General features: G+C 48.2%; 1 protein-coding gene across 6 annotated transcripts; it reads left to right on the top strand.

Annotated features, from left to right (window-relative positions):
- The first annotated feature begins 12,977 nt into the window (after positions 1-12,977).
- On the top strand, positions 12,978-62,953 carry DRD2 (dopamine receptor D2). 6 transcript variants are annotated; one of them, XM_053270292.1, is made up of 9 exons: positions 12,978-14,156; positions 38,215-38,356; positions 51,852-52,154; positions 56,048-56,157; positions 56,684-56,820; positions 57,522-57,721; positions 58,679-58,765; positions 59,182-59,518; positions 60,363-62,953. In XM_053270292.1, exons 2-9 carry the CDS (start codon positions 38,336-38,338, stop codon positions 60,554-60,556), a joined length of 1,389 nt encoding a protein of 462 aa, XP_053126267.1. In that variant the 5' UTR covers positions 12,978-14,156; positions 38,215-38,335; the 3' UTR covers positions 60,557-62,953. The 6 variants fall into 6 exon arrangements, with proteins under 6 accessions (XP_053126267.1, XP_053126270.1, XP_053126266.1 ...); XM_053270295.1 differs by having other exon boundaries at positions 38,211-38,356; positions 51,856-52,154; XM_053270291.1 differs by having other exon boundaries at positions 38,211-38,356.
- Positions 62,954-71,146: the final 8,193 nt, after the last annotated feature.

The raw sequence follows: 71,146 nt of genomic DNA, 5'->3' as shown, positions 1-71,146 counted from the left end.
AGAGAAGCTGTTCAGTCTGAGGAGCGCCCTTGAAGACCAGGGCCTTAGAGGGCTTTGTGGATGGGGATTGGTCCTTGGTGTCAGCTGACAATGCTCAGGCAGACTGGTAGATGGTGCCCTCAAACCATAGAGTTCAGTGTGCTAGACTTGCAGTAGAAATGGAAAACCAGTGATGATAAAGTGGAGCCAATCATTGGGACTCTTGGTTGGAGGCCCTTGCTCCTCTCACAGCTTTTTATTCATTGACTATTTACAAGGATGGTGGTAATCCTTGTAAATGGTCAGTAAAGCTATTCTCACGACCAGCCGAAACTGGGCTAAGGGAGCCCAGTCTGGCTGAGGCTAGTTGTTCGCAGCAACTAGAGCCGTGTGGCTCCCAGCGGCAATTTGGCGGCAAGCCCGCTTATGGAGCCCACCACTTAACCCAGGTTTCGGGCATGAGAGCACCTGAAAATTGGGTTAAAACATTGTGTGTTGCTGCAGTGTGGCTCCGTGCCACAGTGACTCACAGATGGCCTCTTGTTGTTGGGGGGACTCCCCAAAGGGCACTGTGCACTCACACAATGTCTTATGAGACTCCCAGGGGTGAAGAGGCTTGTCTGCGGGGAGAGCAGGTCAACCCTCTTTTGGCTCTACACACTGCTCATGTGTAGAGCCTCAGTATTTCCTCACATTACCCATGAGCTGGTTCAGAGGCAAAGAAGGGTTCTAGGCTCTGTTAGTCACAGCTGCTGGAAACAAACTTGTTTGGGAAAAGTTTTTAGGTTTCCTAATGCTCTCTAGATATCATGGAGCTAGAGTACAAGCAAACTGAAACTGAAGGCCAGGAAAGTTAGGACCAACAAAAGCAAGTCCTTTTTCACACAGCACATAATTATTCTATGGAACTGTCCACCACAGGATGTGGTGATGCATGCTGGCGTGGATGGCTTTAAAAGAGACTTAGACAAATTCATGGTGGATAGGTCTATAATGGCTACCAGTCTTGATGGCTATGAGACACCTCCAGCCTCAGAGGCAAGATGCCTCTCAATAGCAGTTGCAGGGGAGCAACAGCAAGAGAGATGGCGCACCCTCACCTCTTGATGCTGGCTGAGGGCTGTTGCAGATTCTTATCCAAGGGCAAGAATGGATTATAAGTCAAGCATATTAAAACGCTCTGGGTGTTTCACTCCCTTTCAGTGTTAATTAGAGGTTGATGTCTTACTTTGCTCTGCAGTTGCCTCAAGACTCTGCCTGCTGCACTGTGGCTTCTTGTTTCCAGACACTGCTCTCTGAATGAACAGTCTGGAGGCTCACTAGCTGGGGAGAAGGCAAATGGTGTGGTGTAGAAACTGGCACCAGGCTGGAATTAGAAAGGTCTACAGAACGTCTGTTTAGGTGAAAGCGGAGGTGGGTGGCCAAAGCAGCAGCCTTGTAGCAAGATGAGGAGCAAGCGAAGGAAGGTGGCAGGCAGGCCCTAAGGCCTGGAGAGACAGAAAAAAACCCTGGTGGCTTGAGGGTCATGCAGTCAACACAATATCTAGCCCAATATTGTCTACTGTGACCAGCAACATCTCTCCAGCATCTCAGCCAAAGGGAAGCCTCCCTCATGACCTTCTGGTCCTGATCCTTTTAAATGGAGAAGTCAGAATCAGAAACTGAAACCTTCTGCAGGAAAAGCAGGCTGTTCCCCTTTGAATTTAGCTGAGTTATATAAGCCTTCTATTGGGGCCGTGAGTCCTTTAGGGCTGCGAGATGCTACAATACAGCAAACATTTACATTTGACATTGTTCTTCCATGGGTGGCTGAGGTCTCTGTTTCCCTCTTCAAAGAAGCTGAATTCTAGCCCCGTGAGAGCCTGCATCAATTCTCCACAAACAGTCAACACTCTAGTCAGCATTCCCCATTAATAGCAACTTCTACAACTCGGTCCTCTGCTGAATGCTTCAAGCCTAATTTGCCACTTTGATGGGTTGACTCTTGCCACTTCCTCCACTCTGCCCACAACAAAGGGCTGAGCTGTGCATCCGTAATTACTGAGCAGTTCGCTTCCATGGCTGGACATGCCGGGCCCTTAATTATCCCATTGCCATTGGAGCAGTTCCTTGCTTAGATCTGGTCCCTGTCCAAGGACAGCGGGATGTGAGATGAAAGGCACTGTTGTTATTAGCCATGTTACCTACCGTCGACAGATGAAAAGATTCATCGTGTTCACTAGAATTTAATTAAACTCCTTTAGTTACTTTCGGCTTTAATTAATTATACAGAGCAATGGGACATGCTCTGATAGGCAAACTGATTTTTATCTTCCCGTGAAGAAAATGGTGGCCTTTTTGCAGGAGATACATTGGTATTCGGACACAATTAATTACTGAATGAAAGGAAAAGCTCCTGCATGGCATATGTTGAATGTCTACACAAAGGGTTGGGCTTGGGGAAACATCTGACACTGTTTAGAACATATACAGGCCATGCAGGGATGTTGGATATTTATATTAAGTTGAATTCCCACAATGGACTGGGATTGTGTTCGCCACTTCTGTTGTTGTTACAGGCTGGATTTCTACCAGCTGTCATGCTGCGAAGTAATTTAGCCCAGAATGATGGTTAAACCTTTCACAGTTTTAAGCAAATTATTATGCATGGAGTAATTATTTGCCTTGCGGAAAAAGAAATCCAAGTTAGGCGTGTGCTAAAAGACCCTGAGCAGCAGCCTCTAGGTGACATCTTGGGAAGCAGCAGAATTAGAGATGGAAGAGATGAGGCTTTTCTTCTTGTGGAAAGAGAGTCATGGAGGATGAGCCAGCAACTCACTCCATCCCCTAAGGTGGCCTGCCAGCACATTCCTGGCCACAGGAGGAATTTTCTCCACATCTCTTTTGCCCCTGGTATCTCCCAGCCATGGGGGTGGATTATTTGGCCCAGTACCCCCAGACACTGACCCCTATTATACAGTCCCCACCATGTGAATTCTGCAAAGGAGGAAATGGAGCTTTCTGCCACCCAGTTATCAACCGACCAAGAACCCCCCCCCCACACACACACACACCACACCCTTGGAATTGAGCTTTAGTTATTCTGCTTGCAGGCATCACTCCTTGGTTCCATACTCACAATCACTGTGGATTTGAAATCCATACCTCCTCTACTGAAGATCTAGCCATCCTTTAAAATCCATCCTTTATTTCTACCTCTTAGGAAGTTGACTTATATGGAGTAAGGAGGAAGCTGCTGCCATATATGGAGTCAGACGCTTGGCCCATCTAGCTCAGTATCGTCTACACTGACTGGCAGTGGCTCTCTGAGGTCTTGGGCACAGAAAGGTCTTTCCTAGTCCTATTGCTACCTGTGATTCTCTACACTGGAGTTCCCAGGGATTGATCCTGCACTCTTCTGCATGCAGCACATTGCCTTTACCACTGAGCCATGGACCCTCATCAAACTAAAGGATTCTGTAATGAACCATGCTAGATGAGAACCTAACTATGGTCTTGCTGGAACAAGACCAAAGGTCCATCAGGTCCACCCTCTATTCCTAAAAAGTGGCCAGCCGGAAGCCTTTGGGTGCTCACAAGCAAGGCATGGACCTTCTCCTGTTATTTCTACCCAGGTTGCACTTCGTTGTCATGCCCAGGAGCTAATATGGCCAGTGTAGGGCATGCTCACTCATACCTGCTCATCGCTTGATGCCTGCAGTCAGGATGCCTGCAGGTGTGAATGGGCCACCCAAAGCCCTAACTCCTCATTCCAACCACCTCCAGTTGCTGCAAATGCAAAGCCTTCCAGTGGTATCAGTGAAACGTTCAACTGGCAATATGTGGATAGATCACATGATGTGCCCATGTGTGTGCAGATCCTTATGTCCCCAATGAAGCTATTCATCGCTCTAGACATCAGTAGATCAGGAGAACCTTCCTAAACCTGCCTTGCCAAGCTGGGAGCCCCCCACAGGCCACAAGCTCAACTCATACTTATCCCATCACTCTGGAAGTATAAATGAGCATGGCTACCTGCTCCAAGAGGCCACCATTGCAGCTCTTGCGACCTCCATTTTGGTATTGATTTCTCACTTCCCTGCCAGCCTGTGAGAGCTGCAGTGAATAATATTGCATTCTGAAAATACCCTTTCTTTGCTTCTTAACCTTTTCAGTCACCGTCAAGTGGCTGGCAGGAGATCAATTCCTTGTAAAACTCTCCCTCACTCTGTGTTTCTCTTTCTCACAAATCAGCAGCCGGGTTTAGATTTCTAGACTTAATGCATCGCTACGGAGAGCTTGCCACTTAACTCACTCCACAGTCCCAGGTGGAGAAAAGCTTTGACTGGCAGCCAGGAATCTTAGCAGAGCCAGGGTCTGGAGGCTGCAGATGGGCTTGCGGAAGCAGAAGGCCTCTTTTATTTCATATTCCTCATTTTTATTCTGTTCTTCTTCCATGATGTGGCATACAGTGAGGCCCTCTTTGCCATGGATAATCCAGGTGGCAGTTCTGGAGCAACACAACACCCATCCAGGGCCAGCCCCAGAGTTTTTGGAGCCCGAGGCCAAGTTGGGATTCGGCATGCCACCACCACCACCACCCAGCCCAGAAATGTGGAGCCCCGGTGAACCGACTTCAACTGCAGGCTGCTCATCTGTGAGCTTGGATGAGGAGCCTGCGTGGACGAACAGCGAATGACGCACCCACACTGGTTTGAAGATACAGTGGGGAAGCATTCCCAGTCAATGATGGGGCCAAACTCTAATGCTTCAGAGGAGAAAAGATGCTGCTGTCAAATTTGGAAATCCAACCTGAGGCCATTTCTTTCTGGAGCTGAATGCTGAGGCAGGCAATTCATCTTCAAGAGAGGGAGTCCAACTTATGAGACTTGCTGTTTCTTGGGGGATGGGCAGGTGCAAGAAGCAAAGGAGGCAGCACATTCTAGGGTGCAGGCAGTGCAGTGTCTTTGGGGAGCACGGTGCAGGATTACACCCTTCAACCACTCTGGAGGACTTCTGGAGTGCAATACAAGAGGGAGAGAGAGAATCATGGGCAGTGCTATATTCGGGCCCTGTTTGTGCCCCCCCACCGAGAACTAGTGTCCTAGGCAACCACCGAGCTCTGCCTAGTGGATGGGCCAGCTCTACATCCAACACATCTTTGTATGGTTGGTGCTCTAGAAATGAATATGGCTCTGCAGTGGAAAGTCAGAAATGCAACCAATTTCTTGCAAGTCCTTGAGGCTGTTCTCACGATGGGGGGAAACCGAGCTAAGGGAGAGCAGCCTGGTTTTCCCCTCATCGTGAGAACCACCGGACTCACGGGCAAGCCTTGTGGTTCCCCGGTGGCAAGCCCGCCAACCAACCCCTCCCATTCAATGAGGTTAAGGTAGTAGGGTTGCCATGCCCCCCCCACCAATTTAGGGTAGCCCCCAGATTTTGGCTTCTCTCCACCCGGCTGCTAAATTCCACCCGGATTTACACGGATTTCAAATGCGCTGCCCAGATTACCCGGATTTCACTCTGGATCCGATCACATGGGAGGGCAGAGAAGGAGGGGAAAGTGTACAAATCAGTCAGATAAATAAATAAAAAATGCAAATTAGTTGCCACATAATTTGCATAATATGCAAAATAGGCCACCCAGATTTGGGAAGCTTGAATATGGCAACCCTAGCTGGTAGTTGTGCGGGGGGCCAATCTGGCCATCCAGAGAGGAGGCAGTGACCATCTGCAGGGAGGTAAGTGCTTTTGGGCTTCCTCCCCGCAGAAGGGGGTAGCCTCCTTCAGCAATCGTGAGGATCGCTTCCTTATCTGGCTGAAACTGGCCCTTCCTTTGGCTCTCCGCTAGAAACTGGCTCCAGGCCCACTTCGCTCACTTGGCTTCATCTTTTTTCTTGTATCCCCCTTCTCAGGAAAGACACAAGCACACTCATTGTAGGCATGCTAACAGTTTGCTGGCACAGAAGCACAATGATGCAGGCAGCCATTGTTGGGATTCACACCCATTGCTCATATTTTTACAGCTATTGTTGCGATTGTCACTCATTGTTCTGCGTCTCTCTCCTGTTTGCGGCTGCAACTTCCAGGAAGCGAAAAGGGAGAGGAAGGCCAGTCTTTCTTGAGCAAAATAACCTCTTCCTATTGCGTAGGAACAGCAGCATCTTGGGCATCAGGCCCCAAGTTATCCAGAATAATTGCTCTCTTTGGGGTATCTGGCCATCTTCATTACTCCAGGGGCTGAGAACTCACTTCTTATCTCTGCTGGGAAATATTGTGCTGGGCAAGACGAGCATCCATCATCCAGATATGAAAGTAAAAGGATAAAGGCAACACAGTGGTATCTGCTGTCCTTGTTAACAACATCTGCTCATGCTTTATCCACAAGAAGGAAATTAATTTTTTCCACCCATCCCCAGCCCATGTGAAAAAGCGATGTGCCCATTATTTCAAAAAGGGAAGAAAAAAATGCTTATTTACAGCCACCAGCTTGTTAACAAGCTATACTGCCCTACCATTGCTTCGGAAAAAGTGCTCAGTAAAATGTTTCTAAAGCAGCTGTGATTTCTGCTTAAATTAGTGGAGTTCACTAGTTAGGGTTATGCGAAGATGAGTCTTTGGAGAACTGGAAGCACTCACCAGGAATAATGAATTATAATAACGCTAAGAGTTACAAGTATAATGTACAGGGTTTATTTTCATATTCAGGTCTCTGCATAGACTATTGTCAACTTAATTCATCTTCAAATGGCCCTCCAGGGCAGAACAGGTGAGTTAGTATTAAGCACTGCCAGAAAGTCCCAGCAGTTTAAAAACAAACAAACAAACAAACAAACAAACAAACAAACAACAAAAACCCAAACCAAACTACAGCTCTTGAAGTGCCCACCAATCAGAAATGGGTTTGGGTCTTTTTAGGATGCCCTGTTTGAGCTGGACATCCAGTTATTGAACCTCTCAGATTTGGGTGGACGTTGTCACTAATTCTGTTTTTTTATATTCATAGCATCTTCTGCATAGAAAGCATTGTGCTGAATTGCATTTGGATATCCTAAAATCCGTCTCTGTCTGTCTCCCAACTTGAAGGGTCCTACATCCTAACAGCATTACCATTCTCACATGGCACACAGCACTCCACGAAATGTGGGAGAAATCTCAGTTTTCCCCTTCCAGGTTTGAGGGTGGAGTGACCAATATATAGTATTGTATATCCCTGATCCAAATGTATGCTGTGGCCACATTCTGCATATAGACCTTTAAAAAGAATATTGTAGGCCTAGAAAAGGTGCAGGGAAAGGACATACACTAAAATGATCCAAGGGAGCATCTCCCCTGTGAAGAAAGGCTAAAGCAGATGTGCTTATTCTGCGGAGCAAAAAGGTGATTAAAGGAAGGGCAAGGCAGAGGTTTACAATGCATGGTGTGAAGAAGGCACATAGAAATCCCCCCACCTCCCTTTTTATCATGCTAGGCTCCAGGTCACCCAGGGAAATGCGTGGGCAGCATACTGAAAGAAAGTGTTTCTTCACATAACAAAATGGCTCCAAAGGGTTGGTTTCTGGCACAAGATGGCCACCAGCTTGGATGCCTTTGGAATGGGATTAGGCACATGCATGGAGCAGCAGAGGCACTCCCTTGGGGGTTATTAGACATGATGGCTCTTTGGAGCTTCCATGTCCAGTGGCAGTATACCACAGAATATCATACACTGGATAGCAACACAGGAAAGACCTTTCAAACCCAGCATGTGGCATTCCCAGAGGTATCTGATTGGTCACCTTTGGGAGCTGGATCGGCCTTTGGCCTCACCCAGAAGAATCCCTCCCCCCTGCTCCTCCTCGGTGTTGCATTTGCTGTAACTGGGCCAGGAAATCTGTATTGCTAGTGGTGAGGGGAGTCTTCAGCATATTTATTTGGGGGGGAAACTCTTTCTTGGTTATCCAATTACATGCTAATAGGATAACTCTGCCACAAACACAAATTGATTAAAAGCATTTGTACCACACGCTCCCCTCCCCTTCATTCATGAGGCCAAGCCTCTCCCTCTCCCTTTGGGCACTGGCATCAGACTCTACTGGTGGCCATCGGCTCGGGTGGGGGTCATTCCAGGCCGGGGTCCCTCCAAGGCAGCCTCCTGACTAATCTCTCCACGGCTGTACAAGTGAGCCTGGAAGCAGAGAGAATTCCTTCCAGCAGCCGCCGCAGCAGCAGCAGCATCAGGGTAGCATATTCTGTAATGAATTCTAATGCACTATTTGACTTACTTTGCATTAATAAGTTAAATTTCACACCTCCCTGTGGAATTACTGGCAGAGTTAGATGCATGACTAAAAAAAAAAAAGGACTTGATAATGCCATTGCTTCCCTGACACCTCCCCACACGAGAAGGGAGCTGCTGCTGGATCAGAGCCAAGGCCCAACTCGGCTAGCATCCTGCTTCCCACAGTGGCCAAGCGGAGGGGTCTTGGGAGTCCAGAAGCAGGGAATGAAGGCTGCAGGCCGCCTCTCTTCACCTCCTGCCATTGGGCTCTTTGCATTTCCACACTGGCCCCTTTGCGTACTGACTGTGATTTCCATTCAGGAGGAACAAGCATTTGTTTAACAGGATATTTTAGGGCAATCTTTCCTCTTTTTCTAAAGTTCCTGTCCTTAATTTCTAGGCCTCGCTCTCTCCCTGGCACCTAAAGCATAGGAACATAGGGAGCTGCCATATACTGAGTCAGACCATTGGTCTATCTAGCTCAGTCTTGTCTTCACAGACTGGCAGCAGCTTCTCCAAAGTTGCAGGCAGGAATCTCTCTCAGCCCTATCTTAGAGAAGCCAGGGAGGGAATTTGGAACCTAGATGCTCTTCCCAGAGCAGCTCCATCCCCTGACGGGAATCTCTTCCAGTGCTCACACTTCTAGTCTCCCATTCATATGCAACCAGGGCGGACCCTGCTTAGCTAAGGGGACAAGTCATGCTTGCTACCACCAGACCAGCTCTCCTCTACAAGCACTGCCAAGCGCCAGTGGGGCTGGGAACTGTTGTTTCCCAGGGGCCCTGAATTCATGCGAAGATGATACATACCAGGGCCCCTTGTGCTTGAGGTGCAGATGAACCTAGGTCTCCTTGATCTAAGTCCAGCATTCCAGAAACTGCACCACACTGGTAAGCACAATGTCACCTAACTTCGTGTTATTCTCACAACAACCCAGTTGTTCAGGCTAAGGAAGAATACCTGCCCAAGGCTACACTGCTGTAATTTAAGCATACCTTTCCCATATCCCTGTTCACTACAAGAGTCTGGTCTTCATGCATTTGGGTCTCTGATAACCTTTTGATAGATGCCATGAGTTCCATTCTGGCATCCTGTAATGTTTTCACCAAGGTTTGCTAATAGCTTACTTGGGTTATAAAGCTGGAAAGGAAAAACACCAGCCAAAATGGACAAGGTTTTGAAGCACTTTCCCCATGAAGTAAGGCTAAAGTGGTGGGGGTTTTTGGTGGGGGGGGGGTAGTTTAGGGGGGGAAATATATTGATTAGGAGGGGATAAAATTGAGGTTTATGAAATTATACATGCAGAAATGGAGGGAGATAACTCCCCCCCCCCAAAACAATAGAACTTGGTTACCCAATTAAACTGACTGGCAGTACAGACAATCAATATTTGGCATGGTAGACCAAAGTATTTTTTTTTCACCCAATGTGCAATTAACATGAAGTTCCATTCCTATCACAAAATGTAGTATGGTGTAGTAGCAACACCTGGAGGCAGCTTGGCTGGGAACCCCTGGTCTAAGGGCATGCACTGCAACTACCTTGCTGAAGCTAAGCAGGTCTTATATATTTATGTATTTATTTCTAGCATTGATCTGCTGCTTTTCACAGGCAGATCTCCCAAAGCCGGTGCCATAGGCTCCAATAAAAAGCCATACACCCAACCACATGTTTAGAGCTTCACCTGTGGAGCCCTTTAGGCTTTGTGGCTTCTTTCTTCTCTCCTCCCCTGAGCAAGATGGTCCCTAGGTAGCTCTGTGGTGGCAGCTGGGAAGGTCTTGATGTGGCCAGTCAGTGGCTGGATGGGAGACCCAAGGATGCCACCTTTGGGGATGGGGCCATAGCTCAGTGCTAGAGCATCTGTTTGCATGCAGAAGGTTCCAGGTTCAATCCCTGGCAGCAGCAGTACCTCCAGGAAGGACTGGGGGAAACGCCTGCCTCAGACTTAGAAAAGACACTGCCAGTCAGAACAGGCAATACGGATCTAGATGGCAGGTGGTCTGGCTCAGCAGATGGCAGCTTCCAATGTTCCTGTGCACCACATCAGTGTTTGGGACAGATGTTCCATGTGGATCCCCATTTGTGGAGATTTGTGGGGCCATCACTGAGTGGCAGAGCATCTGATTTGCATGCAGAAGGTTTTGCATCTTAAATCTTCAACATCTCCAGGTAGGTCTGGGAAAGACTCTTGCTTGAAACCTTGGAGAAGCTGCTGCCAGTTGGTGTAGACAATCTTCAGCTGGATGGGCCAGGGGTCTGGGTTGATAAGGCAGCTTTGTGGATGGGGCTACAGCTCGGGGTAAAGCATTTGCTTTGGGCCAGTGACCTGACTCAGAAGATGGCAGCGTCCTATATGTTCCTATGTCACTATTCCAAACAGGATACTGGACCAGCAGAACTTTTGGTCTGCTCCAGAGGGTTTTTCCTAGGCATTGTAATGCATTCCATCACACTGAACAAGAGCAACTCTGTGATGAACGAGGAATAATGTGTGGACAAGCAATACAAATAAGACTATTAGAGGCAGCTCCAGGAGACCTTTGCTGCATTACTGAAGCCTGCAAATCAAAATGACCATATTGATCTGAGCACATGGCTTGGGCACGTGGTGAAGGGTCGATACAACAACGATCCTCCTCTCCCGAACCGGAGTGCTCTTCTACACAGCTCCATGGCACTTGTGACTTCATTTTTCTTCTGGATTAAGAGCACTGCTATTTTCTTTCTTTGTTTTCTGAGACTAGATATATAGCAGGTGGGAGAAGGATGCTAAAAGGCACCGTAAACTAAATAACAAATAAACATACACCTGACATGTGATTTCCTGAGCTTATGAGCAGCAGAAAGCTCTATAATTCAGAATCACTGTGCCTTGCACTGTTGTTCGTCGGCAAATTAATGCATTTACTTTGCGATGGAGCACAAAAGGGTATTAAGACCAAGGATAAATATATAATAAGCTTTGACCTATAACTGCTGCAGTTCAAACAGAAAGCAGATTATCTTAGACAGATGGAAAGGGCAAGAGAGAAAATGCTACCCAACTTACTTGGGCCAGAGTTAAATAAAACACTATGCATAAGAGAAGACATTCCTAGTCACTAGAAGGAAGTGGCACAGCGGGGAAATGCTTGACTAACAAGTGGAAGGTTGCCGGTTCGAATCCCCGCTGTTAATATATGGGGCAGCAGTGATATAGGAAGATGCTGAAAAGCACCATCTCAGACTGCGCAGGATGAGGCATTGGTCAAGCCCTCCTGTATTCTACCAAAGACAACCACAGGGCTCTGTGGGTGCCAGGAGTCGAAATCAACTCAACGGCACACTTCACCTTTAGAAGGGATGATGATTTATGGTGATGGTGGTGATTGTTTTGCAAAAGATGCAGGCATTATGTAATTGTGCAATGCATGCCCTGGAGGCAAAACACAGCCTAATCTTTTGGTCTTTGACTAAGGGAGAAGTGGAGTGGGTCAGGAGAAAGGGCCCTTCTCCTAGTGCAGCCCTGGGCTTGGGATTAGTGCCAGGGTGCAGGTGCCAGGCAACAGGCAAAATCACTCAAGAAGTTGGAGCAGTTTCCCTGTGAGGAAAAGGTGGAGCACCTGGGGCTCTTTTGCTTTGGAAAAAGGTGACTAAAGGGAACAGAAAGGTTTTATAAAATTATAGGGTGGCTAAACAGAGAAACTGTTCCTTTTTCATCATACTAGATCTTGGGGTGCATAGATAAAAGTGGTTGGTAAATTCAGAAGAAAAGACAGGAGGACCCCAGTTCAAATGAAACTTGCTGGGTGACTCTGGGCCAGTCACTTATCTCTCAGCCTAACCTACCTCACAGGGTTGTTGTGAGGATCAACATAACTGCTCTGGGCTCCTTGGAGGAAGAGCAAGATATAAATGTAGCAAACAAACACTTCTGCACACAATGCATGATTAATGCGCTGACTTCACTGTCTCAAGTTGTGGGAACAGTCAATAGTTATGTGGTGTTTTTAAAAGGGCTGGACAAATTCCTGGAGAATGTGTCCCTAACACTGACTATTAGCCATGAAAGCAAAATGGAACCTCTGTCTTCAGGGGCAGTCTATTCCTGAATACCAGACGGCATCCATGGGTGGGGTGACTGTCGCCTTCTTCCTCTGTGTAAGCAAGCCCAGACGCATCTGTCTGTCTACGGTCAGAAGTGGAATGCTGGATAAGATGCATCATGGCCTTGAAAGTCCAGTGGCATCAGTTAGAGCCTGGACTCTCTGGGTGGACCATCCCTGCTAGAGCCTTCTGCGCTGTGTTCCAGTGCTCTGGACTTCTGGTGTCGGCGTGCTCTCTCACCACACGGAGGGGTTCATCTTTGTGCTTCTGAGGTCCACCAGCATTCTCTCTCTTCACCCCACATCCATTAGTGGGTTTAAAAAAAAGCCACTCCTGATTTTTGATCTATCGCTCTCTTAGCATTTCTGGAGATAATCCCCTAGCTTCCAGCCACCCAACCAGCCCTTAGGGTTTCTGTTATTTCTTTATTTTTAAAAAGTTGGAAGACCCCCAATTGCACGAGTATATTTATAATATCTGGCTATTAGCAGATACTTATCTTCATTAGGATGAATGGCTTTTCTCTATGTCTCCCTTTGGGGTTTCTCCAAGCTCTGTGTTAACATCAAAGCTCTCTCGCCCCCCCTCCCCCTCTCAGCTATCTAATCTTAGGCTGCAATCCTAGGCGCATTTCCCTGGGAGCAAGATCCGCGGAACAGGACGCGATGGGAGAGCTGAGTAAACAGGCGTAAGAAGACTGAGCTGCACCCGGAAAGTGGTTTTCTGGCCGCCTGTCTGCCTTTCACGCCTTGTGTCTTCTTCCGGCCCCCACGCCCGCTGTGGGTCTGGCACCAGATTCAGATCCAGCTGCATCGGGGCTCCACGCTGCCCGGGGCTGCTCCGCAAACGGTGAGGGTAGAGCAGCGAAGCAGCTGCGCCCTCCGCGCATCAGGGCTGTGCTCCGTCCGCGCCGGCTGCCTGGAGCTTGAGGCAGTGCTCAGCAGGTCTCTCTCTCTCTCTCAATCTCACACACACACACACACACACACAACACACACACAGACCCTCTTAACCCCCTCCTCTTCCTCCTCTGCCTCCTCCCTTTGCGCGTCTTTCTTTCTTTTCTTTTCTTTTTGCCGGCTCCAGTGGCGCTGTCCACCCTCTTGGTGCTGAATCCGCTTCCTGCCGTAGCTGCCTCTGTACGATTTGAGAGCAGCCAATTCGGATTGAGGAGGAGGAGGAGGTGGGTTCTGTCTCCCGCTCTCTCTCTCTCTCTCTCTCTCTCTCTCTCGCTTCTTGGAAGCGCCTCGAGACCGCTGTCCGAGGCACCTGCTGCTCAGCGAGGGTCCCTCCATCCTCTTCCTCTTCTCCCCCCCCCACGCCCTCCTCCTCCTAGTTAACAAATTAAATACCCCTACCAGGAAACGGGGAGGAGGGAGCAGCGCCCTCTCTGCATGAGCCCTGCATTCAGACGACTGGGGAAGTTCAAGAGCCATCACCATCCCTCACAGAGGAGCGGCAAGAGAGTAGCAACTGAGGTCTCCAAGGAGTTGGGGGCCTCCTCTCCAAGAAGGAAGCAAAGATCAAACCCTCCGGATTGGAGTTCCTTCCTCACCACCCACTGTCCTTCCTTAGCCAAAGGCAGTTCTCCCTGGAAATTGGAGCCATCCTCCCTGGGGGCATTCCAGAGTGTGGCAGCCTCTTTCCCGTGGAGGGGGCCCATGGTGTGGCCAGACCCCAGCCTTGGCTCGGCTCTGGGTATCCTGGACAAAGGGCCAGTGAACATGAGGGGGCTCATGGAGGAGTGAGAGGCCGAGAAAGAGGGGAGCCAAAGAGACCGTGGAAAGTTGTGGATATACATGACCAGAGGAAGTATTGTAATCTCTGCTCTTGGAATTCGTATGGCTTGAAGGTAAGGGAAGAAATATCAACATTTACCTTTTCCTCTAAAGTAAGATAGATGGTATAGCAAAGATTCTCTTGTAAGGATGTAGAAGGAATAGAGTTAGGAATGGGCGGAAGTAAGGTGAAAGCAATAGGCAAAGGTTGCACACAAGGAGATGGGAGCATCTTGATAGACCTGATCTTGAATATGTATTGCACAGTAATATAACAGGAGTAAGCAACTGAATACTTTTTTCTCATAGAGACATTTTCATGGATGATTTTCCTATTTTGAAACAGCAATAATACTCTCCATTGACATTCTGAATTTTGAAAAAAGAAAACATCTTTGTGGAATGTTAATACTTCCAACTTTTCTTTCTCTCTTCCAACAGGCTTGATTTTGCATTTGTCTGTTTTGTGCAATTACAGGAGAAAGTATTTTTCCTTTGTTCTTGAATCTGTCACAACTAATCTCTCTCACTCACATGAATAAGAAAACTACAGAATTGGATGAACTCTTAGCATGTTTTAGTCCTGGGTCCAAGAGAAGTGAGGAGAAGTAGTGTGAAGTCACTACTAGTAGGACCTTGATATTCCTCTAAGATCGAAGTCTGGAAGGGGGGGAGGGGAGATGAAATAGCTTCCATCTTGACACAGCTCTTGAGAAGCTTTTATGTCCAGCAAAATAATACAGGCTGTTCTGTGAAGATAAAGAAGGAGGTGCAGTTTCCAAAAGAAGGCTTCCTTCTTTTTCTCCTCATCTCACCACATCAGTGAACAAACTCATCCCATCATCACAGCAAACAGCTTCATTATAGATTCATGTTTATTGTCACTAATAATGTATATGGCATTTGCAAATGTGTGAAGAGTTTTCAGTCTTTCTTTTGCTTGTTCTCACAATCCTGGGAAGTCAATTGCTTCTGTTCCTATTTTATGGATGGGAAACGGAGGCCAAAGCACCCACATTTTCCCCAGTATGCATTTCTGTTTCTCATCTAAAGGGCTTTCTTATCCCCATGTTCAGAGTTAATGGGGAGCTTTCCATAAGAGTTCATTGCTGCTTGCTCAATGGTAGAAATTCTGGAGAACTTCTGTAGCTTGAAAAAGGGTTCCCAGACTGAAGGGGAAATGTTGCTAACTGTATCCATGATCACCCCCATTTCTCAGATGGCATTTTGCTAGCACAAGTGCAAGCTCCAGGATGGGTGGGGTTGCAAGAAGTAGGGAGAAAGAAGTGTCTCATGTGAAGCAGTCTTTCACGGGCCACTGTTTTAATGGTTGTGGTTTGAGAATGGCAGTCCCTGCAGATAAAGTTTCTGAGCTCGATTAGGGCAAGAAAAGTTGTTAGCAAAAAGCAGTGGAGGGATGCTACAACTGTCTTTCCAGACAGCCTGCGTTCTCTGCCGCAGAAAGGTTTGGATACAATTTAAGAACGTTGCTCATTTATTTCATGTAAATATGATTAATCACGCCAAGGCCCTGACAATGTGCAGTCTACTATTTCTGTATTTTTACGCCTTTCCAAACAATACTCTGTGAGTTGCTACTGGCAACCCAGAAGGAGTTTGCTGCTTTTTTGCTTTGGCCATAAAAGAAGGAATTGGTGTGTATATATACACAACAATGTCTGGTTCACTTATTTCCCTGAAGGAATGTGGGTTTCTTCTACAAGCGCGCGTGCACACACACACACACACACACACACACACACATACACACACGCAGAGCACTTTGTTTTCTGATGCAGGGAAATTCATTTAACACTCTACATCAGGGTCACATCAAGGGAGTAATAGCAAGCAATAGTGGTTGCTATTTTATTTTGGAAAAAAATACTCAAATGGTTATAGGTGATACCTTCTTTGTATTGGTATAGTGTGCTTCTTTAGGTTGCTTAAAAGGACTTGTGAATCCACAATGTTTATTGAGAAAAGTTCTTTAAAACAAAGAGCATTAAGGTTAAAACTCAAATCTTAATTGAATGACAAACTGTCTGCAGATGAGGAGAAGAGACAAAGAGTCTTCTTCTTGGTCACCCATTTGGACTAGCCAAAGGTTATCTCTAAGATATTCCCTGGAGAGGCACTAGAATCATTCTGTAGGATATTCGGATCTGATGCATGAATGTCTCTGCGTGTGGCAGATATATCCATAGCTCCCTATGCAGAGCTTCACATGCCACAAAATTACTTTCTTCCATGTGAAGCATCTGCTTTGCACGAAGAAGGTCCACGGTTCTACTCCTGTCAGCATCTCCAGGTAGGGCTGGTGAACCTTAGAGGTTCAAACCTTCAAACCTGCTTCAAACCTTGAAGGACTGCTGTCAGTCACTGTAGATAGTTCTGAGCTAGATGGACCAACAGTCTGACTCAGTTTCATATGCTCATGTAACAGCCATACACTGAGCATTTTGGCTGAGAATTACAGGCAGTTGAGTAAGGATGTATTCATAAGAGGAGAGCTGGTCTTGTGGTAGCAAACATGACTTGTCCCCTTAGCTAGGCAGGGTCCACCCTGGTTGCATTTGAATGGGAGACTACACATGTGAGCACTGTAAGATCTCCCCCTCAGGGGTTGGAGCCACTCTGGGAAGAGCAGAAGGTTCCAAGTGCCCTCCCTGGCAGCATCTCCAGATAGGGCTGAGAGAGACTCCTGTCTTGAACCTTGGAGAAGCCGCTGCCAGTCTGTGTAGACAATACTGAGCTAGGTAGACCAATGGTCTGACTCAGTATAGGGCAGCTTCCTATGTTCCTATAAGACAATGTGTGATGTGAATAGATGAAGAGGGGAAATTATTCTCTCTGTCAAAATACCCAAACTTGGCACCATCTACAGCAACAGATAGTCAGCTGGGACTGACAGAAAGAAATGATCATTTAGAAAAGATATAACAGACCAATGAGAAGACTTATCATGAAATGGTCAAAGAATAAGGCCATTGATTCTCTGGCTCCTAGTAGTGATGATATCCAGAAGGGGATAAGAAGAAGCAAACCTTTGACTACCAGACTGTGTCAAGGACCACAACGCACAGCTATTGTATCATGCATTTTGAGAATAATAGACGCAGACATAACTGGCACAGATGACCTAGTGGCTCCTCCAGAATACCTTCCGAGAGCAAGATCTCCCTGACAATTTGTACATCCAAGGCAAAAGAACTGCCCCCCAAGGAACTTCTTGCCCTTTTATCTCCCCTGCTCCATAATCGTTTCCCCCCAAGGTACTTCTGATTTTGGAACTGGGTCTGGCCGCTGATGGAAATCAGAATGTTGTGTTATATATGGGCCACTAGCCTCCGTCTGTGTAGGGATGCGTCTTCAGACCTCTGAACTAGGTGCCATGAACTGAGTGACTGGCCCTCCACACCAACAATGTGGAAAACATAGTATGATGAATTTGACACATTGAGGTATTCTGCCCCTGTTAACATGGCTGCAGGGTGATCGCTGGTGTCAGGATCATGCTTCCTTTTCTGCACACATGGGGTTATCTGACTTCTGTGCTGGCGTGTGTACCACAGAGCTTTCCCTGCTGTACTGTTCAAACATCACACTCTCTCATTTAACCTCTGCACCCCCCCCTCTTATTACCATAATAATTATTTCAATAGCCTGCCTATTTGTCTGCAGTAATCCTAATATGTTACTAATTAAACCCTAGCACAGGGCTGCCACGCAAACAGCAAGTTTTCTGTGCACAGCAGCAGCTGGTTCAAGACCTCACGTATTATTCAAATGATTTGAATTTGCCAACCGATTACCTCCTCTAATAACAGCAAATAACACAGCCGCGCTATTCTGAGGGTATTTGTGTGAGCCACCTCCAAAGCAAAATGACCCCAGTTAGCATCGAGTAAAGATTCACACTGTGCTGTTCTCGGAGAGCAGACACTAACCGAGAAAGGGCAGAGAGCCCTTTTCTATCCTTGGCTGTTGCTTTCCAAGATATGTTAAGCGATCCTGGCAGAAGAAGGCACCCCTTCCGTAGAGAACAAGGGGCAGGGGCAGGGAGCGGGCAGGAAGGGGGCAGACTAGGGACGGGCTCACCCATGTGTGTCCTTCGCCTGGGGACTGCTGCATCAGGTGTGGTGAGTCGTGCATGTGTGAAGGGCACACATCTTATCTCAAAAGGAAGGAATGTTAGGGTCCACATCTCCAGGGGTGGTCTGTGGTCATCTTAACACTGGCAATCAAACTTTCAAACAAGGCCGGCTCCAGATTTGAGGGAGTTCTCAGCAGTGGGTGTAGCAGCAGACTCAGGTTCCTCCATGCCCACCAAGAGAGGGGTGGGGAGACCCGCTTAGCTGGTGACTTTGTGTGACTGGCTGAGCTCAGTACTCAGCAGAGAGCCAGGGCAGGCATCGGGGGACCCACCCACCCACCCCAGGGCAGTGGGATTAGCTCTGCCTTTCCGTCACCTTAAGCATGATGCTTTTGCAAGGAGCCAGTTCACAACACCTGCTGCAAACCATCACAGGCTGCTTTACACAGGCGCACAATGCCATGATCTCTCTGCACATGATTCCTCTACCCATAGATGCTGGCAGCTGCATGTGTGAACAGGCCCCTCTGAAGTGTACTGTTTGGGAGGTGATTTGAAAAGATCTGTCTGTGGTGTAATTCCTGTAGTGACCCATCTCACATGCAAGGCATCGCTGGATGTTGCAGTTATCACGGGACAAACCTGCATGCACAAACCAGATGTTGCACAGTTGGAGTATAGAGTTCTGCAAGCATTTTGTCCAAAGAGAAATCCCTGCTTCTCTTAGCCCACAAGTCTCCATGAAAGACCACTTTGCTTTCTTGAGCTGTTTTTTCATTTCAGGGCATGCTTGCTAATCATGCACAATAGTGAAGCACCTTTTAAAAAATATATAGGTAGATTGTGGATATGGATATGGATATAGTCCCCAATAGTAGACTCTGCAAGAAAAGCTTGCAGTGTGTCTACAACCCCCATCAGGACTCTAGACAGTCAAGAACAGACTCACCAGGCTTGTCTGATTTTCTAATTCCTTTAGACCCCCTTTTTGATCTCCTCCAAGACAGAAATTAGAAAAAAACAGAGAAAGCTCCCTAGAGAAGCCAAGAAGCAATGGCCTTTCCACGTTGTACACAGGCAAACGGATCCCTTTTAACCCACCAATCAGCTCCCACACCTCTTCCAAGCCCAAGCACACAGTCAGTTGTGATTGTGGTGTGCACTGTTTGTTGTGCTCCCACAGCTATAGGTTTAGATTGGTACAGGTACTCCTACACAAAGCTTGAAGTGGTCCAGGCATTCAGGAGAATGCCTGGAGAAGCTGCACTGCTCTGCTTGGCTGTGCTGCATAGTTAAAATGGTCCACACAACTTCTCTGAAAGCATCTGTGACCTTGCCTTGGGCTGAGTCAGCTCTGCTATGTCTGCTCCAGCTATGAGCCGCTTTCCGGGATCTCAGACTGGGATGTTTTTCCTATCGCTAGATTCTTTCAACGATAGATGTCGGGGATTAAAGCTGGGAGCTTCTGCCTGCCATGCAGGTGTTCCACTTTGCAGAAGCTGCTGCCAGTCTGTGTAGACAATACTGAGCTAGACTGACCAATGGCCTCACTCGGCAGCATCCTATGTCCCCATGTTCCACTGAGCTTGGGCCCCTTGCATCAATCTGCCCCAGAATTATCTAATCCCAGTGGGGTGGCTGTTTCATGAGGTGAGGCGAGGCGGCTTCCTCAGGTGCCAAATTATTGGGGTATCAGCAGGGCACGAAGAGAGCTCCCCCCACCCCGTCCATGGAGCAGCTCTTCCAGGCCAACCTGTCCCTTGAAAGTCATCCAAGCAAGGGCCACCTCTTTTTATACTCCTTGCAAAGCTCGCAAGAGGGGTATGAGGAGAGGAGAGGAGAGGAGAGGAGAGGAGAGGAGAGGAGAGGAGAGGAGAGGATGGTGGCAACCTTCCCTTCTCCCCACTCCCCACACCATCCTCAAAGATCTCAAGGGTGCCTTTTGAAAGGGGGGCTGGACTCCACCTCCCTTCAGGCACCACAGCAGGGCAGGCTGCTCCTGAATCCAGGGGTGCTACTTGCCCGTGGCTCTCCAGTGGTGGTTAAGGGATAAGGAGAAGTGTAGCCCGTCAAGAGCTGAGGACCCGAGGGTGAGAGTCCCTGGTCTAAGGCATCTGGGAGCCGCTGCTCCCCACCATCTCAAGCAAAGGCAATTTCCCAGCCCTGTTACCTGACAGCCTTTCACTGGAGACGCCAGCAAAATGAACCTGGGAGCCTCAGCCTGCAGATCAGGTGCTTTTCCACGGAGCTATTGTCCTTCCCCAGGAAGGTTTTGCTTCAGTCCTGTCAAAGCCATCAATCCCTGCATGATGATTTCAAAAGCTCCGTAAACTGCTCTTAATAAGACCTGCCTCCTTCCCCAATTGTTCCTCTCCCATCATATTTGCTTCAGCTGTCCATCATGTGTCTATTCTTAGCTTTGTGGTTTTCATTTTTGCAGTTAAAAAAAAAAAAACACCCCACGACATGTGCTGTTGCTTATCTCCTGCTGCATCTTCCTAATGATCTCCTCCTCTTCCCCAAAGAGATGTATTTCTGGATGAGGCCCTCTCCTCCGCCTATGCCTTCCCCCCAGCTCTGGGGGAGGCAAATGGGTGGAAAGTATGAAGTTGTGATTAGCCCATTCAGAAAATGTAAATGCAGCCATCTTCTTCTTCTTCTTCTTCTTCTTCTTCTTCTTCTTCTTCTTCTTCTTCTTCTTCTTCTTCTTCTTCTTCTTCTTCTTCTTCTTCTTCTTCTTCTTCTTCCGTGCTGTGCAGCACAAATGGTGGGTGTGGGGAGAGAACCACACTTTAAAGGTGCAGCAAGACCAGGAGGCCACATGTGAACACCACAGGTTATCCTGCACAGTCAGGAGTCAGATTGCAATGTTTTGAGGCACAGCATCAGTGCTGCAGGGATGGGCAGGAACATAGTCCTGGTACTTTCCCCCCTCCAGGGTCTCAGCAGGGAAGCAAAGCCCTTGGCTTTCCACATGGAAATTCTGTGTTGCTCTTGCTCTTCTGAGCATTTATTACTATTCTTCCTGTCTTAGGAACATAGGAAGCTGCCTTACACTGAGTCCATTTAGCTCAGTATTCCCTACACTGACTGGCAGTGGCTCTCCGAGGTTCCAGGAAGGAGTCCTTCCCTGCCCTACCCAGAGATGCTGCCAGGGACTGAACCTGGAATCATCAGCATGCACGTCCTACAGTGGACATCTAAAATGAATGACAGGGGATGCCATCTGAAATGCTCTGGTTCTTTCCAAATGGCCATAGGAATGCATGGAATTCCGTGCATTCCTATGGCCATTTGGAAGGAACCAGTGCATTTCAGTGGGCATTCCCTGTCATTCGTTCTAGTACATTCCCTGAGTCTACCTGACCCTTGATTTCTTATAATAGAACTCCCCAAATCATTGCATCTATCTAAGTGAGGGCTGTGGTCATTGGTATGGGCATGGCTGTGGGGCGTGGCTGTCAGGGTGGGTGTGGCTATAGGGGCTGTCATGGAGAATGCCTGCACTTCTGAATTTGTGACTACATCATTTCACAGCATTAACACCCCTCATTTCAAGGATGAAATGTTGGTCCCTATAGGGATGGCATTTGTCCTTCATTTTGGTGGTGGAGCAAGCAGCTTCTTATTTTGAGAAGATTTTGGTTGAAAAGTGGTATAACTTGAATATGTTCTAAATAATAACAATGTGGGTATTATTCAGCAGCATATAATTCAATTACATATACGTCAAAGATACTCAGGCTCTTGATTACCACTGTATACACCTCCCACCCCGCCCCCAGCCAGCCCACACAAACCTGTTTTGGTGTTGTTTTTGTTTCTTTTTACAAGGCTCTCAGAGTTGGTTTTTAACTCGGGAAAGCGAGGGGCAGAAAAAGGAGATCTCTCTGGTGCAAAAGCATCCTCAAGCGCTCAGCAGTTATCAGTTTTTCTCATCCTGTGTAGGCATACACATGGAAGGTTTTCTAAAATTGGCCCAATACTTACAGATGGACCTTGGAAGCACCCAATCCACTGGTCTGGTTCTCGGCAAATTTTAGGGTGCTTGGTGGCAGCATTTCAGTTCTACCATAAATATAGATTAGTTGTAGGAGAAGCCTAGCCAGGCAGCTCGCCAGGGATGATTCAGCACTTTTTTCTCCTCACATGAGCTGCTCTGAGACAAAGGCTGTAATCCACTACAACACTGTTGTAGGGGTTAATCTGGAAAGCACCTAGGACTCTCTCTTAAAGGAGACAAAACCTGGGTCGTGCTATCCAGGGACTTCTCATTGCACAGGGAAACTGGGTAGCATGCAGTGATTAAAAATATACCCCAACAGCATACACACCACTAGGTATTCTGAAGCATGCCTTTCAGACTGCACACTACAGCTGGTTTGGTCTGGCAAATATCTTGGGTCAAGTTTTGTTATGATTGCTGAAGTTTGGCCTGGTTTAGCTCTTGTTCAAGGCCAGCACTTGGTGGGCTTTCCTTGTGCTCGGAGCTGGTATAGGTGATCTCTGGGCCCCTCTTAACTCTGTGATTCTGTGTCCAAGCAGTCCCTTCCTTAGATCAATGGTGAACTCAGGAGATGGGTGCCTTTCCTGGTGGCTTCATGGCCTCGACCCACAGTGCAATCAAGACATGCCTGTATCACCTGAGCTGCAGCTTTGCCTTCCCTTTCGCCACTCTGACACATGCATGTCTCCATCTCCACTGCAGATATGACTCTGGGCAGGAACGTCAAATCCAGGCCCTTCTCCCAGTCCAAAACAACACAGAGGCTGCCTCTTCCCTGGCCTTCAGCCTCAGAAAAGCTAGGCAGTGGCACCTTGACAACGGACGTGATGCTGAATGACAAGGATGCAGAAGCAAGATTGGGGGGTGAATGCTGCAGATTTCAGCTCTCACATCTCCCTGCTCATGATGTGGAAACTGCAATCATATGGCCCAATTATCTGCCCAGGATAATCGCCCTTTTTTGGTCTGAAGTGTCTGATAATCAGAGATAGTCTGCCTTTGAATCTGGAAGTTCCATTTTTTTGCTCTCAAACCCGATAGCTCATATATCAGGCTTGTTGTGGTATCTTCCCCTAGGTAAGGTTGTGAGCCACACTCACAACCAGTAGCCATAAATGTAGCTATGAGGGGGTCTTTGAAATGAAGTGTGGCTCCAAAATTTATCCATTTATTTATATAAATATAATTTATAGACCACCTTTCCACCCAAAAAAGGACACCCCAAGCGCCTGACAAGGCAACATAAAACAGTCAAGTCCCTGAAAGCAAGGCAGCCAATCTAAATAAACCCATCACTTCTTTTTGGAAAGCTAAGCAACAGCCACACAATGAACCACGACCATTTACAAGCATTTTAAATCAGCCCCAAAATGTCAGCCAGCTCAGCAATTGGAAGTCTGCGAGATGCTTGAGTCACAGCAACCTGCTGCGGGAATTCAAATCGCAGCTTCGGTGAGGCTTCTCCTCTCTGCCCCCAGCTTCTCAGTTCCCCTGCAAATCTCCTTTTACCCTGCAAATTAACGTAGAGCCCATAACGAAGTCTGCATGTTCAACCCATTGAGCTCACCTGAGCCGTAACTGGCCCCCACCCCTGGCACACAAGCCCTCTGCTTAGCAATTACCCACACCCAGCCTTCCATAATTAAAAACATTAGTGTTCCGTCTGACGTCCATCTCTGAAAGAGTATACACTCCCAAAATAATGGGATGGAAACTTTTAATGCATATATGGAGCCCTGTTAATGACTTTTGGGAATTAACTGACTGGAGACGACACCAGCGCATATTTCATTATGGGGGGGGGGGTTTGATGCTGATAATGTTGGATTTCAAGTCCACAATGTATTGATTTGGGATGCGCTGCCTAATGGCCGTTTATTTCTCCCCCCCACACACACACACACATCATCCTGCGTTACCCAAGGACAGTAGCAGAGCAATTGGGGGGGGGGGGGCGACAATTAAGTGAATGCAAAGAACAAACCATAGTGCAGCTAATAATTTTAAAAGAGCTTAATTGGGATTGGAAGACTATGTAAGGATTTATATAGGCTCATTGCAGCAGTGAAGGCAAGCCCGCATTGCACACACTCCAAATGTCCTGATGTACACATTCACATGTTAGGTTTAACCCTCGTACAACAAATGTACAGTGTGCACGGGTACAGATCTGTACACAGGTACAGTCATTCACACATTATGTTGGACCCAGGTATAGCAGTACACTTCCTATCTGCACCATGCATTTGAAGGGCCTGTGTCCAGGTCCACTTTTAACATGAACACAGGTGCAATCATTCACACAAACACACATACGAGTGTATAGACATCTGTACACTTGTACTGCATAATGTCTGAATCGGGCTAATTTGGTTTCTAGTACCTGCCCTTGGTCAATAACCACCACTGTGTTGTTTTTTTGAGGTGCCTCTTTGAAGTTTTGTGACTCTGCACTAATCCTGCCTCTAAAAATTAATTCTTTTGCAGGCGGAGGTCGGGGGGGGGGAATGCCTATTGTATCGGGTAGTATGTAGATTTGCCCTTGCATCTGCAAAGGAAGATGTGGGCCTCAGTCAGTCTTGGGGAGGGCCTTCATCCAACATCATAGCCTACCTCACAGGATTGTAGTTATTCTTTGCATGTGTCTCCCACTTTTCCTTCCACGGGACACATGGGGCTCCAGTGCTCCCGTCTTGGGCTCAGGTCCAGCCTGTTGATTATGTAGAGTTCTTTGTAGGAGTGGTCCCTTCCTTGAGATGGTCATTTCAGGCAGCAGATTCCTGAGGTGCCATCTGGGGAGAACAACACACACATACACACAGAGAGCTGCCATCGAAGCAGCACTTCCAAACCAAACTGACCCTTGTGGGCTATGCAAAGAGAGTAGCTTTGCCATGCCCCTGGAATTCCGGGTATCACCCAAATTTTAAGCATCTCACCCAGATTGCTTAGCCCATCTGGATTTGCCCAGATTTCACGTTTCATTTTTTTTTTTTAAAGCTAAGCTCTAGCCCTTGTAGAAGCAGAGTTATGGAGCAAAAAATGCAGTCACTATCCTGCTCAACTGCTAGACTTGGATTAAGAGAGGAAGAGCACAACAGGTTAGCTGGGAGGGTTCCACTTTCACAAGTACAGGAATGCCCTGAGGAATGTTGCCTTGTTTGTTATCAGCAGGGGATCTCTATCGGGCAGTTGAGAGGCTAGCTTGCTTTTGATGTGAATCACTACCTGCCTACCAGGCTCTGTATTGTAATATTTAAGGACTTTTTTGACGTTACGTTCAATGCAGGCCTACTTAGAAGTAAGCACTGTTGGTTTAAATCAGATCTTCTCTCAAATAAGTGTACATAGAATTGCAGCCTTAATTTAAAAAAAAAGCTGTGCATTTTTGTTGTTGTTCTATTACTAGTGTTAATATGTCAAGGAAAATGGTCAGGCAATGCTATCTTCCTGAACTATTGTTGGTAGATATCCAGAGCAAATATAAGTCAACTGGAAAGTGCCCCTGCTAATTTGCATGTGCAAATTTGCAAGCCAATTTACATAATATGCAAATCAAGGGCCCGGATCTGGAGAGGCAGAATCTGGCAACCCCAAAAGACAGACTCTCTCCACACTCCTTGCAAAAGGTGCAAGAACTAGAAGGAGAGGAGAGGAGGCTGTTGGAGAGCTTCCTTCCCTCCTCTCTAGCCCCTGTGCCCCTTTCAGAGCTTGCAGCACAGTCAGCCTTGGAAGGGTGCAGCTGGCCCCCACCAGGGCCGTGGGGCAGAGCAGCCATGGGTGTGTCCCCCCCCACTCTTTGGCCTGCCCCTGCTTCTCCAAGGGATGAAGGGCTCCATCCTCAAAGAGCAAACTTCTGGAGCTTTGCCTCAGCCGGAGCAGCCCGGCTCCTTAGTCCTGGATTTGGAGGATATGGGCTGCGTATGCAGAAATGCATGTGGGGGGCCCTTTGGAAATGGCCCGTTATGCAGAGTGCGCTTATTCTTCCTCAACTCAGTCCCCTGCTAACTGAGCAAAGCAGCACCTTCTAAAAGTGGCGACTCTCTTTACCGAGCAGGGGGAGAGCAACTGGCCCTCTCCATCCCCAGCACAGCATCCCTCCAGTGGCTGCTGCTGGTGTCTGTCTTAGGTTTCTTTTTTAGACAATGAGCCCTTTGGGGACAGGGAGCCATGTTATTTATTTATTTATTCATGCATTCATTCATTTATATCTATGTAAACTGCTTTGGGAATGGGAACTCTTGCTGAAAAGTGGTATATAAATATTTGTCATCATCATACCTTCCTTTAAAAAAAAATCACAACAGTTTGAGCAGGCTGTGAGTCAGCTCAGAGGCCCCTGGGGATGTGGAGAGGCTGCTAAAAGTGCTCGGGGAGGAAAGGATGAAGGGGCCTCTCCTCACCTGCCCTTCTGAGGCTCAGCAGTAGCTTTGCCCTGGACTATTTGGGGCTGGAGGAAAAGTGAGGAAGGACAGAACTCTGCCGGAGGTGCTTGTGAGCCTCAGAGAAATCCTTCCTTTCACTCTGCCCTATGCATGATGATTGAGTCCAGGCCGTGGTGGCAACACCTTCTGGGGCTCAGCTGGGGCTCCATTGAGGCCTCCAGAGGAGGACGAGGTAGCAAGAAGGAATCCAGTCTTTGGGAAAGGGTTGGATTTCAACCCACTCCCAGCCTGGTATTATCTGTCAGCCTTCTAGGACTCCCTTGGGACCCACATCCCTTTTGGGTCCTCATGTACACAATTTCCTCTCTGCTCTGCTTCACACATACACAGCAAAAGAAAGTTGACACACTTGGGGGCAGGGAAGCCTCGATGCCTCAATGTGAGGAACCGCTGCTCAGAGTAGAAGTTCTCTGAGTTCAGATAGACTGCTCTTAGTAGTTGACCGGAGTCATATTCTGATTTTCTGCTCTCTTGGCAGCAGGAGTCCGTAGCTGAATGTGTTTTACTGTATTAGGCAGCAGCAGCACTGAACTGATAATCCATCTCTGGTGGTGGTGTTTTCAATTGTGTGAAAGACCTCATTTTCTGGTTATAGGGGGTCCATTCAGGGGAAGCAGCCCCCTGGCATTTAGGGTCCATGTGCTGCATTTAACTGCTGTGTATCTGAGCGCCCTCCTTGGAACTCATTTGAACCCTGCTCTCAAGTGCTCATCTCAATGCAGAGGATTCAGCCAGGATTACCCCAGGAACAAATAAACATGACCCCATGTTTCCTTCTGATGTCTGCTTGCTTTTGACACCAAGCCAGAGGACAAGGACGTCAGGCGGGATTTCTTCATCAGGGAAAGTGACCTGCATCTGAAGCTCAGAGCAACCTTTTATTTCCTTGTTCAAGGCCTTCATTTGTCTGTGTTGAGTGACTCAGAGCAAAGTTGAAAGCCTTTGGAGGCTTCCAGGAAACATGGGCAGGAGACAGAAGGGCTCCGCTAACTCTCTTGAGCAGGGGTGGGCCACTCTGGCCCTCCAGCTGCTGTGGAACTACTACAGCCCCCATCATCCCCTGCTGCAGTGCAATGAAATTGTAGCTCAGCAGTGGCTGGAGAGCCAGGGTTACCTACCCCCGCTCAAGAGCATGAGGGTCCCCATCCCCAGCCTTGTGCCCTCAACGTCTCCCCCTTCAGCCCACAATGGCAGGGGGTGGTTGGAGTTGTGGTCCAACATCTGGGCACCCAGGCTGGGACTCCCTTTTCTAGACTCACCAAACAGCAGTCCCAGTGGGTGGAGCTTGAAGTGGACAGGATGCAGAAGAGCCAACTTCAAACCAGTTTGGATTTTCCAGGGCAATCTAGGGACCCCCCTGAATTTTTAAAAGATCTTTTTTTCCAGGACCAAACTGGAAAGAGTATTCGCCAATGCATTTACTGGAACTGAAGAGAATTCTTCGGAGAATCATCCCATCCATTCTGTTCAACACACTGGAAAATATTCTTTCCCAAGTCTAGGCCAAACATCTGACTTGCTCCAACCGAAGGACAAAGAGGCCTGGGTACCATTTCCCTGCAGTGGCAGCTCTGTCTCTACAGGGAAAGTGGCACAGCTGCTGAATATCTTGAAGGCCTGCAAGCACTCACTGGGGAAGCGGGTGGCAGCGGCCGGCTCCCCGTCTCACCTCTGATGCAGCTGAAAAACCAGCCAACCCACCCATTTTGTTGTAGGGGGAGCAGGAGGAAGGGGCTGCAAACTCACCAAGAGGCTCTTCTAACGAGCAGCGACGCCTAGGCGTGTGTGGAGCACCAGAATCCCTCCCAATCCCTGTGTCTGTGGCATTGTCTGTGGCTGGCATTGCTGAGCAGCTACATTGCATACCTGCCAACATGTCCCTATTCACCTGAATGGGAAAATAGGGACATGTCGGCAGGCATGCCACTGGTGATCCATGAGCCCACCTCTGTTCGCATAGCCTTTGTGTTATGGTGGCCGTCTCCAGATACCACCAGCTCATTTGGTGGCTACACAGAGACGGGCCTTCTCGGCTGCTGCCCCGAGATTGTGGAATGCGCTCCCTGCTGAGATACGATCCTCCCCATCTCTGGCAATTTTTGAAAAACACCTGAAAACCCATCTTTTCGCCCAAGCTTTCCCGGCTTTTTAAAACTGTCTGTTTTTAATTTTATGGCTGTTTTTAAATCGTTGCATTGTTTTAACTTTTATATGTGTTTTAATTGTTTTTATGTTAATTAACTGCCCAGAGATGAAAGTTTGGGTGGTATAGAAGTTTAATAAATAAATAAATGTATTATACACAACACACACACGCGCGCACACACACACACACACACACACTTTGGTGGATGTATTTATATATCATTATTCATTTATCAGTTGTATATACTGCTGTTCCAAGTGTATGCTCAAAAGGTGTACCATAGACAAGATATTGGGGAGAGGCATATTTACCCTGCCACCTTGTCTGATGATGAGGATAACATAATATGGTAGCAGGAATGCTATTTTGAAGCAACGGGGGGCAGGTGTGGGGGAGAGAACCGTCTCTAAGCTTTTGTATCAAGGTGAGTCTCTAAGGGCGTTTGATAGTCAGTGGACCCTAGCTCCCAGACAGACCCTCACCTGCTTTTGTGGGGGCTGTAGGGAAATAGATTGGACTGTGAATGTAGCCAGCCAGAGAGAGCAAAGTCTAACACACCCCAAATTTCAGTTTGGGGTGGATTCACTGCTGCGGAGGGTTTCTCCCTTTCTGCAGAGTCATGCTCTAATTGCAAGCTCCGAAGCCTGCGGATTTGTGAAGCGGGAAGAAGAGGCGATAGCTAGCACATCCGCACCAGAGTGCTCCCTGCCTTCTTTGATTCTTAATGAAGATCTCGCAGCTGCCCAACTTGCACAGAATTAGGAGATGGAATATGGCACAGCCTGTCACCCTGCATCATGTCTGGCCCCATGGCTGGGGCGGGGCGGGGGAGACTTCTCTAACTTGCCAAGCTCCCATCTTCCTCCCTCCCTCCTTGCTCAGAGAAAAGAGAGATTTTCTTGGAGTGCAAAAGGGGATGCTGGGAAGTGGGTCCTTTCTGTGGGGTCCTTCTTTCCCCCATGATATACTCGGGGGGGGGGGGGAGCAGGAAATAGGTATCTGGCCTAATTGGACCCTTACCACGAGTGCAGCCGCCTAGTTGCCAACCCATGAAGTAGGACGTCCTGGGCTCAGAGCTGCCAGCAACTCACTCTGTCCCCCTCAGCACTGTCAGGAACTCTCTCCAGCTTCGACCACCACACCGATCTGCAATGTGGGGATTACACTGTTGGCCTACTTTGCAGGGTTATTGTAGGCACTACGGACATAATGTAAGTGAACTGTTTTGAAGACTCTAAAGAACTAAATGACAGGTGATGAAAATGCAAGGCAGTTAAAACAGCAAACCAAAATGAAAACTAACCAGAGGAGAACCTGGTCTAATTGTAAAATGCATCAAGTTCACATAAATGCCAAAAAGAAGTACTTTGTTGCGGGGGCAACACAGTACTCCTCTATGGAACTCACTTTGGACCATGTGGGCTTTAAGACATCTGGCTGTGCATTGTTAAAGAGTCAGTGCCAAGTGAGAGGACCTAGGGTGTCCAGGTGCAATGGAGGAAGAAACTCCTGTACCTTTAAGAGTGGTGTGAGGGAAGGCAATTCAGCAGGTGTGGCTTCTCAGGCAGGTGGAATGGTCTGCACTTGCTAGAGTTCCCTCTTGCACAAGAAGGCAGAAGAGGAATCCTCCTCTCTCCTGTGCATCTGGACCCCCTAGATGGGTCTCTTGTTCTTAGGTCCTCTTGCAAAGATCAGAGTGGTGTCCTGGAGAACAGTTCTCCTTCAAAGTCTTGATTATCGAGGCCCTGTCTTAAACCCTGAAAGGCTGCCTTGAAATAAACTTTCCTCTCTTAGCAGCCAGGAGGACTTTTTTCATTCTATTTAAAGATCAAAGATATAATCTGAATTTCAGCTCCCACCTGCCAGAAAGCCCTGAGGATGTCATTGATTATGGTGACAGGTGAGACTTTTGGTTCAGCTGAGAACACCTCAGAATTGCAGGACAGATTAAGAACAAACCGTTTCATTTTTCTTTGTTTGAGAGAATTGCAGTCCGGGAGTCATCAATATCTCTTTCCCCCAATATCTCTCTTTTAAAACCCTCCAGAAAGAAAAGGGGGAAGAGAAAAAAACAGAGCCTTTCTTCCAGAGATAATTCTTCAAAAGAAGCCTGGCAGATAACACTACTTATGCAGAAACGGCAAAATCTGGCCATTTTGTGAAATCTGAATACAACAGAAAGGGTGGGGGGATGTGATTTCAGGACACAAAGAAAAGACTGTAGCTATTTTTAACCTGTTTATGTGGTTTGAATTTTGTCTGAGGGTCCGGCAGCTATCCGGGATTGGCCCAGAAACAGCAGGATACTGCTTAAGAAATAGATAACAGTTGTTCTGGAAATCAGAGGTCCAAATTTCTATATATACTGGCTGGCATCCTGGTGTGTGTGTGTTTGTGTGCGCGCACGCGTGGCATTATTTATTTATTTATTTTATTTAACTTTTTTTTATACCACCCAAAACTTACATCTCTGGGCAGTTTACAACAAAAAAAGACAACTGAAAAGTTAAAACTAAACAACAGAGAAATTAAAATATTGGTTAAAATAAATGATAGCAAAAAGTTGAAACATTACAACAATTTAAAATTTCAAAACAATGTTAAAACTACTACAATGGTATTTAATTAAAAGCCTGGGTGAACAGATGTGTCTTTAAAGGTTTTTTAAAAATTGTCAGAGATGGGGAGGCTCTTATTTCAGCAGGGAGTGAGTTCCAAAGCATTGGGGCAGCAGTGGAGAAGGCCCGTCCCCGAGTAGCCACCAGACGAGCCGGTGGCAACTGCAGACGAACCTCTCCAGATGATCTCAGTGGGCGGCAGAGGTCATAACGAAGACGACGTTCTCTTAGATACCCAGGGCCCAAGCCATTTAGGGCTTTATGGGTTAGGGCAAAGTTTATTTTAATCATTTTCCTTTTTTTCTTTTTACGTTTTCATTTCATTTCATTTTATTCATTTTACATTCATTTTCCTGCTCTTCCTTCAGGGAGGCCAGAGCAATGTGCACTGTTATGTTTGTCCCCACAACAACCCTGTGAGGCAGGCCAGGCTGAGAGAGAAGCGACTGGCTCACAGTCACCCAGTAGGAAGAGAGGCTGGAGAAACGTATAGTGAGCTGGAGATTATTTTGCTGATTGGCACAGAATTAGGACTGGTGGCCACTTGGTTTTGGGCAACCAAGACATCATTTATTTCATTATTATAGTTCTATCCTGCTCTTCTTCCAAAGAGCTCAGAGGGGTGACGTACACGGTTATGTCTATCCTCACAACGATCCTGTGAGACAGGCTAGGCTGAGAGAGAAGTGACTGACCCAGAGTCACCCAGGAGAGTTTCGTGGCTGAATGGGGATTTGAAGCTTATAGAGAAGAAAACTTGCCCAGATTGTGGGCTCACAAATCACTTTGTAACACACAGGTTTTTCTCACACTGACATGTCCAGCACCCCACCCTCTCTCTCACAGACACACACACACTCACACAGCTCCCAGAGAAGCTAACCCTGCAAGGCAGTCTGCAACCCCCAAGTGCGTGTACACAGAATTGTTTACATGTGCCGGAGAAAGGATTGTGGCCAAAAACAATACTCCAGGGACGCAGACAAGCTCCTGTGTGGAAATGCCCTAACGGGGAAGTGAGCGATGCTATTTCTGTCCCCATTTTTCTGTGACCTTTTCCATAGTACAGTTCAAGGGATCTGAATCATGCCATGGAGCAAGAGCCAAGCGCTGCCAGTGATGCAATTATCCAGGAACAGACTGCAGGGAGCTGGCTAAATATTGTGGCACCTGTAAGAGGAGTTGTGAAAATGAAGGGTTTCCCCAGAGGGTTTCCTTTCCAGTGCAGAGCCTGGCACTAGTCACATTTCAGTGCACCGAACGGGGGAGAGGGAAGGATGCCCATATCCTCTGGTCATGGTGAGTTGTGAGCTGCAACGCCCTGTGGGGCTCAGTCTTGTCTTCACAGACAGGCAGTGGCTTCTCCAAGGTGGCAGGCAGGAGTCTCTCTCAGCCCTCTCTTGGAGATGCTGCCAGGGAGGGAACTTGGAACCTACGGTAGATGCTCTTCCCAGAGTGGCTCCATTATCCCTTAAGGGGACTCTCTTCCAGAGCTCACATTTCTAGTCTCCCATTCATATGCAACCAGGGCAGACCCTACTTAGCTAAGGGGACAAGTCATGCTTGCTACCACAAGACCAGCTCTCCTTTCTTTTCTTTTTTTCCCCCTGAGGGGAGAAAGAAGATCAATGCCCTGTGGTCCATTGCCAGTATTGCAGAAAACTCTCGGGCTGGGGTTCCCTGCTTTGGGCCCCTTGGGTTGTAGCTGGGCTGCAAACTCCCATCACCCCCAACCGCAAGGGCCCCTCTGCCTGTGACCTCTTGCTCCGCAACCTTCTGACTTTCTTCTATTATTTATATACCACTTTTCGGTGAAAAGGTTCTCAGGGTGGTTTGCATGGAAAAAAGAACGAGAAGATGGTTCCCTGCCCCACAAAAGGCTCACAGTCTGAAACCAAAGGGAGACCCCCAGCCCCAGACACTGGGAGGGATGCTGGGCTGGGCTGGATAGGGCCAGTTGCTCCCCAACCCCTGCTAAATCTAAGAGAATCACCACTTTGAAAGGTGCCTCTTTGCCTAGGTAGCCAGGAAGTAGCAATATTCAGCCACCTGCTCCCTCAGATTACTCATCCCTTCCCCCCTGCTGGCCTTCATGCCCTGAACCACAACCCCAAACCACCTCCATGTTTCCCCCTCTCTTTCTCCCTCCAAATCCCTTCTAAAAACTTCCCTTTTCCTGGAACCCGCTCACACAGCATCCTCGTCTCCCCATAATATGCCACTGTAACGAGCCTCAGGATCTCTGTGCCCGAAAGAGTTGCCTATTTCTCCTTTCCTCTATGGCTCCCCTTGTATCTGTTTTCTGGGTTGTAGTGTAAGCGCTTGGGAGCAAGGACCTATCCTCTCATTCTTTGCAAAGCGCCGTGTACCTGGGTAGTGCTACGTGAATGGAGTTATTAATAATGTTAGCCCATGTCGAACGGCTGCATCCATTCTGTGCATCACTTTCCCACAAATCTCAGTTGCATCCACTGCAAACCAAGTTACTGGAGCCCAGTGGTGGACCAGAACATCTGCGGGAGCGGCACAGAAGGAGCAGCGTGTATTGCTGGGTGGGTGAGCTGCGAAATAGAATGTATAGTATCTTGCACATTAACACTCTCATTCTGAACATAGTTTCACTGAAATAAATCCTGCTGAGTTCATTAATGGGAGGCAAACTGTTTGTCTGGGTGGGGGCCACTTGTCCACCCCGGCCTCCCCCCAGAACCACCCCTGAGCACCACCTGCTTATCAGAATTGCTAAGCAAATGGATGCTGCTGCTTGGGGGAGTACAGTTCTTGGGTTTTTTTTTTTTTTTAAAAAGCTTACCTTGCAAGAGAGGCCATCTTTAATCCCCAAAGAACGGCAGCTTTGCAAATAACACACAGAGCAGGGTTTTCAGAGGAGGCCTGTGGCAGCGGTTTGTGGGGAGGGCAGCACAACTCACCTCCTTGTGCTTGTTGCTGACTCCAAGGTCCTGCCAGCCGCTGAGAATTGATTCTGTGTGATGCCAAGGAGAGGCCTTTAAGGGAAGTGCATTTTTTAAATGTGCCCCTCCCTGCCACACACATCCCAAGAGGCTATTGCAGTCGTTAAACCATTTGCACGTCTCTGGATGCCAACCAACTAGAATTAACACAGTGTGTGTGTGTGTGTGTGTGTGTGTGTGTGTGTGTGTGTGTGTGTGATTAGAGCACGTGAGTTATAGCTCAAGAGGGGATGCTCTGAAATGCACCACATGCATGTTTCCCCCTCTTCTCCTCCGACTGTGCAGAATGGCTGCCTGCTATTTAGTATATTTTAAACCGTCCTTTCCCCCTTTCCCCTCAAGGCTTCCACACAATCCCACCAATGTTGGTAGCCCACATTAAGCCTAGATTCCGACGATTATGTGGACAGGCCTGCTATCTTCTGTCTACACTGAGCACAACTTCCACCTAGCCACTGTGACCAGGAGTGATTGATGGGAGTCGTAGTCCAAACTCAGGGGAGCCAGAGGTTGGAAACCTAACGTGGGTGTCCATGGCACTTTTTCTGGCTGCAGGTCAAAGGCTGCAGTCCTAAACTGGGAGCACGCCCCACTGGCTCAGTGCAAGGGGGACTGCCTCCCTCTGGATGCCTGTGCAAGGTAACCCACTCCTGAGTTGAGTAGCCAACCCTCCAGGATTAGGAGGGTTAACTGGCCCTCTCCAACCCCAGGACAGCATCCCTCCAGTGGCTTTTGCTGGTGCCTCGTTGTTGTTTTAAGATTGTGAGCCCATGGGGGACAGGAGACCATCTTATTTAGGTATGATTTATTTTTCTATGTAAACCACTTTGAGAATTTTGTTGAATATATAAATATTGGTGGTGGTGGCATCCATCTGCCAGGGATTCTTGAAAGCAAGCTTGGAGGTTGCCATGACTTCATAGGGTGAAAAAACCATGGTGGGGGTGGGTGGGATCACCAGGAGTAGCTCCTGCTCCCACAGCGCCAAGGAAGAGGGACCTGCTCGCTCCAACGCTGCCAGAGCTGCCCTGCAGCTTGTCGTGCGGTGAGTCTTCCGGGGCGCCTGGGGTCAGGAGAGGCTGGGGCACCGTCCACAGCAGCACCAGCTTGTGCCTCTTCTCCAAGGGCAACCAGGAGAGAAGCACCACCACGAGTGCAGTTCCTTCGCTTCGCACTCCGACCCCCCTTCTCCCCCCTTCCCGCCCCCTGTGCACTGAGTCATCGAGCTAACGTTTAATTAATCTGTGACACTTTGACAGTTTGCAAGGAGACATTCGTAGTTCTGTCAAGCTGCATTGATAATACTGTCAAGTGGGCCCCTGGGGAGTGATCAGCGATTAAACTTCTATGCCACACATTTCCAAGGTGGGCCCTCTGGTTTGTTCTCTGACAGAATCAGGGAACATTACAAAAGCACTCATTATTCACGAGAGAGTTTGATATTTGCAAATGTTTTGCTATCTTAGTAACTTTCCAATTTTTTTAACACACACACACACACACACACACACACACACACACACACCTCAGCCTCATTTTTTGCTTAAAAAATGAAATTAGGTATCCTCCTTCCTTAATCTCTTCCCTTCCCAACACATTTAAGCAGGGGATTTTTCTGTCCTGTACCTCATTCCTGCAAGGATGGCTGTTTCTAATTTAGATCAGGTTTTGTCCCACTTCTGGTTCACACATACTTGGAAATCTCTGTGTAAAGCAAGTTTTTCAGTCCAGTGAACAAGCAAGGTATGAACATAAGAATAGCCCTGCTGGATCAGGCCCAAGGAGGCCCATCTAGTCTAGCATCCTGTTTCACAGTGGCCCACCAGATGCCACTGGGAGCCCACAGGCAGGAGTTGAGGGCATGCCCTCTCTCCTACTGTTACTCCCCTGCAACTGCTACTCACAGGCATCCTGCCTTTGAGGCTGAAGGTGGCCTATAGCCCTTCAACTAGTAGCCATTGATAGACCTCTCCTTCATGAAGTTATCCAAACCCCTCTTAAAGCCTTCTGGTTGTTGGCTGTCACTACAGCTTGTGGCAGAGAAGTCCACAAATTGATTACGTGTTGTGTGAAAAAGTACTTCAGTTTGCTGGTCCTCAATTTCCTGGCAGTCAATTTCATGGGATGACCCCTGGTTCAAGTGTTATGTGAGAGGGAGAGGAATTTCTCTCTATCCACTTTCTCTACAGCATGCATGATTTTATAGACCTCTATCATGTCTCCCCGCAGTCGTCTTTTTTCTAAACTGGTCAGGTGGTCCAGATGGTCATCTTATATATATTATTCCCCTAAATAAGTTCTGAAGCAGCAGTTCTTTGGAACCCAGGCCAGGTCTTTCTGAGTCAGGGCAAATATTCAGTCCCCAAACACACACCCCGCTGTGGTTGTTGTACATACACTGGAGTACAAAAATCTCTCTTGCTCTCCTCCAAAGGAAGCAGTTTGGGACCTTCAAGCATTGGAGGGAATTACCAGCACTTGATGGATGTAGCCTTAATACAGTAAATAACTAGCATTAGTACAGAGTGGAAGACTTTGCAGAGAAGTACATCTGGTTCACACGACACACTAAATTATTCAGCAGCCATTGCTGAATACCCCTCTAGCTATCCTAGTCCAAGGATTGCAAACATTTCTCTTTCTTTCAGTGTTGCTGTTGGTCTTTTGACAATACCCAGAGCTTCAGTTTGTGCAGGAGACATCTCTGGCATGCACAGCTCTAGCCCCAGTTGTGTGAGTCTGGTGTGCTGATGAACTGGGTGTGGGATTGCTCAAGCCTTCTCTGAAAAGGGGTTTGGTGCCTTTTAAGAAGTTGTCAGGGCATGCCTCAGGCAAAACAGAAATTCCTCATGAAGGTAAGCTGAAGGGTTGGGCAGGCAGATTTCAGGCTTGTAACACCAACTTGGCTTTTACTAGAAACTCAAGGTGTACCAGTTGGAGCCAGGCACAAACTAGTTGCTGGGGGTTGGAGCCAGAGGCAAAAGGGTGGCTCAGAGGGCAGAGGTAGTTACTTACTACATCCCATGAGCCGTGCACCAGGATGACCCTGCAAATACAAGCAAAAAGCTACATCTGAATTAAAGGAAAGGTAAAGTTGTGCTGTCGAGTTGGTGTCGAATCCTGGTGACCATAGAGCCCTGTGGTTGTCTTTGGTAGAATACAGGAGGGGTCTACCATTGCCATCTCCCACACAGTATGAGATGATGCCTTTCAGCATCTTCATATAGCACTGCTGCCCGATATAATACCAGCGGGTATTTGAACTGGCAACCTTCTGCCTGTTAGTCAAGCATTTCCCTGCTGCACCATTAGTCAGCTTACTACAGATTTATCCTGTTCCAGGTTCACCGGGCACCTTTGCCAAAGCAGTGATCTGGAGGGGACACATACCTTGGACAGCTCATAAGGGAAAGCAGTCAGGACCCTGGATAGCTCCAAGCAGGAAGGCAAGAGGACAGGGCCCACTGGTATAAGATGGATGTTGCTTTAGCAGATGCCTAGAAGTGACTGCCCTGTTTTTATACCTGCTGCCCAGAGAGGGAGTGAAGTGTGGGGAGGTTGAATCTGAGCTTGGAGGGTTCTCAGGCCCCCATTCTACCTTGGGCCCTTGTTGGAGTTCTTCTGGGCTCTGAAACATTGGCCCGCCTTGCCTTGCTTTTCAGGTTCATGACTGTGTGATATTTTCTGTGCAACTGATAGTTTTGAATTGGCCAAAACTGTATTCTGATCAAAATAAGTTCATGTTTGGGCAACATCACACACTAAGCAACTGCAAGAACAACTTGCTGACTCTAAACTCAGAAAAAGCAGCAAGAAAATAAAGGTTTTTCTGCCCTCTGCAAAAGGGAGAAGAGACTGTGCCTCACCCCCCTGAAACCTCCCATGAATCCCAGAAGGGAGGGCGTTCCAAAGAAAGGGAACATGGCAGACATGGCAAAGATCATGGGATGAGTCTGGGAACAGAGACGGGATGAGATTGCCAAGGAGATATGTAAGTGGAGCAATTTATTAAATTCAAGAGCAGGTCAAGGGTTGTCTTGATAACTCAGAGATTTCAAGAATCAGGTTGTGCGTCATCTATTATTTATGCATCAATTTGCAGGACCAACTGAATGACTTAACACCAACACAGACTTGGGAGAGACACTTTATAACAGGAATTTTGAGTCCAGGGAGCTGTTTTAAGCATCCTTCATAGCTTGTTATATTTTGCGGGCAGGAGGGGCCACCCAGGTCTCCCCGATCCGAGTCTCACACACTAACCACTAGTTCATACTGCCTTGTTCGCCCAAGGGTCAAAGCAACAGTCCATGAGACAAGGGTGCTTCTGTCATCTCTGCACCATGGCAAAAGGAGAAATGGGACTTCTCGAGTCAGCCGGCTGACTCACTCATCGCCAACGCATGGGGGCAAGAGGACATGGACCCTCCTTGGCTGCTTTCTGGCCCTTGCGATGTGAACTTCGCATGGACACAGATCTCTGGAGGCCGCCCATGTGAGCTGGTGCACTGGTGATAGGAGGGTTATGGGGTGGGGACAAAGGACCATAGGACATAGGAAACTGCCATATACTGAGTCAGACCATGGGTCTATCTAGCTCAGTATTGTCTTCACAGACTGGCAGCGGCTTCTCCCAGGTTGCAGGCAGGAATCTCTCTCAGCCCTATCTTGGAGATGCTGCCAGGGAGGGAACTTGGAACCTTCTTCTGCTCTTCCCAGAGCGGCTTCATCCCCTGAGGGGAAGATCTTCCAGTGCGCACATATCATCTCTCTTTCATATGCAACCAGAGCGGGCCCTGCTTAGCTATGGGGACAAGTCATGCTTGCTGCCACAAGACCAGCTCTCCTCTCTGGGTGGGGGAGAGGCGGGAGATGCAGAGGGAGGCAGAAGGCAAACCTGCTGGAATGCATGCAGCACAGACTCAGGTCAATGGAGTATCTTTCTGTAGACTGGCATTATTACCGTCAGGTTCCGAGTCCATCTATGGCTCCTTCTGCCCTCCTTGTTTGGAGGGGAAAAAATCTGGAACTCTGGGCTCAGCATTGTGAGGGGCAAAGGGTGAAAGATCTCACACAATAACCTCCCAGATCACCTCACAGTGGCGCTGCTCACACAGCTCTACCTGATGAATAGCCAACCTGCAGGCAATGCAGCGCTTATTCATGTGACCGCAAAGTGGAATGGGAGAAACGGCCACCGTTGAAGTGCTGGCATCTAGAGGCAGCTAAGTCTCATTTGGCCCCCTCTTGGCTTGTTAGTGCAAGCTGCTGCTGTTTCCTGGCTTTCCCCCACTGCCCCCTCCCCCAGAAGCCCTCTCACCACAATGCCATGGGGTGACTTATGGTAAAGGAGTGTCACTGCTGTGAATAAGTTGACCAGGCTTTCACTACCACCTCTCAAAACCCCCAAATGATCCCCCAACTTGGCTGCCAGCCCAGCAGACAGGATGGCAAAATGGGAGGCATTTTTGTGTAGCCTTTGTATACTCTGTTGCTGCTTTCTTTTGAGAGTTGTAGGGGAGAGGTGCAAGCAGATATGGCGCCCTATCCAGGCTGGCTGGCTAGCTGGCTGGAACGCTGACATTCCTTTCATTTGACCTGTGTGCCCTTTGCCCCACTGGGAAACTGGAGTCAAGCCCAGTTCAGGGCTGATAAATGAAGCCTTTTACTGTTGACTTTGGTTACGATCATCACAATAATGTAGCTCATGAGGTTTTGTTTGTGTGTCTTCCCTTTACTCCCCACTAAAGGGGGAGACAAAAAACAAAGCCCAACCCCAAAGTCAGAAGGTACAGTGAGAGAAATATATAAAGCTACTCTTGGGAAGGACACACAATGCCCATATGGGTTGAAGTGTATGTAGAGAGACATTCAACAGAATAATGGCAGAGAGGATGAAGCAGATATCCCACTGATGCTCTGGATAAAGGAAGCTCTCACAGGAGAAAGGGGCTTGATCATTGTGTCTTTCCCCCAAGGAACACCAGAGAATCTTCCAAAATTCTCCAAATTTCTTCCCAGCATGTGGAGGTCTGGATTACCTGATCTTGTTTCCGAAGCAGATCCAATGATTAAGATTTCTTTACTTTCTGGTTTTCATTACCATCACCATCAGAGGCGCTCTTACCCCTGGAGCTCTGGGCTAAAGTCCAGGGCCTCCACACACCCTGGGGCCCCCCAAACCCTCTTTAGAGACTGTCATGCCCTCGCTCATGGACAGTGAAGAGGAGTGGGAGGCAGGCAACCCTCCAGCAGGTGGAGAGGCACCTGATGGAGAGGAGAGCAGTCTGATGTCAGGCCTCAGGAAAGAGTTGAGAGGGGCCAGAGTGAAGGTTCAGTACAAGAAGGTCTGTCAGGATCAGAGGACCCTGGGGGTGAAAAGTCAGACCCTGAGCCGGGGGGCAAACAACCCTTAACTCCCCAAGAACGTAGGCAGGAGAAGCAGAGACAGCAAGTGCAGGCACTTCGGAGAAGCCAGCGCCTCCTTGGGAGGCAACAAGAAAGATGCTTCATCTCTAGCAGCTGGCCGGGGAGAGGAGAGCAATTAAGGCCAAGGACTATAAATCAGGTGGTGTGGGCTGCGAACAACCGCTGGAAACAACACGTTGGCTGGGCTTGCACTGTATCGGAGCATTTGCAACCTTGGATTCCTGGCTCTCGTTCGGACTCCTGAGACCCATGCTTCCCTTGCTGTCAGCCTGAAACCTGAGCCGCTGGCTCCTGTGCCATAAATCTGGGGCCAGGCATCATCAGGCAGGCAAGCTCTTGACGGAAACAGATGGGGGGAGTGGGGAAAGACATAGTGGGATGGGAATGTGTTGTGTGTTGAAATGTTTCTGCTAGTGCATATTTACATAAATATACCTGTTTTATATCCTTACATTCTTGTGAGTTCAGTTGCTGTTTGTGCCCTCAAGAACCCATGTGTTTAAAATACTGTGTGTCATGGTGTGTGTGTGTGGAGGGGGATGATGCTTAACTTGCCCTGGTGGGGGTGTGGGTGTGCTCCAAATGCCTTTAGGTCCAGGCTCCAAAATTACCTAGGTGCACCTCTGATGATCATCATCATTATTATTTCTGAGTTTTCTACAGAGGACTGTAAGTGTAGATTTAATAAAGGATCCAAAAGTTTATATTCTATATTCATTCATGTATTCCCCCTTGTATTCCCCCATGTGTATGTTAATAACACACGGCAAAAAAGGAAAGAAAGAAAACTTGGTGGAAGGGTGTGTGGAATTACATGCAGATCCTTCTTGTGCTAAGTTTTACAAGTGTGGAGAGGCACACACACATATATATGCATCAGTAAAACACTGGGGGTGAGGGAGCAGAAAGAATCACGGCGGGTGCAGTTAGCTGTGTGGTCATGTTTAGACTGGTTCTTTGGAGGGTTTTGTCAATGCTCATCAGTAACACCAAGAGGAGAAAAGATGTCCCAAAGGAACCGGAAGCCACATCCGACTGTGCAAGCCCTTTGGGGGAATTTATTTTTGAGATTCCCTTAGTTGAAAGCTGGAATCCAAGAGTAATGGGACACAGGGCAGGATGAAAGAAAGAAGCAATGAAGGAAGGCATCGAAGTGGGGGAACAGCTAGTTTGGAGGAGAGGCAGGCAGGGGGTCTTCTTCTTCTTAGTTTTCTTTGCATATAAATGAGAAAATTCAGAACATGCTTTCACTGGAAATAAAATTAGCATAAACCCATTCCCCTCTTTTTTCTATAAATGGTTAAAAAAACCCACTTACTATTTGAGTGTTTCTGATGGAATGATTACACCACACATGTGAGTACAAATGGGACATCTCCTTGTGTTGTTGGTAAATCAGTTCTTTTCCCTAAACGAGCTTGTCACTTCACTTCAGCTGAAGTGTTTGGACAAACTGCTCTTACACAGCGAGTTGCAGATTCCCTTCTGATTTCCACTCTTTTGTCATTTATGGTCCCTGCTGAGTGGTTTGTCATCAAATATGCTTTCTTCCTCCTAGTGTGATATTGTTAACAGGGAACAATTAAGAGCATGCCGTCTATTGTAAATTTGCAGATGAATGTAGCAGAGCGGAAACTTTTTGTGATTCAAGACCATCCCTACCAAATCCATCAGGACATGTCTGGTCTGGACACCCTGAACTGCCCATCACAACTGCACACAACAGACTACAATACATGATGGTTTCTGCCTAGTTCCATTAGCAGATGCTACTGAGGAATAGTCTTTATTTATTTAAAGCATTTCCATCCAACTTTCAACAAGGTTTTCATGGCACCTCTCATAAAAAGCATGTTTAAAATACAGCCAACTCACCATCAATGAAATATTAACAATATATATATATATATATTTTTTTAAATCAAAATAACAGCATTCAGAGTGATAAATGGAGTGGAAAAACACCAGGAAAACCTGCCACCGATGGTTAAAAGCTGATTGCTTTGGTGGCTGCTGGTAGGTACAAGCTCTTGCACACTCTCCATCTTTTTGTAGGAAGGCAAGGCTGGAGAAATACAGCTGGAATTTATGAAGCAAAGGTGAAAGAAGTCTGAGGGTTTGTAGCTTGCTGGCTAGAAGATTACTTTGGAGGCTCCCAGGTACAGGTTGTTCCTTTGGGAGACCTGATGTTACTTCATGCAGTACCAGCAGGGTACATCTGAGTTCCCACCTGCTTTCCCTGCCCGTGTTCTATATTTTTCAGTCAACAGGTAACATGAAAACAACTCTGCACAAAGCAGCTGGTCTAGTAAAAGGCTGTCCCTTCACCTTCCTACAATTCATTTGTGGAACTCACTGGCACAAGATATATTGATGGTCACTGGCTTAGATGGTTCTCAAAGGGCATTTTGTGAATCCATGAATGAGGAGAGGTCTATCTACAGTTATTTGTCATGGTGGATAAATGCAATCTCTCAGTTCAGAGGCATGATGCCACCGAATATCAGGTGCTTGAGAACAAGAGCTGGGGGAGGGGTTAAGCCATCCTTGTGGGCTTCCTAGATGGCCACTGTAGGAAGCAGAATGCTGGACTTGCTGGAATGCCTTTGCTCTGATCCAGACAGGCTGCTCTTTTCTTCTCAGCTATCTGGAAACTCAGGATTGCAAAAACCTATTTTTTCAAAGCATGCTAACTAGAAAACTCCAAAAAGTGGTGGCGGGGAGAATAACCCCATATAGTCACCTCAACTTCTCCTCTGTACCTGGCTTCTGAACTGACACCTTGTTTGGGGGAAATCTGTAATTCTGAAAGAAAAATGTTGCTTTCCTCCATAAACAGCCTTATCTTCCCAAGGACATTCACTCCTTCTGCCCCCCCCAACAGGAAGTTTGCTCTCCATGGTGCTGAAATAGGGTGTCTGTGTCTGTATGTGTGCTCGCACGCAAGAGAGTTCATTCAGATGAAATATGTGCCGTTCATGTTTGCCTGCTGGGTTTTCAGTTGTAAAGTCACTAGAGCCAACAACTCATCTGTTATTGAGGAATAAACAACCTGAGGAATAAACAACCTTGGTGAGCAATGTGGTGGCTCCTGGGAGCTCAGCTTTTGGAATTGGCTTTTGGAATTGGCTTTTGGAATTGGCCTCCTGAAATGCCTGGTCCTGGAACCCTGAATCAGCCCATGCATCGTGTTGAATCGCGTGGCACATGGTGCCAACAAGAGATGCCAACTGGAGTTATTCACCAGGAGGGTGTTTCCACTTTAATCATGCACAAAGCAGCAGGCGCTTGTGGCTGTTTTTAATTCAGCAGATGGTGAGCCACCTGAGGGCCACTATGGTGGTGTGGCTGAAGTGGTGTCCGACTCTGGCCATGGAGACTTGAGTTCAAAGACCTGCTCAAATCTTTGCATTTGCAGCAGCCTTAAAGGTAGTCATGACTTGAGTTGCAAGCAAGTCTGTGGCCATGCAGGGCCTCAGCAAGACTGAAGGGGACCCTGGGATAAAACATGAAGGTGGGCCCCTGCCCCCCAGCCTTGCCCACCTTCTTCTTCAGAAAGTCAGGAGGAGGGACAGTGAAGAGTAAGTCAACACCCAGCTACCAAGTCCCTGATCTCTTAGTGGGGCACAGACATTTCTCCTCCCTTTTGTTGACTGACTGCTATACCCCTATGGACATCATAGGTATGTAAGAACAAGGAGAGGGGACCTTAGAGGTGCACCATGGATGGCTGCTTGGCCCAACATGTTTTGAGTCTATTGACTAAACTCAAGAGAGCTGGTCTTGTGGTAGCAAGCATGACTCAGCCCCTTAGCTAAGCAGGGTCCACCCTGGTTGCATATGAAAGGGAGACTAGAAGTGTGAGCACTAAGTGTGAGCACTAAGATATTCCCCTTAGGGGATGGGGCCACTCTGGGAAGAGCAGAAGGTTCCAAGTGCCCTCCTTGGCAGCATCTCCAAGAAAGGGCTGAAAGAGACTCCTGCCTGCAACCTTGGAGAAGCCGCTGCCAGTCTGGGTAGACAAGAATATAGACCTATGGGCTGACTCAGTATATGGGAGCTTCCTATGTTCCTATGACTCTTCCTCAAAGGAGGAGTTCTCTGTGCACTATTGAGGTCCCATCTCTAGGGTCCTGCATTGGGTGCCCTCCTGTGTTTCCCTTGAAGGAAATCAAACGGCCATTTCACATGTTGCAATCTGATAATTGGGCCAAAATGTTGACATGTTTTATATGAGTTGAGTCCTCTCCTCCCATCCCTGCTCCCACCCATATGGTTGTCTCTTTTGAATGGCTTTTCCCACTTCATTGCAATTTTGCTTCTCAGTAGTGATGGGTGCAGACTTCATAAAATAACTAATCAATCAATATGTCAAGGATTCTCCAAGCTGTCATACTTAAATACTCCTAAAACGGTGCCTAAAGGAGACATGAGTGGTACAGATTTTGGTTTCAATACATTTCCATTCACTAACCAAATCATGCAGGAAAAATAATCTCTCTTTGAATCCCACTTTAATGGTCACGGCTTCCCATCTTGAATCCTGGGAATGATAGTTTTGTGAGGGGCTGAGAATGCTGTCTAGCCACAGACACATTAACTGGTTTAAATAGTCAGGCCCATCTTCCCAGGGAGTCCTGCGGACTAGTTTTCTGGAGGGGGAGTAGGGGTCTCTTCTCTCTGAAGTCCTAAATGGCTTGGGACCTGGGTACCTTCAGACCTGCTTTCTCCCATATGTGCCTTTCCTTATACTCCATTCAACACCTGAGGCCTCAATCCGGGTGCTTCCAACTGAGTGATGTGTGGGGTATGACAACAGAAATGGGGTTTTCATAAGGTTGCCATATGGAAAACAGGACAAGTCTCCAGTACCTTCAAGAGATGCACAGAAGAAGGGATTTCTGCAAATGCTGCTTGTCATGCAGGGGAAAGAAAAGTGGCACCTGTTAAAATCCCCTCTTCTGTGCATCTCGTAAAGGCACCCAAAATGCTCTCTCTTTTCCGTACAGGGACCCCATCTTTCTGGTTGTGGCTCAGCAATGTTCTCCTGGGGGGGAGTTCTCCTAGATGGTATCATCACTATATCACCTTCTGCAGCTAAGGACATGCCTTTTTCAAAAGGCCTTTGGGCGATGATTGAGTGGTCCTAGCATATTATTTTGCTCAAATATTGTTTTGTATCTCTCTTCTGTGAATTGCTTTGAGTTCCCTGCAAAAATGGAAAAGAAGTTAGATAGAATTATGAAAAACTGAGATATGTCCATTAGTCATATCACCTTAAAATGTATCAACAAGCTTTAAAAAGGGGTATTTGCATATTTTTCAGCATTTACTTTTAAAACCAGAAGCCCAAAGTTCAGCTTTGATTCTCACAATTTCCCTAGAGTTTGAAGCAAGGAATCAGCAATGTTGAAGGGAAGACAGTGTCATCCAAAGCAGCCACAATTCAGCAGGCAGTTTGATTTTTCCAGATGGAAATCTCACAGAACAGGATTGGTAACATCCTGCCTCCCAGATTTTGGTTTGGCTGATCTTCAATATCCAAAAACAACTTGTGGTGCTGCTGCTGTATGCACATCCCCTGCCTAGATGCAAGCGGTCATTTTCTTGTGAAGTTCAGGGTTGTGGGGACCCTAGTCTTGTCATTTCCAAAAACCCTACCTGTGCCATACAAGCCTATGCATACCTACTCAGAAGTAAGTCAGAACTGTGCTCAAGACTGCAGCCCTGAAACACACAAACTACAAGCCTCAAGTCATCACAGTGCATCTTATTTCTGCAGCGTTTTGAAAATTTGCCTTTTCATTTATATCCTTTGATTATGCAAAGTTTTTTTTAACAGTGAGTGCCATAGCAATATCCAATTAGCATAAACCTTTGCAACATCATTTTGTTTACTGAAGTGTTCTAATCAATGTTTAATCTCTTCTAGAGCTGACCTGGATAAAGGCATAATCAAACTGAAGTTGTGAAAAAGCCATGTAGTTAGAGAAGCTTTTGAAACTGGAGGTGGTGGGGAGAACTTGGGCAATATTTTGCTTGCAGAAACAAAACTGAGACCCAGCAGAGAATAATTAATGCTTTTCCACCTCTGCTAAACTGAGTTTTGAACTATATGAGGCGATCTTTAATTAAATATCAAACCTGCCACTTACTGTATATTGCGATTTAAATTTGCAGTGTAGCAATCCCATCTTTAATGTGCAGAGAAGGCAGCGTCATGAGATCATCAGGAGCACCCAGTGCTCAGAAGTGCAGTACCTGGTTTTCATGAAGCAGGTTCTTGGTTCAACCTTTGGAACCTCCAGGCAGGGCTGGGAAAGATCCCTTCCATGAAATGCTGCCAGTCAGTGTAGGCAACACTGAGCAGTAAGAAGCACCAATGATCTAGCATGAGGAAACACCTTGTCTGAGAAAGGGCCCATCACTCAGTTGCAGAGCACAGGTTCTGCATGAAAGGGTGTCTCAGGTTCAATCTCTGGCATCAAACAGGGCTGGGAAAGACCTTTGCATGAAGCCGTGGAGAGCTGCTGCCAGTCAGTGTCCTGAGCTAGTTGGACCGGAGGTGCACCTAGGTAATTTTGGAGCCGGGACCTAGAGGCCTTTGGACCCACCCACCCCCGGCTGCAAGTTCAGCATCATTTCTTAACACCTAGGTTCTTGAGGGCACAAACCACACCACCCAGGACAGATGAAAGAGGATTGGGGGGCCCCCAGGGGGTGTGGAGGCCCTGGACCTCGATGTCCCAGGGTAAGAGCGCCTCTGAGTTGGATCACTGGCCTCATTGGGGGTAAGACAGCTTCATCTGCTCCAGTCCACACTGCTCCTTTGCCATTTCTGATCACACGTGACTCCCATCTTTCAGGGCCCCAAAGGTGTGTGGCGGGCCGCGCTTTCTCAGCATGCAACGAGCCCCCAGGAGCTCCTTCTGCCTGGGAAGCCCCATGAGTGGTCCTGTTCCTCAGAGGTGCCCTACTCTTCCTTGCGAGGAGGTGCTTGGCTTTTGGAAGTGCCACCTAACTGCGTTCCCCTTCGGCCTGCAGCTGGAAGCAAATGCCAGGAGCCACAGGCTATAATAATTTGCCAAACGGCCGGCTTACAGGGGAAGGGAAGGGACGGAGAGAGAAGGCACAAGTCAAGCCGCAAGCCCCGAAAGGCAGCTCTCGCTCAAGAGTCTTTCCCAGCTGATCAAGTGTAATCTTGGGGTGGATTATAGTCCTGTGTCTCCTTAGGCTCCTATGGTTAACTCCCTTGTTATCTACCCATGTGACTGACAGTCCATTCAAGGGAAGGCCACTGGGGTAGAATACTAAGTATCTCAGAGACGCTGACCTTTAAGGCTTCAAGAGAAGCTGAATGACTAAGCGGCAGAGAAACAATTCCTAGGAGTCGTTTTGGTTGGTACGGATGCAGGCATGCTTTCAGACCACACAGGTCTCTTAGACCTCCCCTTTGTCTCTCTCCTTGGACATCCTCAGTGGTAATGCACCTGTCTCTGCATGCAAGAAGTCCCCAGGCTCAATCCTTGACAGCATCTCCAGATAGGGCTGGGAAAGACCCCTGTTTGGAACGGCAGAGAGCTGCTGCCAGTACGTGAAGTCAGCACTGGGCTAGGCAGTCCAAAGGGCTGACTCAGTAGAGAGCAGCTTCATATGTCCTTTGCTGTCCTCACTACTACTCATGCCCCCCGCCCCCCCCAGTTCATTGCCTTTCCCTTCTACTTCTGTCTGATCTTTCCACGGCATGTAAAAAATCGTTCAAAAAGGACTGTGTCATTGCAACATCTGGAAACCAGTCTGAAAACCAATTTGACAACAACATCTGCCAGGTGGCACAGGTTTCAGTTCTCAGCATTTCCAGTCGAAAGCATCACAGGTGCCAAGAGGAAGGGAATGGTCCCTACTTGGGACCCTGGAATGCTGCTAGTCAGAGTGGGTAATGCAGAGTTGGCTGGACTGAAGGTCTGACTCAGTATACGTACTAGGGGTGGCCCTATTACAGTGCCTGTGGCAAGATGCCACCTCACCCATGCCCCTGGTGGGGGGAAGCCCCCTTTTGAAATGGACCCTTGCAGGCTCTGAATGTGCAGTGGGTGGGTAGAAGGAAGGAAGGCTTGCCAGCATCCTCGTCTTATGCTTCTTGCAAGCCTGCTCTCTTCTCCCGGTGCTCTTTGCAAAGTTTGCAAGGGTCAGATGAGTCCAGAAGAGCTGCTCTGAAGTTGGGGGTGGGATTTTGCCACCCTGCTGGAGCCCCAAAAGTCTGCCACCTGAGGAGGCTGCCTCCCCTCACCTCATGAAAGGACTGCCCCAAGTATAAAGCAGCTTCCTATGTTCATGGTTGCGGTAAGAAATGGTCCAGGAACTGGGAACATAAGCAGAGCCCTGCAAGATGAGACCAAAGGTCTGCTTGGTCCAGTATCCAGTTTCCAAGTCTGGTTGTGCAGTAGTGAGCCCGAACTGTTCCCGTTGCTGAGCAGGTGATGCCCTGCTTTGCATTTGGACGAGTGACTGTGTGTGAGAGCTGTCAGAGAGGGGGTGGGGCCATAGCTCAATGGAAGACCATCTGCCTGCTTGCTTGGAGGAGGCCCCAGGTTCAACTCCTGGCAGCAACTCCAGGTAGGGTTGGGAGAAACTCCCGCCTGAGACCCCAGAGGGTGCCTGATAGTCAGTGCAGCAAGACCCAGCTGGATGGACCAATGCTCTGACTCGTCCTAAGGCAACTCCCTGTGTCCCTATGTGTCTTGGCCTCTCCAGGTAGGACGGGGAAAGATTCTTGCTTGAAACCTTGGAGAGCCGCTGCCAGTCTGTGTAGACAATGCTGAGTGAGATGGAGTAACCAGAGAGGAGAGCTGGTCTTGTGGTCGCAAGCATGACTTGTCCCCTTAGCTAAGCAGGGTCCACCCTGGTTGCCTTTGAATGGGAGACCACATGTGAGCACTTTAAGATATTCCCCTCAGGGGATGCAGCCACTCTGGGGAGAACAGAAGGTTCCAGGTTCTCTCCCTGGCAGCATCTCCAAGATAGGGCTGAGAGAGATTCCTGCCTGCAACCTCGGAGAAGCTGCTGCCAGTCTGTGAAGACAATACTGAGCTAGATGGACCAATGGTCTGACTCAGTGTATGGCAGCTTCCTATGTTCCTATGTAATGATGTGACTTGGTATCAGGCAACTTCCCATGCTTCTTCTATGCTTCCCCAAGCAAGTCACGGATACATCAGAGAGACAGACTCAGCCATTTGTCCTTGCCCCCTACTGCCTTTCAGAGGTATCATGCCTCTGTCCATGGAAGTTCAGCTGAGCTCCCAGGGCCTAGTTGCCTTATGCAGTTCTGGAGGTTCTACAGCCAGCTGCAGGGTCTTTGCAATGGCCACATCTATCATTTCAGCTCCATCTGGGAGGGAAGCGCAGTTTACTCTCCTGAGAGCAGCATCTGCTTGGCACAAAGCGGCGGCAACAGAAATGAGATCTGTAATGCAGCGGAACGACTTGCCAGTTAGTCCGTCTCAGCAGGAGATCTCGTCGGAGGCAGCAGCCTGGTGGAGGAACGGCATCCAGCTTCCATTCTCTGCCACTCGCTCGCTCGCTCATTTAAATGAGATGCCGCGTCCTAGCAAAAAAGGCTTCAAAAGCATCAGACAGAATTCTGGGGGCCGGAGCGAAGCCGTGCATTCGCTGCTCTCCGGAGAAACCTTTTGGGCTGCCAGTGCCAGACCCCGAGTGGAGAGCTTGTCCTTGAAATGAATTTGGGGGTGGGGAGTGGAAGCCAGAAACCCCACCCCCCGTCAAAGTTGCTTGCAACAATTCTGCTCGATGCACGTGGATTGGGATTGATTTACTTTTTACAACATTACCAGCTGGTTCCTATTCAATTTAAAGGTTTTAGAAGGAAACAATACAGGGTACTGGGTGTCGGGGCTGAGAAGCTGGTTTGGATATTGAGTCGGGAGACCAGATAAGCCCTGGTTAACTTCTGGCATGAGGAAATGCCTCAGGAGGTTGATAGGATTGCCCGGGAATACCTTCTCCCAGTTAGGAGAGCCTAGTTGGATCCCTTCGCAGCGGTGGTGGTGGTGGTGGTGACGGCCGAACTCACTCCTTTCAGTGTGTTCCTAAACCTAGTTCAAAGTGCTGATCTTCACCTTTAACACCCTGAAGAGTTTGGGTTTGGGATATTTAAATGATTGCCTCCTTCTGCACGATCCTGTTCATGATCTGCACATGGACCCTGTTCTGCATCCCGCATCCATCTGAGGGGTGATTAGTACTTGAGACAAAGCTAGTTGTGATGCACAGACTTTGGAACTCCCTGCCTCATGAGGCCCAAGTCCCTCCTCCCTCCCTTTGAAACTTCTGTATATTAGTGGAGACCTCCTTTGTTATGCCTTCAATCTATATTTGCTGTTTGCTCCCCAAGAAGAATAGTTCTGATCGTGATTTTTATCTAACTTTGTTGTGTGTGCTGATGAAAACTTCAAGGTGTCTTGCTGTTTTATTATAATTTTTAATGCAATTATATGGCAGTGTGGGGAGCCTTGCCAAAAAGTGGCTTGCATTCTCTTCCTTAGATTTTTTTTTAAAAAAACTATTGTTCTTATCTCAGACTGATACAATTTCATTTCTAACAAAAGGACTTAGAATGAAAACAACACACAAAGGCTGAGCAGAGAAAATCATCACGTCACATCATAAAATGAGACACTTAGATTAGGGGGGGGTGGATCATTTTTTGCAAAAAATAAATAAAGGGAGACCAGCTATTGACAGATGTGTCTTGTTTTTGTGATGTTTCCTTTGTTCAGACAAAACCTGTACGGGGCTGGGACAGGCGTTCTCACCCTTGAGTCCCCAGACGTTGTTGGACTACAACTCTCATCATCCCCGGCCTCAATGGACTTCAGGAGTCCAGCAGCATTGGGGGACTCAAGGCTGAGAACCCCCCGCCCCCCGGCCATGCTAGTAACCTTGCTTTGAAGCCTTTCAACGGAAATATGGCAACTTTAAAGTCCACAGTATACCCATTGGTTACCAATGCCGTTGTCTTCTCCTTCTGTGGCAAGGCAGATCCCGAAACCGGCCGGCTTGACTCCATGGATTTCCACAACTTGTCCTGGTACGAAGGGGACGATGGCAACAGGACCTTCAACGGGTCCAACTCGGAAGCGAAGCCTCCCCAGTACAACTATTACGCCATGTTGCTCACACTCCTCATCTTTGTGATTGTCTTTGGCAACGTGTTGGTGTGCATGGCCGTGTCCCGGGAGAAAGCCCTTCAGACAACCACCAACTACCTGATTGTCAGCTTGGCGGTGGCTGATCTTCTTGTGGCGACCCTGGTGATGCCGTGGGTGGTGTACTTGGAGGTAGGCATGGACCAGTGGCATTCTGCTCCACATCCAATCCCCTCGTTAGAGGACTCAAGTCATTTGTTTTCAGTCAATCAATCAGAATATTTGTTTAGCCATAGCCAGAACAAACAAACAAATGTTCAAAAACTGGATAGCAAAAACAATATTACAAGTCACAGGGCAGTCAGAAATGCAGAGATGGTCTCAGAATAATTCAGTACAGGGTTATATCAGCTTGCCACGTACCTGGATGGCAGAAACTAAAAAAACTGTCTCCTTTTCTTTTGACATAAGGCCTGATGTTGGTTAGTAAATAATTTATATAAAACCCCAGAGACCTCCCAGGATAAACGATAAGTAAAGCAATGGCCAGAAAAATACATTGTGTAGCTCATTATAGAAGTTACAACATAATAATGCATAATTAACATCTTCCACTTCCCCTGACCTATATGGACACAGACATTCTACCACAGGAATTCCAGCCACACAGGCGGTCAACACAGCAACACAGCAAATAGCAAGACATGAAATCTTGCAAGTGAAAAAGCTTTCCTAAGTCTGTTCTCTGCCAAGTTTGATAGATAAGATAAAGGGAATGTGGAAGCCAAAAGATTAGGGCAATTATGAAGAGGAGGACAATATTTCCTGGCAGAGGCCAGTATGTATTGGCTAACTATGGGGCCATTCACATGATTGGGCAGGTGAGGTGTGGGAAGGTTGCTCCATTCACCTTCTCTCCTCCCCCCGCCGCCCAAGAATCACAGAAATGCTGCTGGGAGTGCAGATCACGCTCCCAGATGATCGGTGCTGCGCCATGCAGTGCAGAGTTCCGGAGGCTGGCCTCCAGATATCCCATAATGCACCTTGCCACAAGCAAGGTGCATTGATTGGATCCCCCATCTGATGGGCACTCCAGCCACGCATCTCTGTGTCTCCTCGGGCTGCGTGCCCACATGATCCCAGCAGCACTTGCTGCCTTAACCTCAGCTAAGAGCCAGGCTTTGGGGTTACGCTGGGCAGGAGCACCGGAATCCACACAGATCCCAGAGCTCCACACAAGCCGCCTATCCCAGGCTGCTCCTGTGAATAGCCTCTGTTTCTAGAAGCCTTTGCTTTAGACATGTTCTGGCTTTATTCCAGGCAAGGAGGATCACAACATCACGGCTTGTTTACCTGGGACCAGGAAGGTCTAGTATCCTAAAGCACAAAGGATCTTCAGTGGTGCAGCATCAATTCACTCGTTCCACCGCTCCGCAGCTAAATGCAAACAGAAGCCATCCTTGTAGGATTCAAAACATCCTGTCACTTGATTTCTCACAGCCCACCAGGGATGACACAACCCAGGCAAATCGCCCCCCAGGGAAAGCAGCACTGGATTTTAGCACTGCTGCTTTCTTTCACACCCCCAATTAAAGGCTGCCTAGCTGATGGAAGACCCTGTCACTTCTACACCGCCCATTCCTTTATCTGTTGAGTCATCTGCAGGATTTCTTGATGGCTTCAATCAAATGTGTCCATGGGGCTGACTTATGCCCCCCCACACACACACAATTAAGTTTTTAAAAAATTGCACAAGTGATGCCTGAATCAGTATAAAGAGGTGTAGAATCAATATGGGAATCAGTATTTCTAGAATGAGGAAAGAGGGATGGGTAGATAGACAGTTCAAGAGAAACCTATCTCTGGCAGAATGTCAAGTGACAGGAGACTTACAAGAGGACCAGGTTCTTGCCTGCTTGTAGACTTCCCAGAAACATCTAGATGGCCACTGTTGGGTGGGGTGGGGGGAAGAAGACTGGACGAGGCCCTTTCCTCGGAACCAGCAGGGTTCTCGTTTTGTTCTGCTGCCACACAGCCACGACAAAGAGAGCTGTTTGCCACCAGTGCCGTGTGTAACACGTAACATGTTGCTAGTTTGTCCACACTAATCCCTTCTGAAGTTGCACGTCCCTCTCCACAAAGCCAGCGATACTGAGAGACGTTGCGGCCGGTTCCAAGAAATGCGGAGGCAAGGGTGAGCTGGCGAGAGGCTGCTGACAGCTTGCTGAATGCAGATTTGAGACAGCGCGGTCCAGCTCCAAATTCTCGGAGGCTTATAGAATCAGCGCTGATTGTTCTGGACACATCTAGATTTCCCCCTTCAGAGAAGTGAGGCTGTAGCTGAAGGCAGTGAGGAAGGGACATCTGGAAACTTGCTCAAAAGCGTGATTTGCCCAGCCAGGAAAGAGCACTGTGTGTGCGTACACTGAATTGTTTTGTTTTTTTAAGAAGAAATTAAGTTTAGTTTTGCACCAAGTGCTGTCCTCACAGACAATTCAAGCAGGGTTGCAAGAGGTCACTGGCTGCCTTTGCATCATTTAATCTCCATGCTTGCAGCACTTGTGTGTCAGCTGAGGCCAGGGGAATTCATAGCAATCGATGCTATCCGTGAATAAATATAGTGCACTTTCTTTTCCTCTGTAGGTCCTACCAAGAGCCTTACCAGGGTCTGACACACTTGGTTTCTATCCCATCTGTATGATCAGAGTGCCCAGATGCACAGGAAAAATTATACAAGGGCCATCAAACACACACACACACAAACACCCCAAAATTTCTCCATTCAGCCACAGAGATGACACAATATTTGGGCAATACCAAGCAGGGCTGTCCTTAGGGCATGGCAAGCAGGGTGACTGCCCTGGGCCCTGCTTTTTTAACCCACATTGGAATTAACTGGAAGGGGGCCCCACACTGGCTGATTTGCCCCGGGCCCCGCACCCTGTCGGGGCGCTCTAAGGACAGCCCTGATACCAAGGGTAATGGAATCAGGCATGCTGCTGTTTTTTCCAGTGTCTGTAGCCATAAGCAAATGTGTAAAATGTGTTGGTAATGGAATCAGAAAAGATGTCCACAAATTCTGATTCTGTTATCAATGTATTTTGTGCATTTCCGATAAAATTTAAGCGTTGTTTTTGTTTTTTGTTTTTTTAAAGCGGCCTTATAGTAGGAGATGTTTTCTTGCTGGTGGGTATATATGGTGTCAATATGAAAATTTGCTTGTGGCTACAGTCATTGAAAAAGTGGCAGCATGCCTGTTTGGGTTACCCTTGGAATTGCCCATTTGGAATAAATTGGCCTGGCCACAAGTGGTGATGAGGGGACATTTCCCCATTTTGACTTGGAGGGGGATGCCCATTTGGGCTACTCCATGTTCCAGCGCCATTCTCCAGTCGACAGCCTCCAGGGGCCCACCTTCCGTTTCCCACCCTTTCCCCTTTCCCCCTGTCCTGTGTTTCTCTCCATGAGAACATAAGGAAAGCTCTGCTGGATCAGACTAAAGGCTGCCCTGTAGGGGGAAGCCGATTCGAAGGGCGTGAAAGGAAGAGCCCTCCCCTGCTGCTGCTGCTGCTGCTGCCCTCCCTTGTGATTTGTGTTTAGAAGGATCCTCGCTCTGTACATGGAGTCTCCACCTAAGCCCACTGCCACTCATCGACCTAGCCAATGTGCCTTTGTCGAATCCTCCCTCCCTTCTTAAATTTCAGTGGCATTTGCCCCTTAACTGAAAGGAAATTCATAGTGGCATGGGCTCTGTCCTCTTAGGGGTACACAAGCTCTGACCCGCTGAGGACCCCAGATGTGGCTGAAGGCCATTGTGTCTGGGGATGGTGGGAGCTGCAGTCCAACAACATCTGGGGGCCCAGGTGTGAGCACCCCTGCCTGAGGGCAGCGGAGTCCGTCCACCTTTCCTGCATCTCTTGCAGACCACCCAGGTAGCTCTCCACAGGTGAGGCGCTCAGGAGCCTCCCAGCCTTCCCACAATGTTGCCCGGGTCTTTCCGCTCATGCAGTGCCATGCCTTTAAACTGCCCGGAGTGCCTCTGGTGCCAGTTCTGCTCCTTGTTCTTCTGTTCCACCTCTGTTTAGGTCGTGGGCGAGTGGCGGTTCAGCCGCATCCATTGCGACATCTTTGTCACCCTGGATGTTATGATGTGCACAGCCAGCATCCTCAACCTTTGTGCCATCAGCATTGACAGGTAAGGCATCCCTTGGCTGCAAGAGAGCAGCAAGGAGCGCCACGATGGAGAGGGCTTTTAGCTCTGGGGCAGAGCCCCTGCTTTACATATGGAGAGTCCCAGCAGATTCGATCCCTGGCAGTATCTCCAGGTAGCGGGTGGGAAAGACCCCTGAGTGTGAATCTTGGGAGAGCTGCTGCCGCTCAGAGCAGGCAATACTGAATGAGATGGGCCAAGGGTCTGACTCAGTAAGAAGCACCTTCATGTGTCCCCAAGGGGCGTCCATAGCTCAGTGGCAGAGCAGCTGCTTCTCATGCAGAAGGTCCCCGCATCAATCTGGGAAAGATCCCCGAGGCTCAGTCCCAGGAAAGCCGCTGCCAGTCAGGACGGAGGACCCTAAGCGGGATGAACCGATGGCCTGTCTCAGTACTAGGCAGCTGTGTTGCTCCTGGCCATCTCTGGGTCCGAGCGGTCTCCATGTCCTCTCTTCCTCGCTTCCTGTGCCAAGCTGTTCTCATGGAAGCGTTCTGTGTCTCCCGCCCCACAGGTACACCGCCGTGGCCATGCCGATGCTGTACAACACTCGCTACAGCTCCAAGCGCAGAGTCACGGTCATGATTGCTGTGGTCTGGGTCCTGTCTTTTGCCATCTCCTGCCCTTTGCTTTTTGGGCTGAACAACACAAGTAAGAGCCACTGAACATGTTGCCCGGTGATGCTTTCGGTGCTGGAGTCAGGGGCATGTTGGGGGCAGCCGCCTGAAGGAGCATCCCGCTGCCTTTTCCTTGAGGCGGAGCTGTCCTTTGATGCTGTCGAAAGTCCAGCCTGTGTCTGTTGGTCATGCTCAGCTTCCACGGATGCAATGCCCTCCCCTCCCCTGCAGGGGGCGCATACGTCCTCTGTGCCAAGGAGTCGGGGTCCACTGGATACGTTTGCAGGGCTGCAGTCCTGTTTGGTGGGGGGCAACTGGTCACCCCTGGGGTGAATCTTAGGAGGCAGGATTCCGCCCCCAGCCTTTTTCTGGGAGGCTGTATAATGGGGGTTCTTCCCCTTGGGCCCTCAGATATTGCTGGACTACAACTCCCATGGCCCCCCTCCACCATGGCCAGAAGTTGTTGGTTGGGGGTTGGGCTCCAGCAACACCTGGGGACCCAAGCTGGAGAAGCCCGGCTATAGAATACGGGTCACAGAGTAGTGAGTCGTTTCTGCCCCAGGGCTTACAGCCAGCCTCTTGCTGAAGGTCTTGTTGGTTGGCTGGGTCTGGGGTGGCCACATTCTCCCTATGCATCTGAAAAAGCAGCCCTTTTGCACTGACTGCTGTAGACACACACTGGCAGTAGCACCTAATGGCTAGGACAATGCTCCTGCCCTCTCTTGTGTCTTCCAGAGGAGAATGAGTGTATCATTGCCAATCCTGCCTTTGTTGTGTATTCCTCTATCGCCTCCTTCTACGTCCCCTTCATTGTCACCCTGCTGGTGTACGTGCAGATATACATAGTGCTGCGGAAGCGCAGGAAGCGTGTCAACACCAAGCGCACCGGCGCCACCCACGGGGGGCTGGACTCTGACACACAGGCCCCGCTGAAGGTAACCGGAGCCCAGGCACCCCCACCCCACCCCACCCGCTCCCCAACCTTCATCTCCTCTCCTCCCTGCTCCGAGCCTGGCCCAGGACTTCCCACCCCCTCCTTCCCCGCCCTGGATCTGTGCCACTGCTGCTGCTGCATTGTGTGAATGCACCTGAGATTGGTCCTCTGGCCCCTGCAGGCCTCCTGGAGGGGGGAACATTTGCTGCAGAGACCTCCACACTGGGTCACCATCTCCTTTGTCCTTTGCTCTTCCCTGGTGATGGGTCTCTTGCTCTCTCTGCAAAGCCTGACCGCAGTAAAAACAGACTCCCTCCTCCTGTTGCCCTTGAACTGAACTAGAGCTGGGCTGCATATTGAAGCACATTACATTCCAGGGTGATGCTTTCAAGGTGGGGCAGAATGAGGGCACACATGCATCCCTAGCTGTGGTATCCACATGGAGATGGTGGTGCCTCCAAGTCAGCCTGCCCCATGAAACCCTGTGCCCACAAGCTTCCCCTGCATGGCAAGTCCCCGGGGATGGCTCCCCTCTGCTGCCTATTCCCTGGCCTCCTTCCTCAAGGTGAGGTAGCGGGAATGGGGAACAGCAGAGAAACAAAGATGGGAGGTCCTTTTTCATGGCTTATAACAAAAGCTTTGAACAAACTCTCAAGGTTTTCCAAGAATTCGACTGGAATGCACAAAAAGCCCAATTAATTTCCAGGGAGTGCCTGTCTTCCCAGCCAGGAGTGAGACGGGCTGTGTTGTGACAGCCAGACTTTGCCAAGCTGTTCCCTGTATCTTCAGGCAGACCCAAACCTGGCGGCAGCTAGCTCTGCACCTCTGCTGAAGGCCCTCCCTGCTGGCCTCCAAGCCCTTCTGGTTGGCTCCACACTCCAGCTTCCTGCCTTGTGACATGACCCGTATTTCCTCCCTTGCCTCCCACCCCCTCCTCACCCCCACGCCCCATCCTCAGGACAAATGCACTCATCCAGAAGATGTCAGGCTGTGCACGCTCATCGCAAAGACCAATGGGAACTTCTCAGTTCATAAAGGAAAAGTGGTGAGTGTCGTCGTCAGGCCAGAATCAGGCCGACTCTCTCTGCCCAGCTGGACAGCAGCAAGAGGCCTTCGGGAGGGTCTGACCCTGGAAGGCTGGCTGTGGAGGCTGCAGAGGTCTTTCCACATTGCTCAACAGGATGAGATCCTTTTCTGCCCCACTACTCAAGTGTTAGTATATGAGCCCTTTGGGGGCTGGTATGCGATTGATGGTAGCCTCCACACACGGCCACCATAGGGGTGCAGGGGGCTTCCAGTACACACTCCGTTAGGTTGGGCCACTGAAGCATCCTCCATAGAGGGGCTATATATTTCCGTATAAAGTGAATTTGCAGTCCTTCTCTTGAGATTAATGTCAGCAAGATTCCTTTGGCCCACACATGCTCTTCATCTGCTTTTTGCACTCTGTTCCTCATTCAGGAGGCGGCAGTGAGCCACATGGAAGAGATAGAGAGGGCCACCAGTACCAGCCCCCCCGAAAAGAGCAAATACAAGCCACCTGTACCAAGTACCAACAAACTGGTCCTGCCAGCCACGTCCAACCAGCATGCCAATTCCAGCTTCCCGTCTCCTGCAGACAGCCCAGTGAAAGTGGAGAAGAACGGGCACACAACGCTAAACCTGAAAACTGCCAAGGTCTTTGAGATCCAGACTATGCCCAACGGCAAGACAAGGACTTCCCTCAAGGCTATGAGCAGAAGGAAATTCTCGCAGCAGAAGGAAAAGAAAGCCACTCAGATGCTGGCCATTGTGCTCGGTAAGGATTTAGTTCAGCTTCTTAGAGTGGCCCATCAGCCATCCCAGAAAAACCTTCCGCGAATTTATCCAAGAGCAATCTGGAGATCTGGGGAAATGCTTCAGTGCCGCAGTTTGTAAGCATAACGTTCAGATCTTTTTCATGTGTTTTTTTTTAAAAACCATTATTGTTTATTTACTACATTTGCAGACCACTTTCTGCCAATGATTTGCAGTTTAAATAAATGACATGAGAGCATTCATTTGAAGGAATAGGAATGGGAAGGAACAGGAACTTATGCACAGTCATTGGGCAACTTGACCACATGGTTACATCATAACCAGATGGAATGGAGAAAAGCCTGGGAGAGGAAGAGCCCCCGCTGAGCCGAAGTGGGGGGTCTCTGTCTCACCTCTCTCTCCTGAGGCAGGCAGGTGGGGTGACCATTGTGATAGGCAGTTCTGGAAAGTGGGGAGCCAAACAGTCGTTGTCTAGCACATCTTTTCCCATTTGTTAGAGCTCCAAATTTTTCAAATCTCAAGGTGGTAATATAACTCTATATAACTCTATGATAGATAGATAGATAGATAGATAGATAGATAGATAGATAGATAGATAGATAGATAGATAATTGGTGTCAACACACTCCTTATAACTTCGAGGGGATTAATTTAAATGACTTATTAACAAAACTACAATTCCCAAACTCAACGCCCAAGCATTGGCTAGAGCTAAGCTTGAGTCCAAGCTATAAGTATAGCTCAGATCGTGCTTTTCATGATCAAATGCAGCACCACTTTCTGGCCTGCAATAATGTTTTGGCCACTGCAGTGCTAACCTGCCACATTGAATTTGTTCCCTGCAGGTGTCTTCATCATCTGTTGGCTCCCTTTCTTCATCACCCACATCCTGAACATGCACTGCAATTGTAATATCCCCCAGGCCATGTACAATGCCTTCACCTGGCTTGGGTATGTCAACAGTGCCGTCAACCCCATTATCTACACAACGTTTAATGTTGAGTTCCGGAAGGCCTTCATGAAGATCCTTCACTGCTAGCTTCCCCTTGAGGACCAGCTGCATGAATAGCACCATCAAGCAAGGGGTTCCTGAAGACACCTTGTGTGGTAGGTGGACCACAAGCACACAGTGTTCAGAGTGCCATGCCAGCAGCACATTTTTGCAGCTGGAAGCAAGAGTAGTCTTGGTCAGAGGGTGTATCATTCTCCATGACATCCAGAGTCTGCGAGATTCAACAAGAAGCAGTTCATTTCAAATGCTACCTTTGCACTGTGCTAAAACGAATTAGAGAAAACGCCCCTAACGCCACCTGCCTGTGATCAGCAAGATCTCTGGTGCATTGTCTACACATTTTAGCCGAGTCCAATTGCAGGACACAAACATCTGCTGGCTGACAATGTTACTGATACATTTCTCACCAAAGACGCAGCCATCCCATCTGCTTTGCAATAGGAGCCCCCTTTCCCAAAGTCAAGGCTTCTGGGAATCGGGCACATGGGCCTGGACTATGGATTTCCACTGCCCACTTGGGTTTCCATTGAACAGACAAGGCCTGAGAGATGGAGATGCCATCCAGGCTTTCAGTGGCCTAAACACTGTTTCCAGTCATATGAGTTTCCAAGGGAGGAGGCAAAAGAAAATGGAACTCAGGGTCGAGTGGGAAAGGGTCTCCTAACACCAATGTATATATGAATAAATAGGATGAATTGAGCAAAAGCCCAAGCCAAAAACCAATAATGAATAAAGTGAAATATTCAAACGCTTTGTCTTGCATGGTATACATTGTAAGTAAAAAAGGTACTTTTCATTGACACTCTGAAGTGACAGGCAGGCATCTCCGCTTATATTCACCAGCATCCCTGTTTCCAGTGTGTGATTACATGCCATTGTGTGGAAGTCAAGTGAACCCAACAGAGCTAGGGACACATCTGAGGAGACAGAGAAGGTGGGAAAGACAAGAGGACGTCAGGCACTCACGGTGGATCTGATGTGCAGAGAAAGCTCCATGCATACAGCTGAGTGTGTTAAGACAGTGGTTGTCAGTCTTGGGTTGCCGGAAGTTGTTGGATGACAACTCCCATCATCATCAGCTGCAATGGCCAAAGGCCTTTGGGGAACCCCATCTTGGGGACCCAAGGCTGGCCGCCCCTAAGGTCATCTTTGGTTCTTGCCAACACTAACTTTTTTTCTGTTAAATGGAGAAAGGAGGAGGAGGAGGCAGATCATCCTCATGGGTAATCTCAGTTTCTCTTTCTGTCTGTTGAGATGGTCAGTAGGAACAGGGAGAAGAGATGGATTCCAATGAATGGGTTTTATTCCCAACAGAGTTTGACTTTAGCTGTTGCCTTCCATTGGGAATAAAGTGAAGGGGATCAGTGCAGAATGGGAGCCGATCCAACATTACATAAGAACATAAGAGCAGCCCTGCTGGATCAGACTCAAGGCCCATCTAGTCCAGCATCCTGTTTTGCACAGTGGCCCACCAGATGCCGCTGGAAGCCTACAGGCAGGAGTTGAGGGCCTTCCCTCTCTCCTGCTGCTACTCCCCTGCAACTAGTACTCAGAGGCATCGTGCCTCTGAGGCTGGAGGTGGCCTATAACCCTCCGTCTAGTAGCCGTTGATTGAGAGACCTCTCCTCCATGAAACATTCATTGAGCAGACTTCGCAAGAATTCAACTTGCTCCCTAATGTGAGGCATATTATATTGCAACCCTCAGGGCACATTGATTCTCTTTGGGTCTCAATGGACAGCAACTGCAAATAGCAACACATGGGATTAAAAAGCATTTGTCAGAATTGGACTTTTGACATAATCTGTCCAGTGCCTGGCAGAGTTGGTTGCTCAGCTCTATGCAAGAAGATTACCGATCCTTCTGAGCAAACCTCTGGGCCTGGGGCTTTTCAGGAAGGGATATGATAGGGACCACCCTAGTACAAGATGTTTGCATTGTCAGAAAACAAAACCCACACCATTTAGTTCTCGTGTCCCCCTCCCCATTTTTAGATCCTCCATTTTAATTTTTTTTAAAAAAAAACATGATGTCCTTTGCAATTACCTATTCAATCCTCCCCATTGGCAATTTCTAAATATTCTGAGGAAGACATAAATTGTCATGTTGCTATACATTTAACCACTTTCCTTACAAAACCCATTTAGAATTGGGTTTTTTAAAACCAGCTTTGATTCACTGAAGTTCACTTATTCCTGCTGCAGGTTCCCCCTGGTAAAGTCAGTGGGACAAAAAAACCAAAATAAAATCCACTAACATGTTTTAAATGAGATGTTTCCAAGTCACCATCAGGGCATCCTTGTGGTTCACAGTAAGGAAACCATCGCCCACCCACATCTCGCTGATCTAACTGCCGGTGCTGTAACAGCTAATTGTATCTTTTGTAAGACCTCTGTGGCTATTATAGAGACAGTTAATAAAATGACTTGGAAATGGGTCTCTCTGGAATTTAATGCACGGATTCCACCTTATGAGCAAGGCATCAACTTTCTGCTTTAGGTTTAATAATGGTCATTGACAACATGCTGGCACTGGCAATGTTGAAGTCTCAGTACAGAACATTTTGCAAGAAGAAAACCAATGTTTTCAAGGAAAATTAAGCTTGCTTACACACAGCATTGAGGCTAGGAATCAAACCTAGGCTCACTTAAGCCAGGGGTTCTGAAACTTGGGTTCCCAGATGTTGTTTGACTACAACTCCCATGATCCCCAGCCCCAAATACTGAGCAAGCTGGACCTATGGTCTGACTCACTATATGGCAGCTTCCTGTGTTCCTATGTTTCTATTTTCTGGTCTCGTCCTTTCAGTGCTGACACCATGGCCAGCCCTTCATTCACTTGGGTGACATTTCTCCATTTCGATCTCTCTAAGTACGCCTGGAAAATTTGCCGTTTGCTTTTATTTTAACAGCGCAAAGTGCGTTGACATTTATGGCGTTTGAATCTTTTAATTAAGAGGGTGGCGAATTGATTCGCAGGACTGAGTGCATACACTCGGATTAATTAAAAAAACAAACCTGAGTAGTAGGTAGGAACAGATCATTTCCTTTGCCTTTTGAGCTCTCAGTAGTACGCTTGGCATTTCCAGTTGCCTGATTGGGATGTGATTGGTCGCCTTCCGGTGTTTATGGAAGAAATTAATCTTTGGCTTGCATGTAATCCTGTTAAGCTTGTCCTGCAAGTGCTGCTCTAATTGCCGTGGGCCTTTCTGCGCTGCGGGGCGATTAGCCATGTGCCGTTTGTTCACAACATGCGGCTTGAGAGGCACCGTCAAAGGCCCCGGTGGCGGCAGGTACACAGAATCAGCCCAGCTGGGGGGATTCTGAGCCAATGTCGTCATGTGCCGGATCAGGACTCCTCATGACTGACAGAGCTCCATCTGCATTCATGGCACTTTGTGAGCAAAAGAGTAATTAATGTGACAGCAGAAGACCTCTGACCCAAGGAGCCTCCAAGCTAACTTCCAACAGAGGGGAGGCCACAAGGTGGGGAAGGGAAGAGGCAATGGCGGAAGACGGTATGAAAATGCAATTTAAAGTTCGCAGGCTTTTTATAATCTAGACCTGAGTAGTGGCTTCTACAGAGAGGGGTCTCTGTAGTAGAGCAGGAGTGGTTTAGTGGTTTTTCAGACTGCCAACATGGGGGGAACCCTTTCCACATCAACTCCAGCACATTGCCTGTGGATGCTGAGGTACATTCTAGGAGCACATGCTCATGGGAACATAGGAAACTGCCATAAACTGAGTCAGACCATAGGCCCATCTAGCTCAGTACTGTCTACACAGACTGGCAGCGGCTTCTCCAAGGTTGCAGGCAGGCAGGAGTCTCTCCCAGCCCTATCTGGAGATGCTCCCTGGGGAGGAACTTGAGACCTTCTGCAGGCAAGCAGGCAGGTCCTCTTCCCAGAGCAGCCCCATTCCCTGAGGGAAATATCTACAATGGAGCGTTCTCTCCAATTTTAATGCAAACCAAGGCAGGCCCTGCTTAGCAATGGGGACAATTCATGTTGTTTGCTACCACAAAACCAGCTCTCCTTTCCTTCAGAGGAACCCCAAGTTTCCCCAAGCTCCACCCTGAAAAGTAATCTCCTAGTTCAACATTTTGATTCCGATTCAGTGCTCATAGAAAAGCTGCCTCTCCACATTTGACTAGGAAAATTCGAGACAGAATTAACAGTAATGGCCTTTCTGCGGTTCCCCTTTCAAGTTGGATGCCTGTTTAACTGTGTACCACCTCAATCCAGACACTCTCCCACTTCCTTAACCATGGAGCAGAGGTCACGGTGCCCATTTCTCCATGTACTTTAGTGTTCGGTATGGGCAGGTGTGGTGCAGAAGACGGCAGCCTGCTATTACCCTGGCCCCATTTCAGTTGTTCCATGGTAATTTTATTCCTCCTGATAGAAGGGAAATTGCAAAAGGACAAAGCAGCAGATGCCATTTCAGCTCTTTCATTCTGTCTGAAACTGAAAAGAGACTTTCCCCAAAAAAACACTGAAGAGGCTATGAGAGCACCACATGTGCTCACAGTGGGCACACGCCTTCTTTCTCGGCCCCACACTTCCCGGGGGCTCCAGGCACCCCTATGTTTGCTGCACATTCCTTGGGAATCCAGTTTTGTCTTTGCCCTTGGGAATCTCATTAAAATGTTGCTGAAATCCATTGCGAGAGCTGCAGTTCTTCAGAGCACCTCCCTCCCCAGGATCTCTGCAAAGTTTCTGAGTGCACGTGCATGTTGTTGTTGTTGTTGTTGTTGTTTAAGAGTATTTCTATGCCATTTTTCAATGACCAAGTTCACAAAGCAGTTAACACAGCAAAAGGGACAAGAAGACAGTTCTCTCTCCAAAAGGCTCACAATCTAAAAAGAAATATAAAGGAGATGCCAGCAACAGCCAGCGACACAGATGCTGCTGTGCTGGGTTAAACAGGGGCAGGTGCCCTCCCCTTGCTAAATATTAGAGAGCCATGACTTTTAAGAGTGCCTCTTGTCCAGTTTGCAGCGGCAATCAATGGATGCAGTATGCAAGTGAAAGAACAGAGCCTTCAGTATTGCAGTTGAGGAGGCGCAAGCAATGATCTTTGGCAGTGATTCAATTCATTACATTTTGCTCCCAGATGTTTCTCCCATGATGGAACTCAAAGTTGTATATAGATATAGATGGAGTTCTCAGCATACATGAAGTCAGATGATTCGTTCATCCAATCAGATGATTTGAACATCCACACTGTCTGGCAACAGCTCTTCAGGGCTTCAGTCTTTCCTAATCTTGGCCGTACTTGCAGACGCCAGGAACTGAACCCGGGAACTTGTTTGTGAAAAGCATGGGCTCTACCGTTGAGTTACAGCCAAAGTAGCAGACCGGGAAGTCAGCCCTGGCAAGACGGCCTTCCCCCTTTCCAGAAGGTCCAGGGATAGGGAAGCCAAAGAGTCAGTAGAAGGGGTAGGAATGAATATCTCTCTGAGCTGTGTACCCGCAAGTCAACTCTGCCGTTTCACTGCTAGCATTAAGAGGGGTTTGGCCAGCTCCAGAGCATTGCTTTGAATAAGGCAAGTAAGATATGGAGATGGAAAGCAGAATGGATCCCAACAATACAAGGATTTTACTTCAGGTACCCTGAGCAGCCCAAAGTCCATAATTAAGTTTTCAGGTTTGTTAGATTCTGAGAAATCCGGGTGCTGCTAAAAATACTGCACGTTTAGCATGCAAATCGCTCCAGCTTTGCTGTGGCCTGACAGCTTGAGTTTTCCACCTTCATAGAATGGGAGAAAATATATATATATATTGCAGCTCGTGGGTGCTACAGAACCTTCATTAGCTCTTTCTTCAACCTGCTTGGCTCCAGCCAACAAGAGATATAAAAGACCCTCAAACAAATAAAAAGAGACACATTTTATTTCACGAACGTTCTGCCTGGGTAAAATTGCAAATCAGATTTAAACACAGAAACACACAGCTCAGCTCTGCAGCAAACGCGTAAAATAAAAAGAGAGCTTTGCCACAGGTATCCAAGTCCTGGTAACAGCCAGTAACACCCAGACTTGACTACTGCAATGCATTGTACATGGGAGCTGCCCTTGAAGAATATGCAAGGGCTTCTGTTGGTTCAAACAAGGGCAGAGCCACCGTTGGGTGAATGAGTTCAAAGAACCTAGGCCCCTGCCGCCCCTCAGGGGCCATGCCTCACAGCCCCCCCCCCCCCCACACACACCACATCTTACATCAAATGTGGGAACGAAATCAGCCATCGCTGCAGCTCCTGGCCACAGTGCAAATGCAATGCTGGCCAATTTTGGCCCCTTTTGGGAGTTAGATCAGCCAGCGCTGCATTCACAGTACAGTCGGAGCGGCTCTCTCTGCCTTTAAAAGGCAGGGAGAATCGCCCCGGCCGTGCCGTAAATGCAGTGTTGGCCAACTGAGCTCCTAAACGGGGCCGTGCGGTCCCAATTAGGAGCGAAACCATGCTCATGTCTGACGTCACACATGGGGGCGTGGCTAAATGCTCCCTGTGTCCGGCATCAGACACAGGGGGTGGGGCTGGGGGGGGCGGGGCAGAGGCAGCACTATCCTCTCTGTACATAGTTTCTGTTTCATTAAACTGTTAATATTCCTGTTAATATTCCACTCCACTGCCTTGCCCTTGCATACCATGACTCTTTCCCTTGGATTCTACCTGGCACATTGTGCCAATATCAAGCCATCTCTGCGGCTTCCAGTTCGTTTCGAAGCACAATGCAAGGTGCTGAGTTTGACCTAGAAAGCTCCAGACAGCTGAAGATCCACCCAGGCATTGAAAGGACTGCCAGCCCCCATGGGAATATGGTGTGTTTTAAGCTCTGTGTCAGAAACCTGGCTCCAGAAGCTGCCATCTTCAGAGATCAGACAAGCAGGGACCAGAGAGAAGCCCTTCTTGGTGGTGAATGTGGCATGGTCTTCTTAGAGACGTTCTTCTGAGGCCTATTCATCCTGGAGGCAATTTCATTGAGCTAAGCTGGTGATAAATTGGTAATATTTTAACGGTTCTCTTGCCATGTGTTATGCATGCAATGGAAGGTTCTCCCTCACTGGAAGAGTTCAGAAGAAAGAGGCTGGGCAGCCATCGGTCAGGGTTCCTGTGGCAGTTTCCTCCAAGGTCCGGTGCATCTCTAACATTCTATGTCTACTGTTGTTATCGCTGTGAGCTATTGCATGGTTTGGTCTTTGTATTGCCATCTTTTGGTTTCTCTTAGACGTTTCCATGGATTGTTTTTAGTGTTAGCTGTATTTGCCAGCTCATTTTTTGTACTGAAAAGCAGGTGGGGAGGGAGGGGGAGGGAGAGGAGCTGAAATATGGATTGCAAGCCCCTTAGGCAGGGTGGGCCTCTCTTGGGTTTTGTAAATTGTGCTTAACAACAACAATGGCAATGGCAACAACAAATCATGGCCACTTTTTGCCTAAATATCATGCAGGAATGATATCAGCAAAATGTCTTAGGGCAGGTTGGCCCCACTTGCAGCATTCAGTATAAATCTAGTAATTAGGGAGAAGGCATTACAGAAGGTTCCGCTGAATTTGACTGCGAAGACCACAAAGCATCAGCAGGTGACTCCAAAAGACTGACTTTCAGCAGACAGCTGTTCTCAGGTCAATGCCAAAACCAGACCAGAAAGAGGAAGCTGTACACTGCCCAGTGTTAACAGCATCAAATGTAAAGAAAGCCTGTGGCAACAGCTGAGCTGATTGGCTCCTGCGATCTGCCTTGCTGTTTATTATTTGTCCTGATGCAGAGCTACAAGGGGACAAAATTAAGCCCGCGGCTGCCGTCAGCTTCAGTGCCACTTGGAGCTCTTTTTCATCCCCGATGTTCAATTCAGCACACAAAGAGATTCATCTCAGGCAAAGACAGTGCGGCTCACGCTGGTGAGAGAACGTCATGCCCTCTCAAGAGGCAGACTCCATCCATTTCAAAACATGTGCAAGAGATTGCGAGGAGGAGGAGGAGGAGGAGGAGGAGAGCAGGAGGGGACATAAAGGGATGACCCAGCAGTTAATACTGGGATTTTGCTACCAATATTTAAGCACTGAGCTGCCAACAGCCAAGTCAGGTCTTGGGGTCTTGTAAGCAAACTTGGCTGAATGGATAACTTTCGGGTTTGGTCAAAGTTTGTTCTTACATCTGAGCTGGCAGGCCAGGGTTTGAGTGAGCCTTCCCACTTCCCTGCCAGGACTGGAAAGGTGAACTGCTGGGGGTTTGACTTGGTCTCATCCCTTTCAGGAGTAAACTTTGGTCTTCAAAGGGGGCTGCCCAATTTTACAGACCCTGAGGCGAGTTTCCATCACAACGGTGAGGTACTCAGAAGATGCCTGCAAATCAGAGGATATTGGCACAGTTGGGTTTTGGTGGGGGCACTGATTGGGTTTCCTTTGGTTCATCCAATATGGTGGCTCCAAATGGCAGGGGGTCACAGGTGACTGGGCTGGCAATGCCTCTCAATCCAATTCTTCTCCCAGATGCTCAGCCCCATCTTCTACTCACAGGCTCCAGGTTATGTGGTTTTGACACCATGACATCCAATGGGGCTTACTCCCAGAAATGTGTGCAAAGGATGGTAACCTTAATCTTAATGGGATTGAGCAGGAGAGGTATCAAGGCACTGGATTTCCCAGTCACTGGCAGTCTTTCGCCCTGAGCCATTTTTGGAAGGGCGGTACATACATTAAATACATACATACATACAGCCTCTGGATTCTGATATTTTAAATGGCCATTGTCCACATACTTTGGCAAGCAGTCATATGGCATAGAAAAATGCTTTTGTTGTTGTTTTTAAATGAAAGCTGAAAGAGTCTTGGGAATCTGAACCTGCAGCTAATGTAGTTTCCGAGGAACTGTAGTAAACACCGGCCCATCTCAAGAGTCAATCTGTACGGCTGGCGCGCCACATTCCATAAGCATGCTGCTGGCTTGCTCTGGTTTTCTCCTTGCCCGCGAGAGATGCTTTTCCCAGAGTCCCAGAGAACACTGACTGCTGATTTCATGGCCTTATGTGTATGTGACTGCTGCTAGCCTGTGCACCTGCTGTGAAGACACAGCCCTTGGAGGGCTTGTTGGACGCCAGAAGGCTAATAACTGGAAGAGACAGCCCAGGGAGGTTGTGGCTGCTCTGGCATGTTAAGCTTTTGGATCACCAGACAAATACCTCCAAAGAGCCCCAGGACAGGTCCCAGCTGCAGAACATCAAAACGAAACATTATTTTCCACTCAGCTGTCTCCCTGGTCCAAAGTGGATGCAGCAGAATGGAGGACCAGAATTTTCTTCCTTTGGGAGATGGTGTGTGTGTGTGTGTGTGTGTGTGTGTGTGTGTGTGTGTGCGCGCGCGCGCGCGCGTGCAAGGACACTTCTGTTTCATTCTATATCAAGTCAGCCGCTGTCATTTCAGAAACAGTTGCTCCCTGTCATTCGACTTGATCAAAAAGAATAGAGACAATACACAGCTCTGCAAATACAGGAGGGCCCCTCTGCACACTTCAAAAAGAAGGCAGACCTGGAGACAAAAGGGTCTGCCTCTGCCGCAGAGGCCAGGAACAAAACACTCCAGTGGGTTGAATTAAAAGCAGTCTGTCATTTTGCTTTGATTGCAGCTTCCATTAATTGTGTAGAGATGGAGCATTCTGGAGAGGCAGAGAGAATAAGTGGTGATCCTCACATAAACAGTTTCCTATCAGATGAATCCAATGTTCTCCTCAACAGCTGAATGATAAGGAACGGGGCAATCAATGCTATACAAATGATGGTAGGAGACTGGTATTGCCCCTGTGGGAGCTTTCAGAGGCAATAAAAACGTCATTCCCAAGGAAGACAAGCATCTATAACAAGCAAAAACAACAACCGCAACAGTGGCATGAAATATAAAAGAAATAAAATAGAAACCTCTGTCACAGAACTGGTTTCAACCCAATGCAAAGAACTTTCTAAAAAGAAACACAGGTGTCTGTGTGGTCCCTTGAAAAAGTGCAAGGTTTTGATTCCTAAGAAAACAAAGCTTTTCATGTTCCCACCAAGTGATCAGGAAGTCGGAGGCTTTGACATCAGGCTACAGGAGAAGGTTGTTAGGTAACATATGACAACCTACACACAGTTCGTCTTAGCTAAAAGGCCGAGAAGCGATATGACAACCCCTCTCTTTAGATTCTCTAGCCCCTCCTTTTGGGTTTGGGGCAGGGGAACTTTTCTGCAGTAAGAAAACAGACAGCGCACAGCAGAAAGGGAAGGCTGTTGGACAACTGATGGGTTCTTCTGAGCTGTTCTGGCCAGCACCTGTGCCTCAGAGCCTGCCTTGTCCAAGGCAGAATATTGCATTGGGATGGGAAGGCAATGTTTTCATCTCACTGACTTCTCCTCCAGCTTAACAGGAAGTGATGATTCTGCCAGCCACTTTGAAGAAAGGAGGGGCCTGATCCCAGCTGGCAAATCAGCAGGTGGAGAGAAAGCATTAGAGATACGTTAGGCAAAGCAAAGAGAAAAATTTGCTCAGGCGCTTTCTCCCCATATTATTTTCAGCTCTGCTTCTTCTCCCAAGCCACAATGTATGTGTAGCAGAAACTTCTCCCATCAGGAGTGGGAAGAAAGAGGCAGGC

This window comes from Hemicordylus capensis, chromosome 8 (assembly GCF_027244095.1).
Source record: "Hemicordylus capensis ecotype Gifberg chromosome 8, rHemCap1.1.pri, whole genome shotgun sequence".
In the NCBI taxonomy this organism is placed as follows: Eukaryota; Metazoa; Chordata; class Lepidosauria; order Squamata; family Cordylidae; genus Hemicordylus; species Hemicordylus capensis.
Note: the sequence above shows the minus strand (reverse complement) of the source record. Positions and strands in the feature narration are given on the sequence as shown.

What these genes read in the sequence shown, in the direction of transcription:
- DRD2 (XM_053270292.1), top strand. Translation starts at nt 38,336, where the DNA reads ATGAGATTGCCAAGGAGATAT. An exon ending in CAGTTCATAAAGGAAAAGTG is followed by an intron (nt 58,766 to 59,181) that starts GTGAGTGTCGTC and finishes TTCCTCATTCAG; the next exon opens with GAGGCGGCAGTGAGCCACAT. An exon ending in GATGCTGGCCATTGTGCTCG is followed by an intron (nt 59,519 to 60,362) that starts GTAAGGATTTAG and finishes TGTTCCCTGCAG; the next exon opens with GTGTCTTCATCATCTGTTGG.